At 34.4% G+C, this 71,197-nt stretch overlaps 6 protein-coding genes and 2 long non-coding RNA genes across 10 annotated transcripts in view; 5 read left to right on the forward strand and 3 right to left on the reverse strand.

Annotated features, from left to right (window-relative positions):
* Positions 1 to 12,498: 12,498 nt before the first annotated feature.
* On the reverse strand, positions 12,499 to 15,112 carry LOC129745898 (calpain-7-like). Its single transcript, XM_055739277.1, has 5 exons — positions 14,766 to 15,112; positions 14,077 to 14,702; positions 13,327 to 14,005; positions 13,049 to 13,257; positions 12,499 to 12,982 (listed from the first exon to the last, which is right to left on the reverse strand). The coding sequence occupies exons 1-5, from the start codon at positions 15,049 to 15,051 to the stop codon at positions 12,608 to 12,610; spliced, it is 2,175 nt and encodes a 724-aa protein (XP_055595252.1). The 5' UTR covers positions 15,052 to 15,112; the 3' UTR covers positions 12,499 to 12,607.
* A 689-nt stretch (positions 15,113 to 15,801) lies between these two features.
* Positions 15,802 to 16,878, forward strand: LOC129747747 (DNA-directed RNA polymerases I, II, and III subunit RPABC3). Its single transcript, XM_055742095.1, has 3 exons — positions 15,802 to 15,931; positions 15,987 to 16,271; positions 16,544 to 16,878. The coding sequence occupies exons 2-3, from the start codon at positions 16,061 to 16,063 to the stop codon at positions 16,783 to 16,785; spliced, it is 453 nt and encodes a 150-aa protein (XP_055598070.1). The 5' UTR covers positions 15,802 to 15,931; positions 15,987 to 16,060; the 3' UTR covers positions 16,786 to 16,878.
* Positions 16,879 to 20,290: 3,412 nt separating this feature from the next.
* On the forward strand, positions 20,291 to 21,271 carry LOC129747590 (uncharacterized). Its single transcript, XR_008737535.1, has 2 exons — positions 20,291 to 20,662; positions 20,875 to 21,271. It is a non-coding gene; the product is annotated as an uncharacterized LOC129747590 (long non-coding RNA).
* A 1,598-nt stretch (positions 21,272 to 22,869) lies between these two features.
* On the reverse strand, positions 22,870 to 24,669 carry LOC129747591 (uncharacterized). The gene is made up of 2 exons (XR_008737536.1): positions 24,469 to 24,669; positions 22,870 to 23,458 (listed from the first exon to the last, which is right to left on the reverse strand). It is a non-coding gene; the product is annotated as an uncharacterized LOC129747591 (long non-coding RNA).
* Positions 24,670 to 28,977: 4,308 nt separating this feature from the next.
* On the forward strand, positions 28,978 to 30,513 carry LOC129747588 (peptide methionine sulfoxide reductase-like). The gene is made up of 4 exons (XM_055741879.1): positions 28,978 to 29,132; positions 29,200 to 29,405; positions 29,481 to 29,741; positions 30,079 to 30,513. The coding sequence occupies exons 1-4, from the start codon at positions 29,121 to 29,123 to the stop codon at positions 30,311 to 30,313; spliced, it is 714 nt and encodes a 237-aa protein (XP_055597854.1). The 5' UTR covers positions 28,978 to 29,120; the 3' UTR covers positions 30,314 to 30,513.
* Positions 30,514 to 38,957: 8,444 nt separating this feature from the next.
* LOC129748785 (peptide methionine sulfoxide reductase-like) lies at positions 38,958 to 40,662 on the forward strand. Of its 2 annotated transcripts, none has more exons than XM_055743530.1 (4): positions 38,958 to 39,128; positions 39,828 to 39,988; positions 40,046 to 40,306; positions 40,363 to 40,662. In XM_055743530.1, the coding sequence occupies exons 2-4, from the start codon at positions 39,879 to 39,881 to the stop codon at positions 40,595 to 40,597; spliced, it is 606 nt and encodes a 201-aa protein (XP_055599505.1). In that variant the 5' UTR covers positions 38,958 to 39,128; positions 39,828 to 39,878; the 3' UTR covers positions 40,598 to 40,662. The 2 variants fall into 2 exon arrangements, with proteins under 2 accessions (XP_055599505.1, XP_055599504.1); XM_055743529.1 differs by lacking the exon at positions 38,958 to 39,128 and adding an exon at positions 39,656 to 39,775.
* A 528-nt stretch (positions 40,663 to 41,190) lies between these two features.
* LOC129748005 (gonadal protein gdl) lies at positions 41,191 to 42,484 on the reverse strand. 2 transcript variants are annotated; one of them, XM_055742455.1, is made up of 4 exons: positions 42,466 to 42,484; positions 42,181 to 42,407; positions 41,962 to 42,122; positions 41,191 to 41,900 (listed from the first exon to the last, which is right to left on the reverse strand). In XM_055742455.1, exons 2-4 carry the CDS (start codon positions 42,384 to 42,386, stop codon positions 41,623 to 41,625), a joined length of 645 nt encoding a protein of 214 aa, XP_055598430.1. In that variant the 5' UTR covers positions 42,387 to 42,407; positions 42,466 to 42,484; the 3' UTR covers positions 41,191 to 41,622. The 2 variants fall into 2 exon arrangements, with proteins under 2 accessions (XP_055598430.1, XP_055598429.1); XM_055742454.1 differs by lacking the exon at positions 42,466 to 42,484 and having other exon boundaries at positions 42,181 to 42,453.
* Positions 42,485 to 57,453: 14,969 nt separating this feature from the next.
* Positions 57,454 to 71,197, forward strand: part of LOC129747945 (MAPK regulated corepressor interacting protein 2) — a 17,026-nt gene continuing 3,282 nt past the window's right edge. Inside the window, exons 1-3 of the mRNA XM_055742374.1 lie at positions 57,454 to 57,729; positions 57,906 to 57,993; positions 60,208 to 60,335. Coding sequence (XP_055598349.1) covers positions 57,678 to 57,729; positions 57,906 to 57,993; positions 60,208 to 60,335 — 268 coding nt within the window. The 5' untranslated portion in view covers positions 57,454 to 57,677. The remainder of the gene's footprint in view (positions 57,730 to 57,905; positions 57,994 to 60,207; positions 60,336 to 71,197) is intronic.

Genomic DNA, 71,197 nt, shown 5'->3' on the forward strand with positions numbered 1-71,197 from the left:
CGAGGCCGAGGCAGAATCAGGTTGGATGTTGTAGGTATCTCGGTATCGGAAAGTGTGCCACCAAATGGGATTATGTAGGTCAATCGCATTAGGTACCTGAGTGTAGGATGCAACTGCGAAATCGACTTTACACTGTTACTGAAAATGCTCGATTCACATAATGTCTCATCAAAATTATTGCGAGAGAAAAGCTATAGTAGACCAAAGTTTGAAAATCCAATACTAAATTTGATTTTATTTGCCTTATGCGTTCTATCCTCTATCCTGTTCTTTCTTCCCACTGGAAAAGAGAAGAAGGGGGTCTTGCTTGAATAATCATAAAAACACCCTCAAACCATAATAGAAACCTTCTCCGGCCCTCAATGTCACCATCTGTCAAGTTTCACGAAAATCGGTTAAGTAGTTTCCTAGTCAATAGGGAACAGACAGACAGACAGAAATTCATTTTTATATATAAAACAGATATAAAAAAAAATATGTGTCTCATAAAACTGAGCAATGTTTTTAAAGGCACTGAAAGTCTTATTTTCATTTCTGGGCGCTATCAATTTAGTTCCGCTAGATTAATGTTCTATACCAGTGTGCAATGTTGACAATCAATATTTAACCGTGGTAAGCAATTTCGTTCCCAGCAAGCAGTTTCTGATCAAAATCGAGAACTCGATTGTTTGTCACATGAATAACCTTCAGTTGAGTTGCAATTTGAACAAGGTTTAAAGTGAATTGGTACATAACAGCAACTGTCAGATCAGAGTATTCAGTGAAAGATTTCTTTAACAGTTTTTTCTTTGCTTAAAGAACATTTCGATGCCAGTGCTCTAAATTTGCTTATTATTTAGAAAGTTTTGTATATCACTGATGGATAGTTTTTTTTAACAACTCTGCTCTAAAAACCAATTTAAAAAAAATTTATTACATTAAAGCCTATTTTTTGTTAAAAATTTCTTTTTTCTAAAATTTTTTAAATTTCCTCAAAAAATTAAATCGAAAGAAAAAACTACAATCCGTTTTTTCATATTCAAAAACTTGATTCTGAATTGTGTTTTGCGGTATTGCAATAAAATGTGTATGCAATTCGTTGTAAACCTCGATTGTTTCAGCATTCAACGTAATCATTCAACTCGGCGAGCCTCGTTGAATAAATTAACGACTCGTACTGAAAAAATCTACTTCTTGTAATTTGTTGCCTTAATAACTATATTGACTGAAGAAAGAGTTATTCTTCCTGGATTGCTAATAAAAAAAAATCAAACTAAAAATCATAAGCTAAGTACCGTTCAGGTCAATCAACATTCATCAAACGACCTAGAAGTTTCTCAAAAAAAACCCACTTTTGGTAATCAACGCTCTTTTTGTATATCAACATTCAACAAAATCTCCAGAAAAAAATCCTCAAACTGTTTTTTTCTTAGTTTCATCTTAGTGGATCTAAGCCTCGTTCGGTCAGCGCCTTTTCCGGAACAAGAGTCAAAATCCTGTACTTTCTTGACGAAAGTACCACCTTTGCTTTGATGAAACGTGACGCCTGGAGGGAAGTTTCAATTATGCGCAAGGGATATTGCTGATGAGTACCGATATCTGGTCGATATCAGCATTCGCTCTGGTTAAAAGTCGATAGGGCTGCCAGCAACCTTGAAGGTGTATTTGACTCTCAAATTTGTTTTCAATGGCTATGAAGACCTCATTTGAGATATTAGTACTTTGGTTAAGGAAACATAATGTTGACTGTAGGTGTTAGTATAATCTGAAAAAAATGCAGAAAAGTTCGAAAAACAGCTATCGTAGAAAATTCTTCACGAAAACTGTATTTTGTATTTTTTTTTAAGGATGCCAAAATGTTTTAAATTGCATAACATTTCCTATACACTTCATTAAAATTTTCTACCATTGCTGAATGATCCTTGATCGTCTATTGATTGGTAATGGACGGTTTTTGTACAAATTTTTAACTTTTTTTGGCCTTAATCTTAATGAAAATCCAATGAATATATCTAAAATTTAGATATGTTTTCAGAGTCACACACCAACAGTGCTCTATCAGTAGAAGAGCGATCATTCGTTAGAGAAAAAAATTCTCCCCGCTCTCTCAGCAGCAGAGGATGAAATGCTCATTAAAAATAGACTCACAATTATACGGAGCGGAAAAGTTCACTGTCTCCTTTAGATCAAGATGAGCAATATGAAGCCTGCACCTGTATGATTTTACAAGCCACCAAACTTCCAATAGTGCCATGTAGATACTCTAGAGTGGATTAGGGTTAAGTACTCTCTGGAGCCACATATTAGTTCTAACCCCTCATAAACTCACGAGATTTTTTATTTTACATCATTGCATTTTAAAGAAGCTTGATGGAAGCCTTAGTTAGATGTCATGCTGGGGCGACAAGCGTCGCGTTGCATACTGCGGTCCAATAGGAAAGTGGGTATGTCAAACTGACGCTTTGAATTTCACTACTTAAAGGGTGATACGGACAAAATTTGGTCAACATCAACTTGACGTATTTCTTTCAATTTTGCATTTAAAAAACCTGAACACCCCTCATTTTGAAAGTGTGTGTGTGTGTGCGTAGAATGTTGCTCCTATTTTGATTTTGGAATTCACTCTTCAGTTGTCAAAATGCCGTCCAAGGAGGAAGAGCAGCGTATCAAAATTTTGCTCGCGCATCGCGAAAATCCGAGCTACTCGTACGCAAAGCTGGCAAAATCGCTAAAAGTTGCCAAATCAACCGTTACAAATGTAATTTAAGTGTTTGGGGAACGTTTGTCGACAGCCAGGAAGTCTGGATCGGGGGGAAATCGAAAACCGGAAGCCGCTGAGACGACAAAGAGAGTTGCCGGTAGTTTCAAGCGAAACCCTAACCTCTCTCTCCGAGATGCCGCAAATAAGCTGGGTGTATCGTCTACAACCGTGCATCGAGCCAAAAAACGAGCCGGACTATCGACTAACAAGAAGGTAGTGACTCCAAATCGCGATGATAAACAAAATACGACGGCCAAAGCGCGATCCCGGAGGCTGTACACGACGATGCTGACGAAGTTTGACTGCGTGGTAATGGACGACGAAACCTACGTCAAAGCTAACTACAAGCAGCTTCCGGGACAGGAGTTTTATACGGCAAAAGGAAGGGAAAAGGTAGCAGATATTTTCAAGCACATGATACTGTCAAAGATCGCGAAGAAATATCTGGTTTGGCAAGCCATCCTTACCTGTGGCTTGAAAAGCAGCATTTTCATAGCTTCCGGGACTGTCAACTAAGAAATTTACGTGAAAGAGTGTTTGAATAAACGTCTGCTGCCTTTCCTGAAGAAACACGGTTGTTCCGTACTGTTTTGGTCGGATTTGGCATCTTGCCATTACGGTAAAAAGGCCATGGAGTGGTACGCCGCCAACAACGTGCAGGTGGTTCCCAAGGACAAGAACCCTCCCAACACGCCAGAGCTCCGCCCAATTGAGAAATACTGGGCTATTGTCAAGCGGAACCTAAAGAAGACCAAAAAAACTGCTAAGGACGAGCAGCAGTTCAAGGCAAACTGGCTTTCTGCGGCGAAGAAGGTGGACAAGGTTGCTGTACAAAATCTGGCAGTGGTTAAGCGTAAGGCCCGGCAATTCGGATTAGGAAAAGCGAAAGCCTTACTGAATATTTTTCCTGAATTTTATACTAATTAAACTTGAAAAAGTAATTTAATTTGATTTTTTAAATAAACGATTTCACCGATTTACACGCGTTTTTCCTTGACAAAATTTTGACCATATCACCCTTTACATCTGTTCATCTGCGTCTCAGCCTTCTTACAGACACTACATGCAATTTTTCAAGCTCGTTAAGTGTCGTGTCCTGTAATACGTCGTGTGTTATTTGTGTAGCATAAGTTTTTACGTTTAGCACAACCAGTAAAATGAGTGATATGGTCCTACTGTTTTTATTCCAGGGCGTTAAGTTAAAACGAATGATTGTAGCTGAATATTGTCTAAGAGGTTTATTTTTTAATTATTTAACGAGATTTCCAGAACTATAAATTTTGTACAAATTAGCCAAGATACAAAAAAAAATCGACTTTAAGCGAAGTTGATAATCCTTGACACTCTAGATCTAATAAGGAAGAATTTTTGTCTGAGCTCTTCGACAGCGCTCATAGGAAAAGTAATGATGGAAGATAAAAGTGCTCATGGAATCTTTGTTTCATTGAAATCAAATATTTTATATGGATGCCCCCGAATAACGCTACAAGCCACCAAACTTCAAATAGTGTTATATAGATACTCTAGAGCGGATTAGGGTTCGGCACTCTCTGTTCACTAACAGTTCTAACCCCTGATTCAGTCACGAGATCTTTTATTATGCATAATTACATTTTAAGGACGCTTGACCAAATCCCAGATTTAAAAAAACACTAATCAGGCTCTTATCAGGAATTTTGAGAAGACACTCTAAGAAATTTAATGGGTAAAAAAAATGTGATAACACTTAAAAGACCAACGTGTTTTTAGCTACACCATTGAATTTCTTGAAGTCTCAAAATTTGTTTTGTCATACAAAACTTTTTTGTTCGTTTTCAGCATTTTGAACTAATTATCGAAATTTAGTGGTAACTTTATTGTACGAATGAAATTTTTCACCTCAATGTGATTTTTTAATGTACCTACACGGCTTAGAAAAACGGTTAAATGCACAAAAGTTATTTGTTCTTGAGTTTTCTTATTCAGATAAACAGTGTTTTTAGGATGACTTTATTTTTCTATTTGAATTAAAATTTAAATGTAAAAATTATTTGCATTCATTTTAAAAACTGACAGCCCACTTCGATGTTTCTTTGCACTGTCATAAATTATACGAAAAACCCCTTACAAAATGTGTACTGGCGTAAACTACAAATTTGAAAGGATGCGTTGATATTAATTTACATATATCAGCTGTCGAAAACTTGTAGTATTTTTTAAATTTCTAAAAAATCTAAAAAACGCACAACTAGTTTTCGTCCGGGGAGTGGTTATTCGTATACTTGAGACTTGAGAGGAAATAGAGAGAGGGGCAAATAATTTCCAACATCAAAAGCACGTTAATGAGGCGGACTCACAGCTCCCTCGAATGATTCATTCATTCATTCACTCAACTGCCAGCCGGTTGGGTTGTTGGAAAATTTTATTGGTTATTGAAAATAACATGTTACAGACTACCGTAGGCATCGGAAAGTAGAATTATGGCTGTTTTAACTTCAACTTTCCTACATTTTTTAAATTCTGAGAAAGCAAGAAACAAAATTTTCTTGTGTTTTTCTGAATATGTTAAAAATTAAAGGGTAATGAGGGATTATAAAGACACTATATCTCCTTACGTAGGCTTGGCGTCTGAAACAATGTCCTATCGATTTTTCGGGCATTTTCACTCAAGGAAAGAATGTATATTTTCATAGATTTAGTTCATGTAGGAGGGAGGGTATCGAATTTCTTCTCAAATAATACACTTTTTTCCTTATTGTGCATTGTAAAACATGGGCGAAGTCAAGGTAAATTGAAAGAAAAATATCATTACATTTAGATATAAATTTCGAAACTCTTTGATTTTGGAGGAAAATAAAGCTGTACAAACTAAAACTAGACATTCCAAGTAATTAAAAAAGCCATGTTTTTGAAATATGGATCAGAGGTTGGAAAGTTACAGCTGTTAGAATTTATAGAACTTACTATTTCTGGACCTTGGTTTTTAGAAAGGTTAACGTCTTTTGATTACCGCTGATTGTTTTTCACTTTTTGAATTGACTTTCACCGGAAAACAACACTCCAGAAAGATGACTAATAATAATGTGGCATTGATTTGTATAGAAGAACTCGAGGTACTTACAACATAGCCTAACTTTATATTAACAACAGCCAATCACAAACGCACACAATGCCCTCTGGAGCCACAAACGTAGTTAATAGCTATAGTGGTATGTTTATTTTTTACTAAAAAAAATAAACATTCCACTATAGCTACTAACTACGTTCGTGGCTCCAGAGAGCATTTTTGTGTTTGTGATTGGCTGTTGTTAATATAAAGTAAAGCAATGTTGTAAGTACCTTTGAAATTTTTTAACAACATGATATTAACCTGGAAGCATGCAATAATCATATAAAGTATAACATATAGAATTGCATGCTTCCAAACTTTATTTGAAGAAGCAGAAATTCTTATTTGAAATAAATGGATAGGAAGGCGGCATTCTGAACTCTTTGCTGAGAAAATTCACAATTTATTCAAACAACTTCAAATGATGAACTATTTTTTTAAATTCTCCTAGACACACTTTTTAAGGGGTTGAGTGAAAACAGAGATGAAAAACGTTTACGACTGTAGTTAACCACCCAATTTACAACTTATGACTCCATGCTTACTATTTCCAGTCATTTATCCACGTTCTGTAAATAATAAATCTATTTTTATGAAACATTTTAAATATTGTTAAAAACTATACATACTAAGATTTCAAAGATAATTATTTCACTATTACTTGGAACTTGGAACAAACCGTCATTCCCACAGCTCTTACTGATAATGAACCTTTTTTCAGCTGTTCGTTCTTTTCGAGGAATTTTATTCAGCTCATTTATGAGCAAGCATAACATTTTTTTATAATTTGTTAGAAACCCTATCCCCAACCATCAAACGCAAATTAAAGCTTCTAGAGCCTTGGAAACGGCGCGTAGATACTATAGGTACCCTACTATCATCATCCTTCGCCGCCGAAACATAATCATTATTGCGCTCCTGATGATGCAATATCCGTTCCCATCACGATTCATCATCACCTGCTGGCGTTGGTAGGTAGGTTCCTGGCTTGGAAAAAGATTTATAGGGTAACCGAGTTATTTTGGACCACCATACCTAGCTTTCTTATAAAGAAATAATCATTAAAAATTTTAACTAAGTAATATAGTTGAAGCCCGGGGACAAATACATTGCACAATTTTTTTCATGATTAGTTACTTTATAAAAGTTACTTTATGACAGCGCTCTAGACAAGGTGGTCCAAAATAAGTTCTTTACCCTATCTAGTAGTGGGATACCTGGTGCACCACTTTTCGAATTCTTCAACGCCGTTGGTTGTTCCCAGCTCGAGAACAGGGGAATAGATACATCATCGTTAGAAGGAAACGATCGCAACCATAAGAGTTGTTCTGGAATAAGGGCTAGAGAACTGGGAACAGGCATATATCTACATCTGACCCGACTTCCTTTATTCATAACTGCAATGATAGAGGGAACCTATCCCTACGACACGATACATCTGGTAGGGTCTGCACCGGAGTGCAATTTGACTGCGTAGCAAGGTAGGCCAACTCCGGTATTGTCAAGCAATAATTCGACCTCAGTCAGTCGGCTTCTGATGATGTGTGTGCGGAATGAGTCGAAAGGTTGAAGCTTTTGATGTGGTCGACCACAGCGTCATATTGGTTTTAATTTTTCACAGAAATGCAATCAATCTTCCCGCTGGTTTTCGTTCTAGGTGGTGATGGATGCACGTCGAACCGAATTCATTGAATTTACGCACAACAATGTCGACGTCATGAACGGGACAAGCATACATGCCACAGAAAATAATATTCAAAAGAAATATTTTGTCAAAAAATTCCTGCCGTGCATCTTGATCGTAAATGAATCATCAGTTCAGTTGTTTTCTTTCGAAGTTTTCGATTAAATTCTACTCAGTCTGACAAATTGGAAGAGGTTTTGTACGTGTCTGTTCAATCAAAAAGCAATGCACGAATGATAAGCATTTGATCTTTAAAAATAATCTGATGCAATCGATTTTTCACTTCTAAGCGAGACATTTAAATTATTATTCACCAACTATCTGAACCAACTACTCTGTACCATGGAAAACCATTGAATTTTTTATTGCTTAAAAAATTTAAATTTCCAGTAGGTTGAACTGGTCGAAATTGTTTAAGCAAAAATTCTCACTCCAGCCATACATCTATTTAAGTCTAATGATTTTACATTTTCTCTCCACAAACCACGCATAAGCATTAGGTGCTCGTTATGCCCATTCTCCCCTTTATGGCATAGATTTCGGCTAACTTATCAATTGTCTTAAAACATCACAGGTAGTTTGTTAATTCACCTACCACCACCAATTTAAAAATGCACTCTCTGGAGCCACGAGCGAGTACAGCTGTAATTTTACCTCTGAACCTTAAAAATAAACGTTGCAAGTTAAAACAACTTATGAAATACTTTAATTAATTTAATGTCAATTGCATGTTTTGAAATATTTGTCATTTTTGAATTTTTCTGTAATTTTTTGTTATTTTATGCTACATTTTGTCCTTTTTTACATTTATTATATTTTTTTAAAGTTTTTGTAATTTTAACAATTTTGTCATTTTTGTGGCTTTTGTCATTTTTGTAATTTTTGTAATTTTTGTAATTTTTGTAATTTTTGTAATTTTTGTAATTTTTGTAATTTTTGTAATTTTTGTAATTTTTGTAATTTTTGTAATTTTTGTAATTTTTGTAATTTTTGTAATTTTTGTAATTTTTGTAATTTTTGTAATTTTTGTAATTTTTGTAATTTTTGTAATTTTTGTAATTTTTGTAATTTTTGTAATTTTTGTAATTTTTGTAATTTTTGTAATTTTTGTAATTTTTGTAATTTTTGTAATTTTTGTAATTTTTGTAATTTTTGTAATTTTTGTAATTTTTGTAATTTTTGTAATTTTTGTAATTTTTGTAATTTTTGTAATTTTTGTAATTTTTGTAATTTTTGTAATTTTTGTAATTTTTGTAATTTTTGTAATTTTTGTAATTTTTGTAATTTTTGTAATTTTTGTAATTTTTGTAATTTTTGTAATTTTTGTAATTTTTGTAATTTTTGTAATTTTTGTAATTTTTGTAATTTTTGTAATTTTTTTAATTTTTGTAATTTTTGTAATTTTTGTAATTTTTGTCATTTTTGTCATTTTTGTAATTTTTGTAATTTTTGTAATTTTTGTAATTTTTGTAATTTTTGTAATTTTTGTAATTTTTGTAATTTTTGTAATTTTTGTAATTTTTGTAATTTTTGTAATTTTTGTAATTTTTGTAATTTTTGTAATTTTTGTAATTTTTGTAATTTTTGTAATTTTTGTAATTTTTGTTATTTTAATAATTTTTGTCATTTTTGTTATTTTTGTCATTTTTGTCATTTTTGTCATTTTTGTCATTTTTGTCATTTTTGTCATTTTTGTCATTTTTGTCATTTTTGTCATTTTTGTCATTTTTGTCATTTTTGTCATTTTTGTCATTTTTGTCATTTTTGTCATTTTTGTCATTTTTGTCATTTTTGTCATTTTTGTCATTTTTGTCATTTTTGTTATTTTTGTTATTTTTATAATTTTTGTAATTTTTGTCATTTTTGTTATTTTTGTAATTTTTGTCATTTTTGTCATTTTTGTCATTTTTGTCATTTTTGTCATTTTTGTCATTTTTGTCATTTTTGTCATTTTTGTCATTTTTGTCATTTTTGTCATTTTTGTCATTTTTGTCATTTTTGTCATTTTTGTCATTTATGTCATTTATGTCATTTTTGTCATTTTTGTCATTTTTGTCATTTTTGTCATTTTTGTCATTTTTGTCATTTTTGTCATTTTTGTCATTTTTGTCATTTTTGTCATTTTTGTCATTTTTGTCATTTTTGTCATTTTTGTCATTTTTGTCATTTTTGTCATTTTTGTCATTTTTGTCATTTTTGTCATTTTTGTCATTTTTGTCATTTTTGTCATTTTTGTCATTTTTGTCATTTTTGTCATTTTTGTCATTTTTGTCATTTTTGTCATTTTTGTCATTTTTGTCATTTTTGTCATTTTTGTCATTTTTGTCATTTTTGTCATTTTTGTCATTTTTGTCATTTTTGTCATTTTTGTCATTTTTGTATTTGTATTTTGTCATTTTTATCATTTTTATCATTTTTGTCATTTTTGTCATTTTTGTCATTTTTGTCATTTTTGTCATTTTTGTCATTTTTGTCATTTTTGTCATTTTTGTCATTTTTGTCATTTTTGTCATTTTTGTCATTTTTGTCATTTTTGTCATTTTTGTCATTTTTGTCATTTTTGTCATTTTTGTCATTTTTGTCATTTTTGTCATTTTTGTCATTTTTGTCATTTTTGTCATTTTTGTCATTTTTGTCATTTTTGTCATTTTTGTCATTTTTGTCATTTTTGTCATTTTTGTCATTTTTGTCATTTTTGTCATTTTTGTCATTTTTGTCATTTTTGTCATTTTTGTCATTTTTGTCATTTTTGTCATTTTTGTCATTTTTGTCATTTTTGTCATTTTTGTCATTTTTGTCATTTTTGTCATTTTTGTCATTTTTGTCATTTTTGTCATTTTTGTCATTTTTGTCATTTTTGTCATTTTTGTCATTTTTGTCATTTTTGTCATTTTTGTCATTTTTGTCATTTTTGTCATTTTTGTCATTTTTGTCATTTTTGTCATTTTTGTCATTTTTGTCATTTTTGTCATTTTTGTCATTTTTGTCATTTTTGTCATTTTTGTCATTTTTGTCATTTTTGTCATTTTTGTCATTTTTGTCATTTTTGTCATTTTTGTCATTTTTGTCATTTTTGTCATTTTTGTCATTTTTGTCATTTTTGTCATTTTTGTCATTTTTGTCATTTTTGTCATTTATGTCATTTTTGTCATTTTTGTCATTTTTGTCATTTTTGTCATTTTTGTCATTTTGTCATTTTTTTTTTTTGTTATTTTTGTCATTTTTGTCATTTTTGTCAATTTGGTTATATTTGTCATTTTTGCCATTTTTTGCAATTTTTGTCATTTTTGTCATTTTCTTCACGTACTCTCTGGAGCCATAAAAAATCAGTTGAATTTCGTTCTAATCTGGTATTGATTTGCGTTATTTCTGAAGCGCCACCACGAAAATGCATAAAATTTTTCAAAGAACACCAAAAACACTCACTCTCTGAAGCCTCACTCATACAGATTCGACTTTTTCTAGATTTGATAGTTATCGTTACAGCTTTTATAAAGTGAATGATAATTCATTCAGTTTACAAAGACTGAGATAATCAGCAGAAGACACAAAAAACAGCCGAAAAAAGTTAATTAAACATTTTTCATTACGTTTAATGTGGTTTGCACGGAAGCTGAATGATGTAGGTATATTAAATTTCCCGATAGTAAAAACCATCCAGGTAGAAGTGTAATTCCAGAAACAGTTTGGTGTGTTTCCGGTTTTCCGAGAGCACCCAGGCAACAACAACGAAAAAAAAAGAAACAGAAATATTCTCACACTACAATGAGATATTAATGATAAAAATTCAATACCCCAGCCTGCGTGGGAGGGTTTGCGGTAACCCGGCCATCAACTTTCGGTCGAATCATCCCCGAAACGTGGAACCGGACCGGTACAACACATTATTGGGTCACCGGAAGCGAGTGGATAATTGAATCCCAATTTTAATTAAATTGAAGCCATTTGCGGTACCCGGAAAAGGTTATTCAAACAGATAATTTGATGCCGACCACGTGGCAGGTTGTCTTCTGTGATTTCGTTTTATTTTTTTTTCGTTTTTTGTTCGTCATGTGCTCATTTCTCCATGGCGATGACCGGGGTGCACGCGAATTGCAGCAGCACAGCCATGCGTCGGCCGTTGCTTTAGCCACTGAATGCTCCATTAACTCGGTTTGATGGACACGGGTTGGGGTCGTCAAAATCCGAAATGTCAGTAAAAATATAAAAAAAACAATGGACAGCTTATTTTCGGAAACGTTCAGAATTTCTATTTCAGACTCTAAGGAATCAGAAATAAACTCTAGTGTAAATTACCGATATCGATTATCAGAAATAATTAGCAAATAATAATAAATAACAAATACAAAAAGCTCCTGTCCGGTACCATAATCATGTTTAATTAACAAAATTACTCTCTGGAGCCACAAATATACGCGTTTGACAATAACCGTAACTGTTTTCTTAAAAAAAAAAAAAAAAGAGACCTCTCCAAGGCTAAATAAGACCGAGATCCGGTATATCGATACTACTAAGGGGTCGTTAAAATATTACGTAAAGCAATATTCGATCATTTTAAAAACCCTCAACCCTACGTTACACGTTCGCATCAGATTTTCTATCCGAAATCCACAAAACGTAACAAGTTGTTATACACTATCTCCTCTCCTCCCTTAAATGCGTTACTTAATATTTGAATGGTCCCTTATTTAAGCGTGGATGTACTAACAATTTCAGAGAATGTTTTTTTTGTTAATTTACTTTTTGGATTCAGGAAGGTAAATCTCATCCATAATTTCAAATAGATTTTGTCCTATGTTTTCTGGAGTTCCTCAGAGGTAACACCAATAATTTATTAGGGATGAATCATCCGCGAGGATGAAAATTCCAAATAATTAAAACAACAGTCTGTAATTTATGATTAAACCGGAATTCCCATAAAATAAACCATTGAAAAATCGATTCGATAAGATAGTTAACATCAAACCAAAACACATTAATTTCCGATAAAAACCTTATATTTTTAACATTATGCAACATAACATGACAATAAAAAGTAACGATCACTTTTCACTTGTTATCGATAAAAAAAAACGTCGAACCTTATTTAACAAGCCTAATTAATCTGCTCGATTACCACGTTCGTTGTAGACTTTATCTTAAGAAAGAAGGGAGATTCCTGCTCCGGCAGGAATGTGGACGGACGCAAATGGTACACCCCGGCTGGAATATTTTCCAAATCGAGCACACAAAAGCCGGACCGGTAGTTACCGGTCGATTGCGAAATAAATGGCGCGGTAATTTCCGGGTCCTCCAGTGACACCACCGTCAGCTCTAGACCCACCTGATAGACTTTTGGTCCCCGCAGTTCCACCACCAGTTGGCTGCTATCTTTGGGTCCAATATGCAGCCGGTAGAATGGATTATTTTTGTACGTTGCCGGGTGATTGGGACAACCACCGGCAGTTCGGCCCTTCCATTCACCGTTAATCTGTTGGAAAGAAAAAGGCAGGTCATTTTACAACGCTGTCCTGTATGATGATAAAAAAAATCTTACGTTTTCCACAGTTTGAAAATTACTATCAATTTTCTTCAGCTCAAACTTATCACGACAATAGGCTCGCAGCGAATAGTAAATGGTAGCAGTCTTCTCGTACTGCGATATCACAAGAGTATACTTCCTCACGGCACTTGGGTCCAGTCGAATTTTACAGAGGTAATGTGGACTGTTTATTCGAACGCCATCGATGTACGGTGCTGGATCGGCTGAAAAAAAAATCCCAAAACTTATACATACTATTTTTTTTTAAATTAAAATTGTAAAAAAATACTCACAAGGATAGTAAACCCGTTTTCCGTTGTTTTTGTAAACCAATACCGTAATGTACTCGCGATTTTCTCTGAAATCTTCGATCGTTGTGATGTGTCTGGTGAGTAAAATCCACACTGAACCTCTTCCTGCCGGAACGGTCAAGCTGAACTGTGGATTGTCTCCCACATTGTAAGCATCCTTTGTCGGTCCAACGCCGGCGCTCCAAGATTGATGGATGCAGTAAGTATACTGGAAAAGTGCCGGATCCCAGTTGAGGTAGAACACGTCGAAGAAGTTCAAAATGGAATGGTAATCGATCCAAAACACTCCGTTGTCGTAGTTTGCCGCCAATTTGGGATCATAATCGAGTAGCTGTTGCATTTCCGGTGTCCAATGGGCTATGTCCAACTCTGAATAGTTGCCGCGCCATCTCAGATGGGACCAGGGATTCTTTAGCTGTAGCAACTTTACACCGTTAACTTCCCGCATGTTCAGCACAGCGTAGGCATGCGTCGAGACCAATCCCGTCCGTTCTGCTTCCGCGTCCGTTAGTTCACCGGTAGCTACCGTGACTAGGCAGCGCCCTGCGGCCAAACCCTCCTTCAGTCTATCAAATACGGCGTTGGCATTGAAGTCAGTTTCTTTGGTTCGAATTGCCGCACGTTCCGGAATCCAACCCGTAAGGGCGTGCAAATCTATATTCTAAATGAACGAAAAATTTAGTTAATAGATTTCTCATTTCTCTAGATTTGGAACTATAAAGCTAGACTTACACTGTTTGATCCAGGAAAATCGTATCCTCCCATAAGTTTCATGTAAGCCTTCTCCAGTAAAGACACCCAAAATTCGTTTTTGTTACTCGAGTATGAGCATAACAACTGATTGTATTTTCCAAGAGGTAGATAATCGTCGATAACCACTTTTCTTGGGATACCATTAACATGCATTCGGATCGAATATTTTCCGCTGGGGTTATAAATCGGTTCATCCCGGCTGTTTCTCGGATAGATGATTGATGTCAAGATACGTCTTTTGAACTGTTTCTCATACAGTGAGGCGACAGCTAGCGATGCAACAAAACTGCAATCCGAAACGACGGTCTGTCGGATGCTGTAGAAGTCGGCATGGTCTCCAGCTATTAGCTGCGGATGTTCGGAAAGTTCGCTCACTCGAACCCATTGAACAAAGTCCCGCTTCTGTTTGGGAGCCAGTTCCAGTGGCCCATCTTTATCGCTGAAGGGAATCGGAAAATGGAACTTCTCCATCAGATCGATATCCATAAATGGAACGTACACTTTGGCATTGATATGGGAAGTGTACTCCAGCACTTTCTTCTCTTCGATTGTGTAAGCATTTTTGGATCCACTTACTTCCAGCCTTGGACTGTGAACCGGACTTACTAAAATAAATATTAAGAGAATCAGAATTAGTAGGAAATTTTTAGTTATCAGGAAATTCTTACCAAGGGAAGTGTTACTGCGAGACGGATGTGAACCAGGAGCGGAAGCTTGAAGATGTGCCCCCGATGCTACAGCAGCCGGAACATAGCGGATTCCTTTCAGTTCCTCAGCCCTATCGAGCGCCTGTTTTGCAAACCGACTGAGCTTCTCCCGTTTCTCGCCGTCCTCAATTCGAAGGATTTTTTCCACTGCCCGACCATACAGCTCGATGGCTAGTTCCTTCTGGCCAGCCTCGTCAGCATCAAGGGCCTGGGACAGGATTGTGCGGCACTGGGATTCGATGGACATTCTGGTCGATGCCCCGAAAATTGGTCAACAAACATGACTCACCTGAAAATATTTTGCGAATGGCAGTGTTGCGGATTTTTTTATGAGCAAATCATTTTGACACGAGCAAACAATAAAACTCAAATTTGAAAATGAAATGATGAGATCTATTAGATGCGTTCAACATTTTTTTTTTAATTCTTCACCACACCACAAAATAGAAGATTAAATCCCAAAAACACGAAAAACATAAAATTGTAATTTATTGTTTATTTACTTCTACGCAGCCTGGTTAAAAACAATAAACAATATTTTTTTTATTAATCAAAACCTTTGATTATGAATTCGATTTGAAAAAGAGAGTAAAAACAAGGCCTTCAATCATTCTATTTGATATAAACAAGTTGAAACTTGACCAACTTAATATACAAAATTTCAAAAAATTCTGTTCGAAATAAATGCAGTATATCATATTTTGGATTCAAAATTTGAAGATGCGAGTTGCAAGAATGTATTTTTCAGCACAAGTCGTAAATTTATGGTGTCGATATGACATTTTGCTGACCAGATGTTGAAAAATTCCGATTGTTATTTTACACACAATTTGAATTTTGTCTCGTGAAACAATTTTGAGAAGAAAAGTTTTGAAATTGATTTCATTCATTTTTTATTTGAGTCTTCTCAGATTTGAATGTGCATGGGAATCAAATAATTGAGCTAACGGGAACGAAAAAATCATGAAGTCGGTTTGAACGTGTAGCAATCGAAAACAATAAACAAAATATAAACAAAGCGCACGGTCGAAAATCTGGCCGCGGTTTGTTTCGAACTTTTTTCAAAGATTTACGAGTGATTAATTTAGCTTGAGTTGTTAAAACTACTCCCTGCAAGTCTTTAAAAGGTAAGAAACTATCCATGTCATATTATTCATTTAAAATAAGGTGTTTTTATTGCAGTTAAATACGCTCGGAAACAACATAACCTTAAAATATAACCTGTGCAAAAATCTCGCACAAGCAGCAGCACCACTATGTCCGGAATACTGTTCGAGGATATTTTCAACGTGAAGGATATGGATCCGGAGGGTAAAAAGTTCGACCGTTGCAGTCGGTTACACTGCGAGTCAGAATCTTTCAAGATGGACCTCATACTGGACATCAACTCGTGGTTGTACCCGATGGAGCTGGGGGACAAATTTCGTCTGGTTCTTGCGACTACCTTGCACGAAGACGGAACACCAGGTAAGTGCTGAATTTCTTTTCCTGCTTCTTAAGACATATGAACTCAATCAAAGGAACATTGCTGGGGTCAACAGTTTTCATGTTATCATTGTTTTGATCAAAACTTGTTCATGCAGAATCATCTTGGGACTCTCGAAAAAAAAAATCATAAGATTCCACTCATTTTTTGTATAATTTTGATTTAGGAAATTCATAAAAATACTTATAAACTAAACTATCAATAACAAACACGAAAAAACAACAAAACAAAACATTTTCTCAACTTCCGGCAGCCAGCATGGAGTACAACGCCGCCGAAATCGAAGGCTCCCGGGCGGACAGCTTCGAGTATGTGATGTTCGGCAAAGTGTATCGGATAGAGGGTGACGATGCCCAGTCGGAATCGGCCAATCGGCTGTCGGCATACGTTTCCTTCGGAGGGCTGCTGATGCGGCTGCAGGGGGACGCCAACAATCTTCACGGGTTCGAAATCGATCAGCACATGTACCTCCTGATGAAGAAGCTTGCGTTCTGAACGCTAATATTTTTCTTCTCTCGTTTAATTCATTGGGTATACTGGACATTGTTTTCAAAGCTGGTTTGAATAAAGTTAGCTGAATTGGTAAGCAAGATGATACGTGGAGGATCAATGTGAAAGAAATCATTCCCTGGCATCTATTTCCTCCTTAATTTTATACAGGAGCCAAATATTCAGCGCTAAATTAGCAGTTATCAGAAACAGCACAGTTATTACTGTACAGAGACTGAAATAGTGAAAATTTTATTGGCAAACAAAAATCGGTATAAAAAAAGTTTACTCACCATAGAAAAGTTACTGAAGGCAGGGAAGTTTGTGGTTGATTGGAAGGCATATTTGTAAGATTTTTGATTGATTTTCAAATATGTTTCAAATGTCGTTTATAATGGATTACTAGATTGTTTGGAAATTTTCCTTTTTATAACAACACATTGACACTTGGTATTTTATTTAAAACTAGCTGTCCCCATACGAACTCCGTTTCGCATTCAACTTGGAATATGTTATGAACAGTTTGTCTGAAAGTCAATAGCCAAATATTTTCCAGATGCATTTCCGAATTAATTGTTAAGTTATAATTGCAAAAATATTGAACGAACACCTCTTCTGTCGTCTGCTACTTCATTAGAAATCAGGAATTGATTGTCCGTGCCAAAAAAAAACCCCGTCTAAAAATTTCGAGTCGATCGTCGCATAACAACGCAATTATTGCCAAAAAGTTAAACTTCTTTTGGTGGCTTCTTATACAATCTTTGATATCTGAAGTCGATTGTCCGTCTCTGAAAACTACCGTGTGCAAATTTTCATCCCAATCCGATGTATAATAATGACGATATTTCAAATATTGTAAGGTTAATATGGACGACCCCATTGCCGGCCCCTTACGCTGAATTCAATACCTGAAATCGATTCATCGTCCCTCAAAACTATCGTGTACCAATTTCTTTTAAATAGGTGTATAATAACGACAATATCGCAAAATCAGTGAATAGTAAATATGAACGACCTCTTAGACCGACCCCTGACTTTAATTTGGATAAGTGAATTCAATTGTTTGTCCCAAATAACCCCTATCGACCAATTTACAACCCAATCCGATGTATAAAAACGGCAAGATGACTAAGACATTGAAAACTTAATATTGACAAACATCATTTCTTAGGAAGCTTGAATAGATTTGGCCTAATAGTTTTATCTTCAAAACATTTAACTGCTTTTTTATCTTTTCTATCCCTTATTTAATGAAAATATCTGTTGAAGATTATCCCACTTTTCAATATGGATGATTTTGTTAAGCATGTTGAAAACTCACTTTGCATGGAGATGAACCAGCTGAAAGCTGAAAATCTCTAGAATAAAGACATTTAAAAAAAAACTTTGCATGTTTTCAACTGCATAAACTCTGAATCTGATTTTTTTTTCTTATGAGGAATTCCAAAAATATGAAAATGGTTGACCCCCAAAGCCCCCCAGCGGCGGCAAAGAGTACTTTGAAAGCCACTACTATTCTAGTCAATATATTCTTAACAGGATAGTTGTATTTTTCAATCAAAATGTAGTCTTAAAATTGTATCCAAATATCTCGTACCGGTAGCATGTGCTTTGAACAGTAGAAGGTACAAAAAACACCCGCCAAAATTTTCACTTTCAAATTTTTAATGCTCAGCAAGCTTTGATTTGCTATCCAGTACATGTGAGCTCTGGATGGTCGTTTCTAATAGCCTGCCCATAGTGATGGTGAAAATAATCCCGCCAACAAAACGAACGGAAACGAACGTCGGTCCACAAAATGGGTGCCATGACTTTTGGTTCGGGGGAATAAAACCGTTGTTGTATGGACGACCGCCTTCAAAAGGGGTCATCCGAAAATCTAAAAACATTTTTCATCATTCCTGGCCCTAATGAGCACCCATGCCAAATTTCAGCTCTCTAGCTCTTAAGGCAGCTGAGCCTATTGAAGACAAACATACAAACGAACAAACAAACGGAATTTACTTTTTATATATATAGATAGGTTAAAATTACAGGTTTATCTAAAAGCAAGTTCACTGGTGTTGGGGAAAAGTGGTAGAAATTTAGAAATTTTACCATACAAAAATGTTTTTAAGATTGCTGGGCGTTGTATTTTTTTTTACAGCACTGTTTCTATTTCAGCCGTATGTGATAGAAATATTGCTATTTTGCATCACAGCATGGGAAACTACAACACGTGTTGTTAAAAAACTTGAAGGCCACAGATCTTGAAAATCTTTTTGCATGGCAAAATTTTCACAATGTACAAATAGTGACAAAATTTCTATCACTTTTTCCCAATATCAGTGAACTTGCTCTTAAGATTTTGGTTCTTTGGATTTTTGTCAAAATTTGATCATAATTCGAAAGAACTTCTCAATCTTTCAATAAGTAATAAAGGTAGTTTCGTTGGGAGAGCCAGAGTTTATGACAGATTTATATTGTTTGTTTTCTATTTTGAACATTTCTTTATTTGTAGTCATTGTTTAAATATTCAAGCAAGTATTTGAAAATGATATACAGAAATTGGGAGCGTTAAACGATAGAAAAAATCAATTTTGAGGTTACAACTAACTTTGTTCATCAAACATGTTAATTCAAGAAAAAAGCTATCAACCACTTATTATAAAAAGATTTCAATGCGAGCAATACTAGAAACTTATACTATACTATACTATAATTCAAAAACAATACTGGCGGCTAAGAAAATACCAGCATATGCTTTTTTGTAGTAATTGCGTGATTGGTATGGATAAAGTTTGGCTCGGGCAGGCCTCAAATAATCGATTCCTTGTACCTACATTCATACCTGCAAATGCAATTTTTTTAAATTAAAACCAATAAATGTCTCCTTTATTTTAAACATAGTGATTTGCATATGCCATTTTCTCGACTACTCTACTTATGGAGAAAAAAAATTATATTTTGAAGTTATTAGACTCTATCTTGTTTTTTTTTCTACTAAATTCATCTGCATAGTATTTTAAAATATTCTTCACCTAATTATTCAATCCCACAACATTCAGAGGAATGCAGGTAAATGCAATTCCTGTTACGCTTTACCGAGGAATTCGCAATCTATAGCGAAGAGAAGGAATGAGAAAATTATTCCTATAGGTTTTCGTATTCATAGTAGTGATTGCATTCCGAGTTCGTTGCTTCAGCTCAGGTAAAAAACGGCGAAAGGAGTGCTATACGTAAAAATGAAAAAGATGTTTACAAACTGAATCACATAACACCTTTACCTGGTAATGTGTGGAAGTATTGCAAGAATATGAAACAAAAAAAAACGTTGAGTTTGTTTTCTTAAAGATTTTTTTTATTATACGTTGTAAGAAGATACAGAATTTTAGAAAAATCTTTAAAAAATTGAGAATAGTTTTAAAAGCATGATCGCTACTCAGCCAGTCATACTCGATCATGAACATGATCGTATACCCCATTTGTCCTTGTGTTTGTTACGAACTGATCGCTCGGTCGGAAACTTTCCCACAACTACTTAGCTATGCCCGATGCAACAAAAATCGCGCCGTCCTCAAACCTCAACAATGAAACGTACTGTTCATCAGTCAGTCAGTCAGTCTTCTGTCCGCGAGCTTCGTTGTCCAGAAAGTGTGCTAGACGTGTCTCACCTACACCAGTTTTGGAACCAGGTTGCTAATTAAATTACGCTTCATTGCACTCCGGACAATAATAAATCCTATTCTGACTCAGATCAGCAACATCAACCGTGTTGTCTTCGCTCTGCTTCATTGCCTCATCTTGCTGCCTAGGTGTCTTGTTTTCGTAAATTTCGTTATCGAATTGTTAGTAAATTTTTCGGCAAAACAATGTGTCTCAACTGTGGAACCGTCATTGTATGGTAATTATTGATTCATCTACTATTCTTTTTCAATTCATAGGCCTAGTACATGTTTTGAGGATACGTTACGTAGACGAAAGGGGAAATTTTGTTCTCATTATTGCTAACGTTGATAATAAACGTTTCCTCGAACATTGCTCTAGGCCTCAAAGCACTAAACACGCATTCTTTCCAGTGCGAATTGTTATAATAAAACAGGTTTTCTCCTGCAGTTGTATAATTTTTGCGATCGCTGTCGCCGTAGCCATCTACTACGGCATCTTCAACGTAGATGACTCAGCTCCGGAAGTCGGCGAGTTCATCAAAAAGACTGGAAACAGCATCAAATCCGGCATCAAAGAAGGGATCAAGAAACTAGATGACTGATTTTTAGACGACTAGATAAAGTCTACTAATTCCGAAATATGTCACAATTCTCTCTTTTAACGAAAAGTGCTATTGATTTTTATGTTTAGTTTTAGAGTTAAATTGAAATTCATACTCGTATTGATAAGTGATAGAAAACATTGTCATATGAAGTTTTAAATCTATTTATTCTGATTAAATTGTGTAACAGCAGGAATGTGATGATCAACGAAAATGAAGTAAACCTGTTTTAAAAAAGTGAAATCATATTTTATTTTGTTGTCAAATATTTTTGAAAGTGGTTTGGTTGATTGGTTTTCCTAACAAAATTTTATTTGTCTTCCTTGACCTAGTCACCTAGTCACTAAATATTATTTTGTAACTTGAAGGTTCCCGTAAATAAAAATCACAATTACAATTTTCACATTTTTTTTTGTAAGCATAGTTAGGATTTGTTTCTTCATTTTTCAACATGAATTCCACTTTTTGTGTCATATTTTTTAAAAAGAGAAAAGAAAAAAGTTCTTTTTATGATAGATGGGGAAGTTTTTTTTTGTATTTAGAACTTATTAATTGGATTTAACACTACAATTAACTGTTTAATGCATGATTTTTTAAGTGATCAGTTTTACAGATTTATTTAAAAAAAGTCATATTTATTCGAATAATAAAACAGAACAGGTTTGGATCCTTTAATTTGAGTCTTATGAAAGTTGACACACATCAAAATTAAAAAATCATTTTTTAAATTGTTCCTTTATTTCAACACGTTTTTGCAGATTGTATCACAGCTCCCAGTAAACCATTTCGCAGTATTCGTTTTGGCGGTATGACATTTTGCGTATGAACCTGTTTGGCGGTTTACCATTTGGCGGTTTGTAACACTTGGCGGTGTCTCATTTGGCATATGGTTCGTTTGGCGGTTTGCCTTTCAGCGGTTTGTAACATTACGCGGTCTACCAATTTGCGAATAAGACTATTTGGCGGTATGGATAGTTGGCAATAGTTGGTCACTTCGCGGTCTGTTTCAAATGTTCAAAAGTCCGGCCTAGAAACATGGATCATAATTACGAGGATGTCCTTACGAGAATCGTCGTTTGGGTAATCTTAGAAACACGGGGCCGTCTCCTAGATCTTTGAGTAGAGCTAGAAAAACGGGGCCGCCTGAGAAAAATAGATCAGAATTAAGAGGCCGCCTCCTCACGCTACGCGTCCGAACTAGCATGATATATGGTCCTTAAGCTACGCGTTGCGGACCGGGCTAGGGGATTGTCCCTAGCTTTGTGTGAACCTAGAAACACGGGGTCTTCCTAGGTCTTTCAGTAAACCTCGAAAGAACGAAAGAAACATAGATTAGAGCTAAGAGGCCGCTTCCTCACGCTGCGCGCTCGAACTAGAATGATGTATGGTCCTACGCTTTACGTTTCGAAACCAGAAAAAAAGATTTGGGTAAACATTTGCTCAGTATATTTCTGAGCAAATATCTTACCGCGAAATGTTGCATATCGCCAAAAAGACAAACCGCGGAAAGACTCATACCGCGAAATATAACACCGCTAAACAAGGCCATTTGCCAAATGGTAAACCGCCAAATCGACCAAACCGTCAATTGCCATGCCGCGTTTTAGGTCCTTTTGGCAAATGGTAAACCGCCAAAATAGCATACCGCCGAACACTATACCGCTGATGTGAAAACCGCGGACAGAGGTACAACCAGATGAAGAAGCTGTCCATTCAGGGTTGAATCGTCCCAGAAAATAAAAATCCCATAAAATATTTGGAAATTTAGTATTGAAGGCCAGGACAGCTTAACTTTGTCAAAACTCATTCTCGATTCAGAAAATAAAAATAAAACACCATCGTCAGATTGACGAGAAATAAATATATTTACAGAACCTTATACAACATTTAGTCAGATCTCTAAATCTAAGTCCATTGTTTGTAGTTTTGTTGATGCATGAGTAATTAATTCGCTGTCGCTTGGTTATTGTATGTTTGTATGAGGCTAATTTGAGGTCACATTTTGCATAAGCCACATTTAGGAATATTATTTAATTGTATGAGCCATTTGCTATGGTAAAGCACGTATTGAAGGTATTGTATTGTGATGTTTTGATTTATGTTCCATGCTGGTTATCTTAAAATCTGTTGAGTAGCTAAAATTTTTGTTTAAAAAAAAAACAGCCCAACTAAAGGCAAGTCGATGGAAGCTATGCAAGCTGTTTTTTTAAATGTTTTTGTTGATTGGTCAATCGATGTTCTTATTAATTGAGCTTGTCCTTGACCGCATCCTTGATCGAGTCACCGGTGTTGTGGACAAAGTCCGAAATTTGGGGGGCGCTGTCGTGCACATCAATCACGCCGAAGTAGATTCCAACTGCGATGGCTGCGGCCAGCAGTATCCCGACCACAATGAGCGAGATAAAAACGCTCATCGCACATTGGCAGCAACTGAAATGGGAGAATAATTTGTTACACATTTTAATCCAAAAAAGTTTAAAATATGTTGGTTTTTTATTTTATCACATGTTAAGAAATCATAACTTAACTTTTGTTGAGTCAAATGAACTATGCTAGCTAAAAATATAAAATGTTCTTTAAAAAAATTTCATTTGATGGTCAGGTTCCAACATCGACGCACTTTGTTGTTACGCACCATATTGCATATTGTAGTACGGACGCCAGTCTGACTGCTCTCCACCTCCCTGTTTTTACGAGCCATCCGTTTTGAGGGGACAAACTCTCAAGAGATTGCCGATGTTTTATATCGATATGTTTATTCACATTGGGTGGAGTTTTTACACCAGACTATGAGTTATGAAATGCATTTTCCCATTGGCATGTAATAAAGTTGCTCGTTTTATTCAAGATTCTTTAAATCAAGCAGTTTATAATAAATTATTTGTTTGATACACCATAATCCGGCAATTTTATTTTTGTGGCATTTGTCTCTAATGAATTTAAATCATGCCCCATCGATTTTTGTATCTCAAACATTTATTTTAAACATTGCTTCAAAACATAAGTAATGAAAAAATCATGATACTCCCTATTGCATCGCATTGTCTTTACAGACACTTGTCTATAAATATATGAAAATAAACATACTTAGCCACACTCAGTGTTTAATACTGGTTAGCACAGAAACAACAAACTCGTAGTATCGTTTCACACGTATACTTTTGTTGCTGTTGCTAATATATATGGGATCAACCGAGATGCTGCCGCAAAGCCAAACGAGGGGGACGTATTCATTTAATGCCAACATCCCATTCGTATCATTCTCGCTGAATGAGTGCTCTTTTCTACTTCGCCGAACGTGTTTGTCGTAGATAAATTGAAAGATCCTTGAAAAAAGGACGTGTTTTCTCTAATCATTCCAGACTAAGGGCGTCTCGACTCTTCGTTTCAAGGTAATAATTACTGCGACCTTAAGGCGTTAGATCAAGTGACCCACTTACCAGCAGACGACGCTTCCGGCGATACACTTGCACATTTTTGTTGTAGTTTTAATTTAAAGAATTCCAGTGAATTATTCGATATAGATGAAAAGGTGGACTTATGGAATTTTTCTTCCCTTGGGGTGGAAACCGATAAATTGGGGTGTAGAAAAACTATCCTACTGGCACGAGATTCAGTACAACAACTCCGTTGAGGGGTACGATTCGACTGTAACTGAAGTATAAAGAACAAAGCTTGGCGGCTTCCTGCAGCCACATATGATTCATACATTCAAACCAAACCATTCATACAAATGTTACGAACGGCGAGCATAAGAGACGTGATGCTAGAGAATGAGCGTAAAAGTACGTTATGTTGGACAGATCCTGATTCTCTTCTCTCTACAGGGTGGTGCAAATTTTGATGCATTGTAGCCAGATCTTCAGGTTCTCCCGTAGATCTACAGAACCACTTCTAAGGACTGATATAGGTTTTCTGTTTTCGCTACACAAAATTCCATTCGATTATCTGAAATGTTCTAAAAATCCTCCAGGGCCGTTTCATCAAAAAAAAAAATTATTTTAATGTCATTATTGATTTTTACTTTCAAATTTTTTTTTAATTTTTAGTCCAACAAGGGTTTTTATAAAGGGTGTCAACAGAATTCGCTGTATCTAAGCTTAGCTTGATCAACTACTCACATCCACATCCACCTTAATTCGTAAAACCCAAAAAGCGTGGTTATAGAAAATGTATGCATTACTTGTCCCAAATCAAATTATGATAACAATCACTTCGAGTTCCACATTGCCAATGGTTGCTACTTCGTGATTGACCGAGGCCACCAATTTTGTTCAGAGGTCTAATGAATGGTTCTTGGGAACAGCACATTCGTTCACACCTGGGGGAGGAAGGCTGAAATTCGCTGTATCGTTTTCTGTACTTATAGTTTTTTTTATCGTTCGGCAAAAAACCAGCAATTGTTGAAAAGATTTGTAATCGTTCAAATTTTAACTTTCGATTATCAGTTTAAAAAATTTGCTGTGTAGATATTTATAAAACCTCATTATAAAAAATCAATTATTTCAACAAAAAATTTTTAACTTTGTTGAATAATCTATATACACTGAGGTTTTTTTTACGTGGTTTTTTTACACGGTTTTTTTACGCGGCTATTTTTACGCGGATTTTCGAATTAACGCGGTTTTTTTTACGCGGATTTTCGAATTAACGCGGTTTTTTTTACGCGGATTTTCGAATTAACGCGGTTTTTCAGAGAAAATATTCTAAGACTTTTTCAAAGGAATACACTTAGAATCTTTTTGTAGTTGGGAAAATCTTAGCTCTGAGACTAAGAACGTGATACATGAGATTTGTGACCTGAGACCTGAGACTTGAGACCTGAGACCTAAGACATGAGACCTGAGATTTGAGACCTGAAATATGAAACTCGAGATCTGAGACACGAGACATGAGACATGAGACCTGAGACTTGAGATCTGAGATATGAGACATGAGACATGAGGCCTGAGACATGAGACATGAGACATAAGACATAAGACCTAAGACATGAGACCTGAGACATGAGACCTGAGACCTAAGACATGAGACATGAGACCTGAGACATGAGACATGAGACATGAGACCTGAGACATGAGACCTAAGACATGAGACATGAGACCTGAGACATGGAACATGAGACCTGAGACATGAGACCTGAGACATGAGACATTAGACCTGAGACATGGAACATGAGACCTGAGACATGAGACATGAGACGATCTGAATTCCACACTGTCAAATAAGTCTCACTATATTCTACTATTCTATTAATCTAATTGATTTTGTTTTTTATCTTAAAAATAAACTATCATTGTACGCAAATTTTTAAATAATCATGGTTCTTACGCGTTTTCTTAGTAACGTGCTTTTTTGCGCGAATTTTTTAATTAAAATGGATTTTTTACGTGGATTTTCGAATTTCGGGTTTTTTTACGTGGATTTTCTAATTAACGAGGTTTTTTTTACGCGAATTTTCGAATTAACGCGGTTTTTTTTTACGCGGATTTTCGAATTAACGCGGTTTTTTTACGCGGATTTTCGAATTAACGCGGTTTTTTTACGCGGGACGAAATACCGCGTAAAATAACCTCAGTGTATATAAAACAGGGAGAGAGACAGAAATGTGCGAACACGCAAAACTCTTCACTGGATCATCCGATTAGCATGCGATTTTTTTTGTTGTGTTCGTCTTCAGACGAAGAAATAAAGGAATATTTTCTTAGATGGTTGTTCGTGCGCCGTTAATTTTTTTGAAATCTCATATTCTTTTAGCAACTCAAGCAATATGGATGTAAAATTTTCGATAGACTCAAAACATTACCATTACCAAAACATTTTTGATGAGTTATGATAACACCAATAGAAAGTCATATAACTGATAAAAAATCACCTTTATTTATTTTTGGTTGATTTTTAGAAGGTGTTAGGAATTTATCCAGTCAGTTTGAGAATTGAATGTTATCAATTTTGTGATTCCAAGTAAATTACATCACTGTCATTAGAACGGATTGGAGAATCAGGAAACATTGAAAAATGCACACTACCTTTTATGCTCATAGTCAAAAGGAACTTTTCCAAAGTTTAGCTATATAGGACTTTAACTTGATATTAGATCCAACTTTCAGTTTCAAAAGTCAGAAAAAAGGATCGTAATCAAAAATATCATCAAACTTCAAAGAATATAAAAATTTAACATTTAAGTAAAAAGCATGCCACCTAAAACTTCGAAACATTCTCAACCAATACACAAAAATACAAAAAAAAGTTTCGTACCAGATATCAGATCAAAAAAAACAATATATCAAGCACAACTGAGTTTAAGAATATAAACACTTGAACACGATCAACAAAAATGAAATAAAGATCATAGAAAATCAGCTTTTAAATTTACATTCAAATATAACTGAAAATCCAGATTCATAAAGCCAAATTCAGAATACTTATATAAATCAACAATAAAATTCAAAATTAAATTTAACTGTTTGGATTACAGTTTCTTATCTTACGATCATAAACTAAAATTTTAAATAATTTGTGATTGTTTTGAATTTTTATTCCAAATACTCAAAATAGATTTGCCTTCATTCAAGGTTTCAAATGCTAAGAGAAAAGTAATCCAAAAACATGACAGTTTAATTTTTTTTTTAATTTCCTGATTTATAGCGCAATTTGCCAATCCCTGATTGAAAATTTAAAAAAAGGATAATGATGACACAAATTTTAAAGACATTTTCAAACATTATATTGATTAGAAAAGTGTTGCTGTAAAATGGATGAATAGTGACTTTTCCTGAATTGTTAAATATTTGTCAAACTCAGCTCTGTCAATTAACAATAAGATTTAATTAGTGTATTTAGTACAAAGTGAAAGTCCGAAAAAAACGACAGTTGAAATAATGAAAAAAAAAAATTAAAAATTAAGTTTATTTTCATTATTCTTTAAATGTTCTGCGTTTTGTCCAATTCATTTTTTAATTTTTCTAATCTGACGATCATGCTTAAAGAAAACTTCAATGTATTTAAATACAGAGGTGAACACAAATCGAAAAAAAACTCAGTTTATGACGACTCCAGCAAAAAAGATCCATTTTCTGTTCAAATCAATCTTCAGCTATTTTGAAATATTTGATCAGATAGGAGTTTTTGAATAGGAATGATGGCTAAACTAAATTGAAACTTGATAGATTAAGCGTTCTTAAATTACTGGAAGAAAATAAGTTCGCTAACCAAAAGTTAGCGTAACTTATTTGTATATTGAACTATAATTTTGGATTTTTTTCTGACACAAGGGTATCCACTTGCTTTTATCCACTCAAAAGTAAGGCTGACTAAGGAACAGTGCTAAAATATAAAAAAAATTCTCAAAAATACAGGCTCAACAAAGTTTGCCGGGTCAGCTAGTAGCTTTCACAAGACTTAAAATAACTGCCAAGCTTGTTCAGTTGTGTAATATTCGATTTTTTTTCTCTTTGTTTTAATTTAAAGAGGCATTCGTGTCTTTTTTTCGAGTGAAACGTTTGTTATTTTACTGAATCAGTCATTTTTATACCAATTTATTAAAAGTTAAAGGGTTAAATTTAAGTTTAAAAAAATGAAGAATAAAACTTGCACACAAGCAGAGGGTAGCACAGCTTGCAACCTTGCACTAATATTTACATTTCCCCTGCTTCAAGCGATTCCTATTTCATGGGGAAAATGGGCTACGTAAAAAAATTGATCCCTGATGCTGGTTGAGTAGCGTGGTCACATTTCAGGAACATATTCACGTGATAGGTATAGCAACATTACAACCGGCAAGCCAAATCGACCAAACAACTTAGTGTGATGTACGATTTTCAGTTATTTCATTCAGTAACACAAACCAAGAAAGAGCTTGCTCTTCGGTTTGTCCATTCTCTCTCAGCCACCAGGTAGCCAAGTAGTAGACGGCGAAATGTGATAAGACGGCATTTTTCCGAACTGCCTCCCAGTTGTATAAATTGGGGAACCCGAAGCTGAACCGATTCATTCAGTCGTTAAGATCTGATGAGATCAGTGCTTGGTTCAACCAATTTATTCTAATTTTTTTACAAACTATTTTAAACGTGTTAACTGCTTCAAAAGCTTCAACATGGTTCTCACGGTAAGTGTTTGAATATTTGCACTATTTTTTTAAAAGTGTTGCTGATTAATCTGTTCTCAACTTACAGCAAAAACTAAACGGAACTTCGGAACAGGATGAGGAGAGAATGGTGTGTCAACCGTTGCATCATCTTGACACCCCATATGAGAAGGCAACTTTCGGAATGGGATGCTTCTGGGGATGTGACTCCCTATTTGGCGCCACCAAAGGTGTTCTGCGAACGATAGTTGGTTATTCAGGTGGCACCACCCCTTCACCTGTGTATAGAAATATGTAAGTTAAATTATTCATACTTATTTGCATTAAACTTGAGCAATAATTTTTACGTCACTTTTGTCCCAATCATAGGGGTGACCATACGGAAGTTATCGAGATTCACTACGATCCGACACAGATCACTTTTCTGGATTTGCTGGAGTTGTTCTGGAATAACCACGAGTACGGACTAACGACTCGCATCAAGCGTCAGTACATGTCCCTGATTTTGTATCACAATGAAGAACAACGTCAAATCTCGGAAAAGAGCCGCCAGGAGGAGCAAATCAAACGGGCACCGGAACAAATCATCACCGAAATCGCACCTGCCGGAATCTTCTATCCTGCTGAAGAGTGAGTATTGGTCTTCTAATAACTACCAGTCATTCAAAGTTCATTGATCATTATTGGCCTTGCCTCCTCTCCGTGTTGGCGCGTGCCTTCAGTTCAAGTACAAGGCCACTGTTCAATTAAAACGCGCCACCACCGCATGCCATCAGCTAGTATTATTTAAGTTATGCGCACTAAGACATGCGAGAGGCAAAGCGTCATTCATTGACTTACGGCTATCGCTTCTACTACATCTAGCGAGTGGAAGCTTAATGAGCTTAATCATCAATGAATCCGAATAGAGCTTCAAACACGGAACTTCCTCTATAAAATGTTTCTTTTATTTTTTATCCCCACGCAGCTATCACCAAAAATATCGGCTTCAAAGTCACCGTGAGCTGGCCAAAGGAATCGGTTTGAAGGCGGAACTGCTGCACAGCTCCCATGTGGCTGCACGTCTCAATGGCTACCTCATTGGAGTCGGAGGCCTGGATCAGTTTGATGCAGATGCGCATCGGCTTGGACTCTCGAAGGATCAAATTCAGTACGTGCGCGATTATGTGCGAGACAACGAGGGTGGCGGGATTTTCTGCTAGAGGTCCGCGCACTGCTCTGAACTGCTTTTAATTTTAATCTTAACCTAGACTGTTACTTTTAATTTCGTGTTTATGGTAGTGTTTTTATAAAATGTTATCATATCCAAATATCCAAACGTCGTAAGATAGATTCGTTCGTATAGTTGTTTACTGTATTAGATGTAAGTGTTACAATGTGAATAAATATTATATGTAAAGTATTTCTGTTCTTTTTAATTTCCTCCATCCACGGTGGCCACTCATTCGGGAAACGCTTGGAATTTGAATTCCACCGGGAAAAAGTCGAGAATTCCTTCAATAAATTGGGATTTTTTTTTCTCATTGCCATGAAATATTCCAGAAAAAAATGGATAATTTTGAATTTTACACTCAACCTAAGTATTGAAAAATTAAACTCGAAACTTCGAGCTTATCAAAAATGATAATTTTTCTGAATGTAGTCCAGTTGTCACCGATAAATAGTAGGTAGAGATAAGAAATTTTCCGTTTGGATTTTTTGCGGTCTTCAATATGTTGACTCCTGTTGAGCTTGCATCTCCTTTTTGATTGAATGACGGAATGTCTTAGAAAAAATTTCGATCATTCATCATCAACACAGAAATAATATTATAAGTTACATATGTATAATTAAAATAGTTTTAAAAATTGTAAGTCTGATCACGGGTCGATATCTGCATATGGAGTCAAGTAAAACGTTCGCCGTTTACATAAGAAAAAATTGTAAAAGGTTATCCTATATGTATGTATTCGAGTGCCCTAAATGACCCGACATTTGAAAAAGTTATGCAGGCTTAAATTAAACCTAGGCCTAGTACAAGATCTCATGCCAAAGTTGGGCTAGATAGGATCACGGGAAGGGGTCGCTCAACGAGCCTAAAGTTTGTATGGGATTTTGAGACATTTTGTTCGGGAGGAACATGAAAATCCAGTTTTTCATGAATAACTTTGGTCCCCTTCGGCCCAAATTTGGCATGAGACCTTGTACTAGGCCTATGTTCAATTAAAGCCTGCAGCGCATAACAGTTCACAAGCTTGAAATTTCCCATACAAATATGTATTCATTTTAGCAAAAAAGTGGTGCCAAATCGACATTGGACTACTTTGGAGCCCGACAAATTTAACGATAAAGTAAGTTCAGATTCACAGTTTTCCTCATTAAATTTTTCTGCCGCAAATTTCTTGAATCGTTGAATCTTTGATAAAATGGTTGACCACGAAAAAGTACTTTGAATGAATGCGCGTTGAGTAACGTTGAATTTTGGGGCTTTGTATACTTGAATTTATATTTGAATTTAATATTTATGTTGAACCTTCAGCGAATTTTTTTACACATATTTGTTTCCGATATAAAATATAGAATAAGGAAAATTTTCAGATGGCATCGGGAACGCAAATTTTGGTATCATTGTGCTTGTATGGATCAAATAAACGAGAAACATATTACTTGATTTCTTGCGTAAATTCACCTCAGTTGTTACTTGAATTCACTGATTTGCGATTGTTTTGAATCTTTAAATGTTTTTAAATCGAAATGTGCCGTTTTAATAGATCCAATTTTATTACACTGCACTTTTTTTTTACTTTCCGCTTTGTTTTATATAACTTTATTGTAAAAAAAAAGTTTCAGATGCGAGTTTTTTTTTTTTTAAATATTATCACTACCTGCTTTGAAAAATTTCTGTTAATTATTCAAAACGACCCCAATTCTAATTGGTTCCAAAATTTGTGCATTTTCTCATTTTGGTTTGGCTTTTTTTAGTATTCTTATTGATTTCGAAACTGGTTTTCTTGTAATGATATAAATTTGCGTAGAATTGGAACCGGTCACAGTGAGGTTTTCAAATATGAAATCTAAGTATTTTATGACAATTTCTTCACCAAATCTAGAAATCCTAGAATATTTAAGAGTTCTTAAATGGGCTTTGATTTTTGGCCTTAGTGAAAAATTGACAACGAAATGAAATCACTCATTAAAAGTAGAAAGGTTAAATAAAGCTTTTGTGATTGATTTTTGAAGTTTATGAGAATAGGGAATTTGGTGAGTCCATGCGGGAAATCAAAATTTGGAATTGAGTGACCACCCTGCCTTTATCCGAATTCGAAAAAAAAACCTTGAATGCTATAGACATGTTGAGATTCAGAACTCAGATTTTTTTTTTAATGCAGATTCCAAATTCAGATTCAGAAATCAGATTCAAAATTCAGATTCAGAATTAAGATTCAGAATAAAGATTCAGATTCAGATACAGTATTCAGAGTCATAGTTTGAATTGAGATTCTTATTTAGATTCTAAAACATTATATTCAGACCTTTTTTTCATAAGTACATTCTCAGTCTTTTGTGATTCCGTTATGTGATAAAAATGATGTTTTTCAAGATTTAGTTCACTCAACCCATGATCAACATAAATATTTTATAATATTATCAGGTTAAGTTGATAAATAGTGGAATACAAAGCATATTAACTTATAACTCCATTTTTTCTACCACTGAGGATTGTGATAGCTCAGATGTCAAGTCAATTGTCTTTTGAGCCAATGTTCGCAAGTAAACATCGAAAACAGTTGTACCGGGAATTTTTTCCAATAACTGTCCGCCAACTGCAACGATGATATTAAGTCGCGAATGCCATAAAGATAGTAAAACGACTATGGTCGAAACAAAACAAAAAAAATCAAACAAGTTCTACTTCATGTTAAATGTAAACGAAAGAAACAACCAATCTAGAAAGACAACAAAATCGTTTGCACATTTGTAAGTCAAAATGAAGATCGTCATTTCGCTGTAAATAATAAACGCCATTACAACAGAGAACATGCAGCAAGAAATCTAACTTTTTCTAAACATTCGAACTCATTTGGAAAATGTCAATCTCAGACTAAATGTAGAACGATTAAGATTGGTTACTTTTTCTTTTCAAAAATCTAAGCCTTCAAACTGTGTTTTTTTTCCAAAGGGTTTAATGCAACATCATAGTCAGAAGCGTAATATTGATTTTTTTCTAATCTTAAATAAGTACAGATTTCCGAACTTTTCCTTCAAGCTTTTTCTATTCAAAATCAATAACTAATAACAAATCGATGAAGGCAAAAAAAAAAGTCGGAATATTACTGATGAGCATATGATGATGATTTTGTTTTAACATTTTTTTAACAGATAAAGTTGTTTGATAAATTAACTAACCAGATTTTTTTAAATATGATTTTTTTTTATTAAATTGAACAAAAACGCTGATTTCGTTGGTAATTAAATTCTGGCAAAAAAAATGAAATCATTAACAAATGATGCACTTTTGAATTTATAAGCGTATATGACCTTCCTCATTTTGATAATAAACATGGTTGAGCGATTACGTTCGTCGCCCAAAAAAAATCTCAGAGCATGAAAGTAAAGCGAGAGAGCTTCAGATTTACAACGCGTGGCAGAACTGAGCGGCAACCTTGCTTAAGAGAGCCGTCACCCATATATGGGTGACGTGGCGACGAACGTGTTAAGATTTCAGATCGACATGACTAAGCATTAAAATTGTCGAAAAATACTCTGTGATCATGACAAAACCCATAGTTGTTATTTTTGAGTCAAAAATTCTGTGAAATTTTTTTTGTGATGTTATATAAAATGTTGAAAATTTAGTGTTTTCACTTGGAAAATAACAATTCCTATTAACAACCATAGTACTTTGAAATAAACAAGGTAGGCTATTCCGCTCTCTTTATGAAATAAACTGGCAAATGTATAAAATTTTTCAGAAAATTACATTTTTCTATAAATTGATTATCATTAAAATTATGAGAAAAATATCACTGATGAATTTTGATGTAAAAAACAATATTTGGCTCTTCGACATAGCTAAAAGTAATATGCAATGGTAGACTGAGTCGATTTGGGGTCATTTTCGAATTTCTCAAACCCTGGGGTCTCAAAAGCTTCGTTTTGGTCCAAAACTCGTCCTGAAAAATCAACATAACTTTTGTTTCTTCTGTGCAACCGAGCCTGCTTATGGTTTTTGTGCCAATTTATAAATTCTTCAAAGGAAATTTTCCGCTGAACAACTTTGTCGAAGACCGTTAATTCGTTTTTTGTCTAATAAGATACGAATTAACGGTCTTCGACAAAGTTGTTCAGCGGAAAATTTCCTATGAAGAATTTATAAATTGGCTCAAAAATCATTAGCAGGCTTGGTTGCACAGAAAAAACAAAAATGATGTTGATTTTTCTGTACAAAATATTCAATTTTCCCATACAAACCTAAAAGTCCAAATTTACTCATGTAAACGTTACTTAAAAATTCTGCAAAAAATCATGGACGAGTTTTGGACCAAAACGAAGCTTTTGAGACCCCAGGGTTTGAGAAATTCAAAAATGACCCCAAATCGACTCAGTCTAATGCAATGGCCTTTTTTTACGATCCTAAATGAAAATTTTATGATATTTTTGTTTTGTGTGATCTTTTTCTTGTGCGATATGAATAAAAAACGTTCAAATTAACTTGTCATCACAAAAATATAAAGTCTTTTAGATCATTCATCAAATCTTGAACATAAGTACAAGAAATTATCACATTGCTTGCTTTCAACAAAGAGGGACGGCGATGAAAATTTGTTTTTAATGCTCATTATTAATGATCAGGCAGGATAAAAAAAATGTAATCCAAAAAATAGTTCCCGATGAACCCGAAGAATCCATATTTAATCTTTTGCACTTTTCATACGAATCAAATGTCGAACGTCGAAGCAATAAATCTTTTTTATTTCCCTTCTATATAAAACTGCCAAATTTTCATAACTATTTTTGTTGGTATGCCAGCATACTGTGTACATACACGGAGCTTTGAAGTGAGGTTAAGCGCAATGGCCTACCTGTTATTTTCCATGTTACTATGATTAACAACGTCAAGAAATATTCTTAACTAACGTTAGAAATCCTATCTCAGTAGCACTAAAATTTCATTTATAAAATCTTTTTCAAGTGTTTAACAAAAATTAACAATAACGAATGTAAAGTTGTAAATTGTAAACTCTAGCCTGATTCATGGACACAATTTGCTTGGGAATCTGTAAAATTATTTTTATTCCAAAGATTTCAGCAATTATCATCAACATCTGTAAAAATATTTTCCCACTTATTGTTGGAACAAATCAGGGCTTCGAAATACGCACAGAAAATCTAAATTTTTATCAGTGAATTTTAACGTCCAAAAAGATGGTCTCAAACAATTTTTTTAAATTAATACTGTGATATACATACCTCCAGGAGAATTTAGTAGAGAGAAAGTACCGCCGTCGGTTTGATCAAAAACGATTTTGATATGAAAACGAGTCAAACGTTTTTATGCATTTCCGGTTTCGGGGAAAAATGTGATGCAAATTATGTCTAAGATTGGTAGAACGAATTTTTGCGGGGAATTTCAATTTAATTTAAAAAATTCAATGTATTCGAAAACGAAAAAAAAATCCTAATTTTGATTTAGGGACGGACATAATCAATTTCAGCTGTTATTCGGTTTGCATATAAAAACGTAAAAATTATTAGTCAATTTGCTCACAATTATTAGTCACATAGAAGTCCATGGCAACACCCGAATATCAACATCAAAATCAACAAGTTTCTAGCAAACATTTGGAGCATTCTTTGCTAGTATACATTCGAGGGGCAAATATCATGAACCACGTCTCAATTTTATCTCAATAGGACTTGATTTTTAAGTGCCTTGGTTGGGCCAAAGGAGATTGCGAAAATTGAGTTGAACTTTGAGATTTGATGTTATTCTGAAAAAAAAAATTATTTTTTGAGTGAAAATCGGCATAGCTGGTGGTTCATTTTTTTTCCACTAGGGTGGTCCTCAATAATTAAAATATTTGAGAAAAAAAATTTCAATGACAAATTTCACCTAGTTTGAATAAAAAATCAAGAAACGGAAAATAACGAAAATTATGAAAATGACAAGTCGCAGCGTGCTTGCGATATTCGTAATTTTTTTTTAAATAATATCAGGTCTCGACATGTTAAACATTTCTAAGGGGTTTGGCATATAAATTAATATTTCCATTTTTCCGATATGCAGTTAAAATTTTATTTAAAAAAAGATGATTCCTTCTTCTATATTATTAGTTTTTTTTCTCAATACACAAACATTTTTTTTTTTTTTTCAAATGTTGAGTTTTTGTATCTATTTTATTACTGTCTTAAAATAACGTTTACTTGTCGTTACTTATTTTGTTAATTTAATCTATCATCGTTATGTCATACCAATGTTTTGTTTTGCTCTGCCGAAAATTATAAACAATTCGCCAATATAACGAGAGACAAGATATTTCTGATATCGTGGACCTAATCGTTCGTTGATTCTACGTCTCATTGTTTAGGTTGTTTTAGAAGAATAACATGATTAATCTTATCGACAAAATAGCCGCCTAAAACTGTGCTTCAAAAATTTAGGTCAGGATCCTAAAAGTTTGAGGAAGAGTAATTTGATAAGAAGGAATCAAATTTATTATAGAAAATTGGCGATATTTTTGAAAGAGTTTTTGTTCATAACGTTTGATTGACGCACTTCCGTTCTTTCAGTTTCTGGAGCTCTAGAGAATTCTGTGCACGCGCCAGTAGATGTATGAGTTCGCCAAATCATTGTTTAATTTTTCATATTTGATAAACCGTCGGCGTTCTGGTTTATTGCTATCACCATGACTCGGCAAATAGAGGAAACAATCAACAACTGCCGGCTATGTGTACGTCGTTTTGTGCCCGTCGCTGTTTACGTCGCGTACAAAAATAGGTTTCCGTAACGTTCGTTGTGTTAGTGTTTGAATAAAATAAACAGCATGCGCTTGAGGCGTGATCCTGCCAGATTGTTTCTGCAAATTGCAATTCGCTATGTGAGTAACTCGACACAATTTTTTTGTCATTCAAATTCGAAGGAAATTTAAAATAAATTAAAACAAACCATCTCTAAGTCGATGAGAAATGTCTAACCTCAGACGGGGCCATCAATTATTTCGTAAGCGCACTTGCTCTCCCGGCTCAAGTTACGATTGCACTTTGTTTGAATTACCGTTACGGTCATCGAAAGGAAGGAAGAAAGCCGCAACTTGAGCAGGTCTTGATTTCTCATCATCTGATTTACTACATGATGAATGACGAATATAGGTAGTAGCTGCTTATCGAGGCGCTTGAACCAGTGATATGATGGTTCGAAAAAAATACTTTCATTCAAAATTTTGTTCTTATGCTTATTTATGCTAAAGTTTGTTAGTATTTTCTTATCAAAATTGAAAGATGTTTTTGGCGAATTTTGTTGTACATTTTCAGTGAAAAAATGAAGTTAACGTGGAATTTCATCAAATAATTTGACTGTTGCTTAGCAATTAAGACATTAACATATTAAAACAGCGAAGAAATTTTAGCCAGGAAACAACTAAATTCGACAATCTATAACTTAGAAACCACTACACAAAATTTAAAAAAAATGTATCTTTGAGATCCCAAAAATGTTGGTTTTAATTTTGTAGTTGGTTGGTTTTAATTCGAGGCAAGCTAAAAACCAAAACTTCTCGTAATAGGTCCGAATTGTGTTAAATTGGGATTATAAATTTTTACTCATATGCAAAATGTTTGTTCATTTTCTTTGCTCAAAATAAGATTAAAAAAAACTAGGCTGAACCCTATAAAGTATGATACATATCGTCATTTTTTTCTTCTAGAAGATTTAATCTTTCTTCTGTCGATATGAAAAAAAAAAGTTACAATTCTACAGTTAGGGATAGAGTAATACATATTCACTTTTTTACAGAATTTGTTCAGTGGTAGCTTTTATTCTTTAGGCAAACAAGAACTTTGATCCATTTCACTCTATCCGGCTAGTTATACTTATTTTGGCTTAGTTTCTCCGGTGTCCTTTTTTGAATAAAAAATGAGAAAACGTAAGGATTTTCATAGATAAAATCTGAAAGTTTAATGTTTTTAGCTTTAACCGTTCCTCAGACATCCACTAGCAATGTTACATTTCCGATCACAAAGACATTAATCCAGAAAAAGCTTAGAAGACATTCTAGTGTAAAATATCAGTAAAACCCCTCAATAGTTTAATCAGTTTACAGGTCGAAGAATTGCATCACATTTTTAACCGCCAAAGCGTGTGCCTCATCAAAAAGCACATGTTGGCGCGACGCCCGGCGCAAAAACGCCTGACGATAGCCATCGAGTCTGACTGAGAATGGCGCTCAAATGATTTCATTCAATGTGATTTTCCGTTTGCAATTTGGGGATCTAAATTTGATCATAATGTCATAAAATATGGTGTTTCGGAATCGTGGGGATCTAAACTTTTGAAATGTGTAGCTTTTGAAGGGGGTCATCTAGAGATGCCGTCAAATGAGTGTTTTCGAGATTTTTTCTATACCAGGTGAAAGTTGCAGCTGTTATGATCCTCTGGGTAAAATTTTAACCAAAAATTAGGCCCACAAGTCGATAAAACACGCCCAAACTTTTCGATATGAATGACTTACAGTTATGCCTCTATCACCAAGTCAGACGAGCCGGATTGGCTCAATCGCGTCGCGTTTTTGTTTTGTTTTGTTCGCGAGCTTTTCCGCGTCACTTCTATACTAGTTAGTAAGTGGCTTATAGTAAAAGTGTGCCAGTTAGCGATGCCGTCGTCATACAATCAAGCTACGTCACACTAAGCGGTTTTTAACTTTATAACCGTTAATGAAATGTTGGGTGATTTTCTGAAAATTCAGTAGAAATGTCAAATTATTTCTCAACGGATCTTTCAAGACACTTCTAGTCGCGGGAGAACACAAAAAGATCCAAAAGGTAAGTAAAAAATTGTTTATCAAAACATTCATAATCGAAAGGTTCTTGACCAGCTGAACATATTTATATACTTGGGACGCTAATCCGAGCGCTAGAAGTTGCCAAAAATCGGTCCCAAAATAAACTTTAAATGATATGGAACCGGATCGCGCTACGCCAAGGGGTTTGTTTACATCCGCTCAGCTGCGAGCAAGCTCTCGATCATCGGAAGAACGCCCTGCTCAGGCTGTGAATAAACTCATACAAACACGCGGGAATGCGCTTAGCACGTGCTCGCTCGGCTAACTGTTTTTAATTGGTGTGGGTGATATTAGCATTTCAATTTAATTCAAAACTATGCCTCAATCATTGCTGATAATACTTTAAAACATAAAATTGCTGATTTTTTCAACTCATGATTTTTCTGGTATAGTTTACACTTTGTTCTAACTTTTCATTTAAAAAATCAGTTTTCGATAAGTCATATAGCTTTAAATATATGAATAATGTAACCACTACATGAAAGGACAAAGGTATGTGTTTGTTAAAGATAACAGAGCATCTGTGTTTTGACGCTGACAAAGAGTTTTTAGTGAAAGTTTACTCTAAGATAAAACTCCAAATTAATCCTAAATTTTTTACTTAAAATCTTCATCAGGATGGCAACGGTAAGTAGAGACGCTAAGCTAATTCAAATAACGAACATTTTCTCTCAACAAGACGGGCCCGTTACACCAAGTTGATACACCCTACGAAGTGGCAACACTAGGTATGGGATGCTACTGGGGCAGCGATTCTTTGTTTGGAGCCACGAAGGGTATCCTAAGGACCCGTGTAGGTTATGCTGGAGGGACTACTGGTGCTCCTCAAGGAAAAAATATGTAAGTTTCTCATGCTCTTTGTTATCTTTAATTTCTAAACTGTTTATTTTATCTAAGAGGTGACAACGTTGAGGTGATCGAACTTCACTATGACCCTTCGGTAATCAGCTATTCGAAACTGCTCGATATCTTTTGGAAGAATCACGAATATCTTGCCTCTGCCAGACTCAAGCGGGAATACATGAGTATGATAATGTATCATTCCGAAGATCAGCGGAAGCTAGCCGAGGAAAGTAAAATCACACAACAGAAAAAGGAAGCAGACGATCAAGTAGTTACAGAAATTGTTCCTTCGTCGGAATTCTACCCGGCTCAAGAGTGTGTTTCATTTTCATGTTATTTTAAATCCATTTCCTAACTTCCTCTCCTTTCAGCCACAATCAAAAATACCGTTTGCAAGGTCATGTCGATTTGGCAAAAACCTTGAACCTGACGACGGACTTGCTGCAAACATCCCACGTAGCAGCTCGCTTGAATGGATTTCTCGGCGGAGCCGGTTCTCTCGAACTGTTTGAGCTGGAATCTCAGCACCTAAACCTATCACCGGAGCAGATTCAGTATGTGAAAAACTTTCTCATCGAGAATCCTGACATGGGAATTTCCTGCTGAGCTGATAAGTTTATGATAACTCTGCACCGATGCACTTACCGAAATATAAATAATGACTTATCAAAGCTGCACGTGTTCAACTGGTTTCTGCAGAGATAGTCCCAAATCAAAACATAATAAAAACATCCCGGGACCTGTTATCTACATACCGCAACAATCGCGAGCCGTTAGGTCATAGATTTCGCTATCTTTTTAGGCAGGTTCGTTGAAAGTGGCGCAATTGAAATGACATTCAGGTGTCAGAAAATTGCGTTGATGCCGATGGAGGGCAATCAACTTTCCAAAAACAAATTAAGCTAGTCTATCCCTATTCTATGCCCATATGTGATACCACAAAAAGCGAGATTTTGAGGTGTCAAATAGTTGCAAGTAGACCGAAGGATCGATTCGATCAACCCCGTAAACTCTTCCGGCGGGAGCGAATCATGAATGAAGATTTTTTAAGTGTGTTTAGCTGCTTTTTGGACAAGTAGTGGTTTAAACGCATATAGTCAAAGTAATTGGCTTAGTGTGTGAGCGAGCTTAAAAAACGGGTGGGGGGTAAGCCAACTTTAGTGCAATATTGCTTGATATAAAACTTCTGAACTACAAACTTGTTTAAAACATTTTATTCAAAATTAAGCCTGGAAGTTTTTTTTCTCCACTAAAATATGTCGGTCTTAGGATTAAAATAAAAAACCTTTCGAAAATTTATGTTTTAGTTCTTTCTGCTTTTGAATTAAGAGTTAAAAAACAAATCTGGGGAAAACTTACGTTATTTATCATTAGAACATATATTTCAAACTTTAAATTTTCCTCACATTTTTTTTAGTTATTTGTTATCTTGTAAATAACCTACTACTTACTAGATTGAGAATGAACAAATACTCGTAGTAACGGTCCTTATAGATTTTCGACAACCTTATACGCATTTTCAATCTGTTTAGGTATATTCGTTTCAAATATTTTCAGATAAAACGTCAGTCATAGGGAAAAGGCATCTCATTCCCAAGCCATCTCACTCACTCGAATCCATCCAGCTGCTGCTATTTGTTTGGCTCAAACTTCAACCGCCCCAGCCGCAGGATGAAATCTAGCAAGTACATTTGAATCTTGATCTCCTTTGGATTGTCCGTTACGTAAAATCCCGGAACACCGGCTTTCTCCAGGGTGGATTGTTGGTCTTTCACCTTCTGGTCCAGATGCAACACCAGCTTCATGTCGGTTTCTTTGAGGTTTTTGGTATGCTTTATTTTCATCAGGGCGATTATGTGTGATAGCTCCTCGGGGTCTTGAATTTTCGATTCCCACTGCTGAACTTCCACTGAAACAGCAAATTATTGCATGAATTCTGCGGAATATTGTTATAAAGGTAAATTGCATACATTGATGGTCGTTTTCCACCTTTTCTCGAACTTGCATCAAATGCTTTTCGGTTACATGTTGAATCTCCATCAAACCTTTTACTATTTCGAATATGGTATCGTTAAGTAGTGAGTTAGCCAACCCGGCCAACAACTCGTAAGATATTCGTAACTGGTATTGTCTGCAAAAACCAAAAATAATTTCATTAAAAAAACTTAGGTGTTGAACAAAAATCATACTCCGGCAATGTGTTGTGCATTTTCTTCAGCTGTTCCAGCAAGAAGTAGAGCTTCTTCTGCAGAAATTCCTGGCTCTGGTAGGGGTCGTCCGGAAGACCGGTGTCAGTGCTCTCCTGACTCGGTGCTTGTGATTCTTGGGACAGCTCTTCTTCGGCGTCTGTCGTCTCCGGAGCTTCCGATTGAACGTCTGATAGATCGGTATCCATGGTAAAAACCGCCTGAAATAACTGTAAAAATTGTGATTGCAATACCAAACTGCACCGAATGCAATGTTTATAAACAAACTTTGGGGTTGTTGGGTTGGGAGATTCACGTGGAATGAGTTCATTTGAGTAAAGTTCGCTCTCCCTCTGTTCGAATGAATTTTTGGATCATGCTCTCTGCATTTAAATCCTAAAATGAACCATTTTAAGGTAACTGCACAAACTGCACAGGACATATCATTGAAATTAAAAAGTTGTGAAATATACGAATAACAGAAAAACGCTAACACTTGTCATTTTGATATTTCTTTGATTCGAAATGAATAAAACAGCCAAAAAAGATGAAAAATAAAATATTGTAAAAGTTAGTGTAATGAAATTAAATAATTGACTTATGAAAAATACCTAAAATAACAAGACTGACAGAAATAAAAGATAACGAAAAATGGCAAAAGATTACAAAAACTTCCAGTTGTGTTTACAGGGCTGGTAGCGAGTCACTTTTTAGTGACTTGGTCACTTTTTTTGGGTCAGTCACTAAAAAGTCACTTTTTTCATCATTTGGTCACTAAAGTCACTATTTTCCGAAAAATGGTCACTTTTATCACCAAAAGTCACTTTTTTCACCGATAATAAACCAATGGAAAAGTAATTTGAATTGCGCGTGTTAATATTGACGGTAGTAACGGTAAATTACTTGATCAGTCAGTCAGAAATTTTTTTCGCCTCCGGCGGAATTTCGGCATGAATCACCCTTGGCTTGAGACATTTCGATCTAAGACATTATTTGACGTTCGTGAATTGAAACTAACTTTGATCGTAGATTCTAGTTTTTAGTTCAATCAACCTTTTGTATTGGAACTCAAAACTTGATATACAAAAACTCTATCTCGTCTTTAGTTAGAATGGGTTTTTATTTAGAAGTGTAACTAAAATTGAGATTGAAACGAACCATTTTTTTTTATGAAAAAAAATCTTTTATGTCATAACAAATGTTATGATGATATGAAATATTCTTTAAAAAACAATTTCAGACTCAATTTTATTTCGTGTTTTTTGTTCTTCTAAATACTTAAAAAAAGGGTTGTAAAAATTTACACAAGGCCACAAAAATTACATTTTTTTTAGGTGCAATGAATTTAAACGGAAATTTCAACTAATTTGGGTTTCCCGAATCTAAATATGTATGCAATATTTCTATCACAGTTGTCAATAGGGTGGTTTTGGCCATAGGCATTTGGCCATTTGGCAGTACGGTGGTGAGGAATTGAAAGAAATTGACGTTGTCGAAGTGTTCTCGTTGGTACATAAATGTTAACACGTTGTAGAATGTAAGCACAGTCAATACGGTTGGTGAATGTGTCGAATATAAAACCTTGCTGCAGTTCGACGCGCCGCTTTTCGAGTGAGGTTAGACATATCAGAGCACACCTTTCCTCGTACGGTGGGTTTGTTATTGAAATGAAAATAATTTAAAATCTTTAGAAAAGTTTCTGCACTTTCTTTTTACAAAAACTCAAATCAAAAACATATTATTTAGAAATAAAAGTTTTATATGAATTAATGAGCTTTAAATAGAATCAAGTTTTTTTTACACTTTCGGCTGTGATGTCAAAAATACTTGTAATGACATTTTTCCATAATCAGATATCTATCAATTTTACTAGTAATAAACTCTTTATTACCATGAAACATGTTTCTTGAAAAAACTCTTCCTGAAATGTTTTTAAAAACTAATCTTTTTTATTTCCATACTGTTTTTTCATTTTTTTAAATAAATCTTCCGAATTTTATTGTACAGTTTTTTTTCAATTTTATAATCAACTTGCCGGATATTTTTTTAACCAAACTTTTTAAATTTTTAAGACATATTTGTAACAATTGTTTCCTTGTTTTAAAATTCTAAATTTTCGTGTTCTTCAACCATAAACCTTTAACTCCAAATTTTAAATAAAAAAAAACATAATTTCAACCTTCTGTTCTTTCAGGACCCAATATTTTAATCAAAAGAGACAAAATACTCAGAGTTTGTAATTCAAAGCTTAAAAACCTGCGATTGAAACTTTAAAAACTTTTTATTAATATTTGTTATATGAAATCATATTTTTGGATCGATCATGATTTTTAAATTTATCTAAAAAGTTTGAAAAATTGTTCTAAGTAGCAACTTTCAAAATAAATTTGAATACGCAGTGTTAATAACAAAAGTTTTGAACTCATTATTTTTAATTTTTTATCAGTTTTTATCATTCACATAATTAGTCATTTTCTAACATTTCTTTGTCAGTGTAGTTGAACATGGAGGATTTTACTTTATTAAAGGTTTTATGTCTGGCTTCTATAATTGGCACTTTTAAAATAATTATAAATATATTCTTCTTTTTATAAAATTAAATTAAAACATCAAACATTGAATAAATTCTGTTCAAAATTCATTTCTTATTCATTAATCGGTAATTTACATTTTAAATCGTGATTAAATATTTTTTGTTCAAATTAAAAAATTACAGCGGAATTTCTCACTAAACTTCCAGTTAAAAATGAGGAAAAGAATTCCAAATTTAGATGAATAAAAATTAACAATTATTATCATTTTCCTAACATCTATTCATGCTTAGTTTTGTACAAGATTTGACATTTATTTTAGAATTCAGATATTTTTTAATTTTAAATTTGCTAAGAAATTCTTTTGAAACTAATTTATTTCTTACTTTCTTGACTTATCGAAAATTTGATACATTCATTGTACTATGTTTCCAAAATTTTGTTTAGCAGTCATTTTTTTAGTGTTTGTGTTGTAAATGAGTGACAAACGGTGTAAGAAAACCCTTTCCTTCCCCTCCCCCCCCCCCCCCCCCCCCCCCCCGGAAGGGTCCATCGCACGGGACTGGTCACATTTTTTGTACTTCAAAGTTATTTTTTCGTTCTACATAGTCACTATTTGGTCACTTTTTTCGGTCCTCAAAGTCACTATTTGGTCACTTTTTTTCAAATTTTGGTCACTAAAGCCCCTACTATTTCATTGTCAAACCGCTACCAGCCCTGTGTTTACTGCTAATTCCCGGAAACGTCCAAAACCAGCTCCTAAGAACACCAGAATCCCCAAAAAAATAGTCACGTTGAACCCTCCAGTCGTCGAAAGACAAAAAGCGCCAACTGTACAGAAAGAAAAACCATCTCCTCCTGGATTCCAAATGAATATTACACCTCAGTATAAACCCAAAGTAGCGGGAACTTCTAGTAGCTTCAACCCCAACGTAGTTTCACCAGAATCAACCTCCCAACCTGGACTTTTCAAGTTGTCGGATATCCTGAATGGGGTTTTTTCGTTTTTCAACGTATCAGAATCAATGAGGCATTGTAATCACAACGCTTCCTACAGTAAAGACATTTTTAAAGCAATTGATGCAAACTTGGCCCCTCATTTCAGTGTTTATCTCTCTCGATGGCTAATTTACGCCCAGAGGTCGGAGATATCACTGTTTTACAGTGGAATTGTCGTAGTCTCATTCCTAAACTGGATCCGTTCAAATTTCTTCTTCATGAAACTAGTTGCGATATTTTTGCCCTTTCTGAAACATGGCTTTCTTCTCAATCAAACATCACTTTCCACGATTTTAATATTATCCGTTTGGATCGCAACGATTCTTATGGAGGGGTGCTTTTGGGGATCAATAAGCGCCACTCCTTTTATAGAATCCACCTCCCTTTATCAGGAGGAATTGAAGCTGTTGCATGTCATATAACTATAAGAGGTAAGGACTTATGCGTTGTCAGTTTGTACTGGCCTCATAGAGTTGCAGTGGATCAAAGTCACCTAGAGGACCTGTGCTCAGTGCTTCCTGAGCCAAGGTTGATCCTGGGTGACTTCAATTCACATGGAACTGTCTGGGGAGAACAAATTGACGATAGTCGTTCTACTCTTATATATGACATTTGTGACAGTTTCAATTTAACAATTTTGAATACGGGTGAAAAAACACGAGTACCTAAACCTCCTGCAAGACCAAGTGCAATTGACCTCTCACTCTGCTCAAATTCACTATCATTGGATTGCCAGTGGAAGGTAATCTCTGATCCCAATGGTAGTGACCACTTACCAATCAAAATTACAATCACCAATGGGGCCAGCACTTCGAATCAAACAAATATGGCTTATGACCTTACAAGACACATCGACTGGAAAAAAATATGCGGACACGATTACAACAGCCATCAATTCTATGAATGTTCTTCCTCCTTTGGAAGAGTATAACTTCCTAGCTTGTTTGCAACATGAAAGCGCAGTCTGTGCTCAAACGAAACCCATCCCAAATTCATCTGTACGTCGAAGGCCTCCTAACCCATGGTGGGACATCCAGTGCTCCAAGCTTTATAAGGACAAATCAAAAGCATTCAAAGATTTTAGAAAACATGGAACCCTCGATCATTTTCAAGCATATCTGTCCCTTGAAAATCAATTCAAAAAATTGATTAAAGGGAAAAAACTAGCACATTGGCGTACATTCGTGGAAGGGTTATCACGAGAAACGTCCTTGAATACCTTGTGGAAAGTAGCACGAAACATGCGTAATCGATCTTCAACAAATGAACATTCACATAGATGGATATTCAACTTTGCACGAAAAGTCTGTCCCGATTCCACACCGAACCGAAAAGTTGTCCGGAATGTGTCCCTAGACAGGTGCGATCTGGATTCCAGCTTTTCGATGGTCGAATTCTCACTTGCCCTCCTCTCTTGCAACAATTCAGCTCCGGGAATTGATAAAATCAAGTTTAACTTGTTGAAAAACCTTCCGGATGCCGCAAAATTTCGCTTGTTAAATTTATTTAATCAATTCTTGAAGCACAACATTGTCCCCCAAGAGTGGAGACAAGTGAGAGTCATTGCTATCCAAAAGCCCGGAAAACCAGCGTCTGATCCCAATTCGTACCGTCCAATAGCGATGTTGTCTTGTATACGCAAATTGATGGAGAAAATGATATTGTTTCGCTTGGAAAAATGGGTGGAAACAAATGGTCTCCTTTCAGATACTCAATTTGGGTTTCGAAGGGGCAAAGGAACAAACGATTGTCTTGCTTTGCTGTCTTCAGAGATACAAATGGCGTACGCAAAACGTGAGCAAATGGCTTCAGTGTTTCTAGACATAAAGGGAGCTTTTGATGCAGTCTCAATAGAGGTTTTGTCAGACAAGTTGCACTCCCGGGGTCTGCCTCCTTTATTGAACAACATCTTATACAGCTTGCTTTGTGAGAAACATCTGAACTTTGCTCACGGAGATATTGCAGTTAGAAGAATCTCCTACATGGGCCTTCCACAGGGTTCATGTTTGAGTCCACTTTTGTACAACTTTTATGTAAGTGACATCGACAGTTGTCTCTCTGAAGGCTGCACTTTAAGACAACTTGCAGATGACGGCGTGGTGTCTGTCACAGGATCTTCCGAGTCTCATCTGCACAGACCTTTACAAGATACTTTAGACAGATTGTCTTCCTGGGCTTTGGGACTTGGGATTGAGTTTTCCCCTCAGAAAACGGAGATGGTTGTTTTCTCTAAGAAACATAGACCTGCTCAACCTAAGCTTCAACTCCTAGGCAGGACGATCACTCAATCGAGGTGTTTTAAGTATCTGGGGGTTTGGTTTGATTCCAAGTGTACTTGGAGAGCCCATATTGAGTATCTGAAAGGAAAATGCCAACAAAGAATCAATTTTCTCCGATCAATCACTGGCACCTGGTGGGGAGCCCATCCAGAAGATCTTTTAAAATTGTATCGAACAACCATTCTCTCAGTGATGGAATATGGTAGCTTCTGCTTCCAGTCAGCTGCCAAATCTCACCTCATCAAACTCGAGCGTATCCAATACCGCTGTCTTCGCATCGCTCTGGGCTGTATGCCCTCAACGCATAACATGAGTCTCGAAGTTTTGGCAGGAATACTTCCTCTTAAAGATAGATTCAATCTACTATCACTTCGGTTCCTCATCAGGTGTGAGGTCATGAACCCATTGGTGATTGTGAATTTTGAAAGGTTACTTGAGCAAAATCTTCGAACTAGATTTATGTCTATATACTATGTCCTCATGTCAATGCAGGTAAACCCTTCTTCGTATTCTCCAACTCGTGTTTGTAGCCCAGACTACGATCATTCTTCTGTCCAGTTTGATTTGTCTATGCAGCAGGAAATTCGTGCAATCCCGGTCTCGCATCGCCCTCTTCTGATTCCAAGAATTTTCGAAGCTAAATATAGACACGTCGATGCTGATAAAATGTACTTTACCGATGGATCACTAATAGAGGAATCAACAGGATTTGGAGTGTTCAACGAAATATATAGCGCCTCTCACAGTCTTCAGTCACCATGCCCTGTATATGTAGCGGAGTTAGCAGCTATTCACTGGGCTTTGGACAGTATCGCATCACGGCCAAATGGACACTTCTATATTGTAACGGATAGTCTGAGCTCTGTTGAAGCAATCCATTCGATAAAACCGGGAAAGCACTCGCCGTACTTCCTCGAGAAGATACGAAATAATTTGAGTGCTTTATCAAAACGTCGCTTTACCATCACCTGTTTGGGTTCCCTCTCATTGCTCGATAGTGGGCAATGAGAAGGCAGACTCTCTGGCAAAGGTGGGAGCGATGGAAGGCGACACGTATCAACGTGAAATCGCCTTCAACGAATTTTACTTTATAGTTCGAAAAAACTCTCTTGTCAACTGGCAGCGCAAATGGGACGAGGATGACAAGGGTCGGTGGTTCCATTCGATTATCCCAAAGGTAAGCCTTAAACCATGGTTCAATAGATTGAACTTGAGTCGGGATTTTATTCGTATATTTTCCCGTCTCATGTCCAATCATTGTTCCTTAGACGCGGTACTCTATCGTTTTGATATTGCTGTCAGCAATCTATGTGGTTGCGGCCAAGGTTACCATGACATCGAGCATATTGTTTGGTCGTGCGAGGTCCATCTTGTCACTAGAACGAATTTAATAGAGGGGGGGAGCCCGAGGAAAACCACCCTATGTTCCAGTGAGAGATGTGCTGGTTGTGATAGATTTGGACTACATGTTCGAAATATATCTTTTCCTAAAAGCTATTGATCTTCGTCTATAATTCTTTTTATTTTCACATTTCCCTATCTATCTTCTATCTTTTCTTAGAAAAGTGAACTAGATATAAGCACACAATTGTAATCAAACAAAATGAGTTTGGCTCCTTAAAGCCTAAAGGTACGAGCCGTTTCAAATAAAGAATTTACAAAAAAAAAAAAAAAGATTACAAAAATAACATACATGCCAAAGTGGCTAAAATGACATAAATAACAAGAAAAAAAAAATTTTTTTTGGGGTATTTTATTCTTTTTATGATAACTTTTTGGAGTTAAGAAATTTTGGCTAAAATTTTCTAAAATAACACAAGATCTCAATGTGTTATGCATATTTAAATCATTCTGACATCGATTTTTTTTGCGATTCTCCGAGTTTCCTGGTATTTCACGCGATTTTTGAAGATAAAAAAATTTAAGCTTTGAGCGATTTGAGGTCCCTTCAAAACAAGTTCGATTGTGCAAACAACAGTTGGTCGGGCCAATAATCAATGTATATGGTTGGTTTGTGAAATAAGAGATAAAATGTTCCTATGTCTCCCATACATACATTGCCATCCTTATGTATGCTAAACAATATATCATCGATTTTAGAAAATCAAAATTTTGTTGGTTATTTGTTTTTATTCTAATTATTTTAAAATTACCCTGAAATAGGCCCATGAAAAAATTAAATATATGCTTGCCTATAAATTTTTACATCGCTCTTCTGTGCTTTGAAACTAGTTGAGAGTCAATTTAGATATTAATTTAAAATCGTCCATATGAAGCCCCTGGTTGAAAAAAAAGTATGTAAACAGTGTTCTACATTAAGCCAGAAAATTTTATCCGGGATAATGATAAAGATCAATATTTCATTAAAAAAAACTTTTGAGGATCGAACAACCATTGAGTTATAAAATTCAAAAACCAATTATTTAATTAATTTGACTGCGTTAGAAATGAAAACTGTCTATGGTCTAGATCAGCATTTTCCATAACTGAGCAGTAATAAGCATTTAATTGCTAGAACTGATTCTAACCAGTTCCTCCATTTGAATTCTTAGAAAAAATAGAAAATAGTTTAAAATCGAGTTAGAATTGACGACCCCACCTTTGGGGCACTGAGTCTTTTACGCCCCATTCAGCATGCCAATGTTAACTGCCCTCCCATTCAGAAAATGCAGGAATTTGCAGAGTGGTTTTTTTAGTTTAGGGTAGCAATTTCTTTGATCAAGAATAAAAGAAACATAAAAGTCACACCTGCAAATTCCAATCGAACAGGTAAGCAACCATTTCTTTGTCAACGGTTTTATATTGTTTGCCAAATTTCAGAAATGAAAAATACTTGTACCTAAACACATTTTTATGCATCGAGTACCCGTATATTGGCAGTATAGTCTGTAAACAGCTACACAGACTGGCCATTAAGCAGAAAGAAGAAGAAGAAGAAGAGTACCCGTATAGGGGAATTTTACCACCACTACCATAGACAGTGGTCATTAAGGGTTTTCCGTATTCCGTTTTGACGAACGTCCTTGCCTACGTAGCTATCCGAGAAGAAGGATACCAGAAAAAGGAATAGTTTTCTACCTGCAGTTCTGACTTTCCTAAGTTGGGAATCGATTTCTTGACGAAGGGGATCGCAACATGTCATTCATCGATCAACACGCCAAAGAATAGGTCTGCCTATTAGGAGGGAAAGTCAGGACAGTGTAATTCATTTAATTTTACCAAGCTCGGTTTGCTCGTTTGGATTGCTGCAGAAAGTTCCAGTATAATGGAAGTAGTTGAGTGGCTAAGTGCAATTCTCGTGACATTGGTTATTAAAATTTCCTGGACTTTACGACAAACTATGGAGACTTTAGAGCTAAACAATAGTGGTAACAATCAGCAGTCGCGTTACTATTCGGCTTTCATGGATCTCAACAACAGTGAAGACAGTAACGAAAATCAAAACAACGGTAACATTGAGCGCAATCAAGCCCTGCAACGATCGCCAGATGGAGACGTATGTAAGAAGAATACGCCAGATAACCACAACCAGCAGTTAGTAACTTCAACGCCATTAGTGAAGGGATATCGAAATGAGAAAATCGTATCACCAAATTTGTCAGATGTCGTCGAAGCAGAACCTTCGCCGGTGGTGATCACTGAACAGAAACAAAGGACGCCCGACGCGCTACGATATGAGCGCGAACTGGTGGATCGGCTGTGCATGATGCGTATGCCAACCGATGCGGAAGGCGAAATCATCAGGACCACGTTCGCCCGAGGGCAGATCTCACCAGAAACCGAATTGAAGTACAAAAAGTTTCTACGCTCCCCGGTTGTCAAGAGGAGGCCACCGATGCAGCGGAAGCATCTCAGGTTGTGAAAAGTAGAAGTAAGAATTTAAGATAGTCTTAAGAGTTTAGAAAAATAAGGATAGAAATTCTCTGAAATGCAGTGCAATGATAAATAAATTCAATTCTTAAAATATTAAGTAAGATTTTTTAATAGCCGAGTTTCTTCATTTTATCAAAACTAAAAAAAATTCTATGTGGAGGGTTTCCCTGTTTTTAATACGATTTTTTTTCTGATTTTCTGAATATAACAACTTGGTGCATATCGGACAGTTTTCACGAAACGAGTAAAAGCTCATTAAAAAAGACACGGCACAGGCAAAAAATGTAGAAAAAGGATACTTGATCCCTGGGGATACTTGATTCCTAAGCTATATCTCCAAAATGGAATGTCTTATAAAGAGCAAATGTTTTAGAAAAAAATGCCTAACTGAACAAAACAACAAGCCAGTTGTCTAAAAAAAATTAAAATATTTTTTGAGTAAATACACTTTGTTTGCAAATCTTACAAAACGTGACTTTAAGATCTTTTTGTATCACTAAGATGTTTCCCACACGAAAAAATACCTATAATAAAAATATTTATTCTGAAATGTCAATCGATAAAGTGTGATATGAACTTCATAATGCCTTATTTTTAAACAACAGTAAACTCAATCTTTCTAGAAAAAGTTTTCGTTACGAACGTATACGAAATTTTCATCAAGGTGGTTGAGGGCTACCAAAGAATGTTACACTAGAGAAAATTCTATGAAAAATGCTACTTTAATCAAAATATTATTAAGAAATGTATGTATTTAAACTGTTGAATATAGATTTATTCGCCGAAAAGAACACCAGAATAGAGGGTGAGGGAAGAGCGAGGAGCCTCGAATGATTTACTTAGAGAAATTTTCACCAACAATTTTCTGTATGCACTACTTACAGCAGGCATGTCAAACTCGTTTAGGTGTGCGGGCCGCATTAAAAATTTTCTATGACGTAGAGGGCCGCAGCCAAAATCAGTTAAATCGGTACATTCAGCTTTAGTTTTTTTTGCAGTTATATTTTACATAAAAATCAGTGGTGTTTTTTTTGTGACAATTTAGACGGGGCTACGCGGGCCGCATTGACCTAGCAAGCGGGCCGCATGCGGCCCGCGAACCTCCAGTTTGACATGCCTGACTTACAGGATCGATACTCAACTTTACATTTTTATAAACAACTAGTTGACCCGGTGTGCCTTGCTACCCTTTTCATGAAAAAAAAAAACAATAATTTCGATAAAACTATTATGATTAAAAAAAATGTTTCTTTTTAATAAAATTTCATCCCTTTTAAAAAGCAAACTATTTTTCATGATATCCGAGCTTCTAGATAGTCTTGAGTCGCAACATAACTTGAAGGTTGAAGGAGCCACTCTTTAGAGAAAAAAATAGGAGGGATATTCAATACAATTTAAAATACTTTTTGTTAAGATACAGGAAAATTTGTCAGTGTCAAAAAGTATTCCAAATTTTATGAAAACACTAAGACTTTGGCTTTGATAATATCATATATGTTCCATTTATTGAATATGAGAGTCTTAATTCATTACATAAAATGGGAAGCCTCTATCAAAACAATATATCATCTGAATTTGTCAAAACTTTTTTGTCAATTCCATAAATCTCACTATGTCAAAAAGGCTTACGTTTATTATTTTTCAACAAAAATCTATCGAAGATTGTTGAAATTTTGACAATTTTGTATTGGTTTTGTATGGAAGCCCCCCCTTTTCGGAGGGTTTTTTTTTATATATTTATTTAGGACCTTTTTCGGATGGGTTTGAAAATATATTAGAAACCATTCCCGGTCTTGAAAAAGGCTACATAGCATATTTCACGATGATCGGTTCAGTTGTTTTCGAAAATTTTTCGGAATGTGTCATATTTTTATTAATTTTGTATGGGAGCCCCCTTTTTTGGATTCAAAGGGGTTTTTGAGTGTAATAGAAACCATTCCCGGTCTTGAAAACAGCTACATGAAAATTTCACGTTGATCGGTTCAGTAGTTTCCAAAAAATGTTCAAATTGTGTAATTTTTTTTTTGTAAATTTTGTATAGGAGCCAGCCTTTTTTTGGATTCGGAAGGGTTTGAAAGTTAGTGAAAGAAAGATCGTTTTTGAATTCAGCTTTGTACTATTTAATACTAAAAATAATCTCTTTGTTTAGTAACCTTTTTTCTCCCACGGTAGATTTTTTGACCCAATAGTTTTTTTTGTTTCGATTTTAGTCGTTTTATCATCTTTATGTCACTCGCAACTTATATCAACGATGCGGTTGGCGGACAGTCATTGAAAAACTTATCCGATACATCCGTGATCGATGTTTACTCTTGAACTAGAACTCACTCATCGGCCAGGGTGCTACTGACTTGTCAACTGAGCTATATCACAAGCCATCGTTTTGGCCAGATCCCGGCAACGTTACACGATTTGTCTCTGTATCGTGTGACGACCACCTATTTTAAATATGTGCTCGTGAATCTCGTTTTTTAGCTTTTTTTCCTCAGATTTAAGCTTTTTTTTGCCTTGAGAGCATAGGAGATGAAAGCCTAAATCTGAGGAAAAAAGCTTGAATCTGTCAAAAAAAGGGGAACTCTGAGAGATGTCCTCCACACGGTTTGAACAATATGACTGGGATGTGGTTTTGGTCCAAAAGTATATTTTTGTATTAGTGCTGCACATCCATGTACAGACCCCGTTCGTTTTTGGCAACATGCCCGAACATTTTGTGTTGCCAAAATCGAATGTTGCCAAAATCGAACGAACGAAATTTTTTCTTCAACTTTTTTTTTAATTATTTTTACAAAATCAATATTTTTATTATCATAAACGTTGTTTTTAGTCAATTTCCGACCATTTTTAGTAATTTTTTATTATTTTTTTTTTCATGTTTTTGATGCATTTTGCACTATTCATGTTTTGTTTATAATCTTTTTGTTTTTTGCCTTATTCACCTTTTTTGTCATTTTTCATCACTTTTAAGTTGCTTTTTGTTATTTTTAGTCTTTTGTTTGTATTTGTTTGTTAATTTTTTGAATTTTTCATCTTTTTGTCATTTTTAGTACTTTATAATTTTTTTTAAAAACTTTTGTTTTTTTCATTGTATTTTATCACCATTTCAGAACGTAAAAACCTATTTTCAGTGTTTGTCTAAGTTATAATGGTCCTGTAATAGCGAAAACTAAAAGGTAATGTTGTTTCTAAAAACCGTTCGATTTTGGCACATTGGCCAGCTTTGGTTAAATTTTTTCTCCAATGTATTGAAAATTTGAATTAATTTTTATTTTGAAACCCATGTTTTTTTTTATTCTGTTTAGGAAATTTGAAAAAAAATCATCAATATGAACAAATGAAAAATTTTCAGTAAACGAAATAAAAAAATATGATTTCAGATCTGACAACTCAAAGTGAATTAAGAAAATATTTTCGGATATTAGTATTACATCAAATTAACCTCTTAAAATTGTTGAAAACAAAGTGTATGTTGAGATATTGTAATCTTCTTTTTTTCTTTTTATAAATAAATCAATGAAAGACATTAGGTTCAGTTCGTGTACTTTTGAGAAAAATGAACAATCTAGAATTTTTTTTTCAAATCTGAACCACATTTCACATACACGAGTGTTTCCAAAAACACTAATTTATGCAATCAAACATAAACAATAGGGTAATTTTTTTTTAAAATTTTATATATGACACTTTATCATGCTTGTGATACCCGTGTCTAAGGTTTTACAATCAATCAAAAGTGAAAAGTATGAAAACCTTCAGAAATCATTAAAAAGGATGAAAGATTTTCAACAAAGGTGAATTATTTAAAATTTGGGCTTAAATGTAAGAAGTAAATCTATTTTTTCCTAGTCCTAGATGTTTATTCATAAAGTATTCAAACTAAATTAGCTCAAAATATAAATAACTAAATTTTCAAAAACGGCGGGAGATAATTTTTCTAGAATAAAACCCTTCAAATGCTCATAACTTCAGATAATCCGGCTCAATTTCATGTAAAAGATTTATTTTTTAATGTAAATAAACCAGTTTGAACATTTACACACTCTACAATCAATAACAAAGCTCGTAGAATACTTTTTCTGGTCTTAGTACAATCAGTGCAGTGGTGAGAAGTTTTATTAGATTTCCCAAATGAAATAATAATCACTCTGTTCGTGACATTCTAACTCTTTTCTCTCAATTTGTATCACTTTGATGCTTTCCACAAAATTGTAGCCAGGGAAATTTCCAATTAAATCATATCATTGACATATGACGTTGGATTTATGCTAAAGGGAAGACAAGCGTTTTCACAGTGATTAGTATGATTTTGACTTTGAAAAAACCATTAAAAATGTATGAAAACTTTATTTAAAATATCTTATACTTTATTCATTCCCCACTTAGGGATTTTTAGAAAAATCGGAGTGACAAAAATAAAGTGTTTTATATTTGTTCCGGAATAATAAAAACCCAAAAATGCTCATAACTTCAGATAATCCTGATCAATTTTATGTAAAAGATTGATTTTTTAATTTAAATAAATCGTATGAACAATTATACACTCTACAATCAATAACAAAGCTCATAGAATACTTTTTTTGGTCTTAGTACAATCAGTAGTGAGAAGTTTTATTAGATTCTTCAAATGAAATAATAATAACTTTTTTTGTGACATTCCAACTCCTTTCTCTTAATTCGTATCACTTTGATGTCTTCTACAAAATTGTAGCCAGAGAAATTTCCTGTTAAATCATATCATTGACTTATGACGTTGGATTTATGCTAAAGGGAAGACGAGCGTTTTCACAGTGATTAGTATGATTTTGTCTTTGAAAAAACCATTAAAAAGGTTAAAAAATCTTCAAAAAAATAAAATGTTCTAGACCCCCCGGTGGATTATTTCAAATTTGGGCTTAAATGAAAGGGGAAAGTTCCAGCTTTCGAATGGTGCAAAAATTAGCGATGCGATGCTTTAGAAAAATAAAGTTTTCTCCCAGAGACACCGTGATGTGCCAAAATCGAATGTTGCCAAAAACGAACGGGGTCTGTACATCAGAATACCAAGATTCATACATTTTTGTCCAGGCTCCTTTAAGACTTCTTTATTTGATAAGGCATGTTATCACAAGCAGAAATCTAGTTCATAATACCCGAGAAAAGTCAACTTTTTTACCGGAAAAAAAACTTGAGGGCGCCGCCCGTGGCCTAGAGGATGGCGTTTGAGTCATCTATGCCGGAGGTCATGCGATCGAATCTCGGTCACGACATACAGAGTATACTCTTTCTGTGGGCTGATGGTTTTAGCGTTTGTAAGATTTACAAACACCCTTTACACCCTTTAAAGATTTTGAATGACATGGCAATTTATTTTATAAAGAACCAAATCAGGGTTTTACAACTAAAAGTTTGGTAGAGAATCTCAGCAATAATTGTTTTCCAGCAACATGGCCACACTGCCAAGTGGTTCATTGAAATGAAGTTCATGCACTCTCTAAAACCCAAAAAAATCCCAGAGCACAAGTCTCCGATAACATTCCGAGAAAAAAGAGAGCAACACGTGTTCACCGGCAGGCGACATACGCTTGAAGCACCCCACGATTGTCTGCTGTCAGCCAGGCAGGATGATAATAGTATGGGACCAGCGCGGCAGTCGCGCTCCCTCATTGCTCGATTGCAGATTCGAAAAAGGTTCCACACCAGACCGTTCCTATACGAGAATCGTAAGAGAGTGTTCTGACGGCTGCTGACTAGCGATTGACCTGTCTGAAGTGTTAAAGTAGGTTCGCTTTCGGGAAGGATTGCTTGCGCGTGAAGCCGGTTCCGGTCGTTCTTTGGCTGTAGGATGTATACTGTGTCCAAGGGTCCCAGCAAGTTGGTAGCCAAAACCCGAAGAGGTAACTGTCCCCTTTGGTTGTCCGGAAGAATCAAAATCTTCCTGTGTCGTCATATGACGAAAATCACAGTTAATGTTGTGCAATCGATTTTTCTCGTGACCGGAAGAATTTTGAATTCAACATTTTTTTTAATGAAAATTTATGAACCTTAAGTGATTATTCCATTTCTCGTGTAGGTATTCCTCAGAATTATGAGAAGTTTGAGCTTATGCGTGAACTGGGCAAAAAGAACGGCGACTGTGATATCACGAACGGTGAATTAAGGTGAGTTTCTAGTTTACATAACAACTACATAACCTCAACGCGATTGAAATTCTAGAGAGGGTAAAGCGTGATTTTGAAAGCAACTAGGTGGGGGGTGAGTTGTAAGGACGAAGTTCTTAGCCAGGCAAAAAGTGGCTTAGTAAATTAGTAATGGCTCGTGGTTTCTCAGCTGTTGTTATGTAATATGTAGGTATGCCCGAGTCGCGTCAAACACTTGAGATGAACAATCAGCATAGTTACCAATCAAAGGCAATAAACATCGCGTATCATCATGAACGCTTGCCAATTGATGAAGTGATGTAGCATTTATACGTCTAGTTATGGTTTGTGTTGTTTGATACTCGTCGTCCAATTGGTCGCTATGTGCGTTGTATTTTCAGTTAGGCCGGCCGGTTGGGCGTCGTCGTCGCCGTCGCAGAGAGAAAGCAAGATGAAAACATCAAAGTTCAAACACCCTCGAGTAGGTACACGTTTTCATGGACGCTAGGCACGATTTTCTTGAACGCATTTTAACAGGAATGTGCTAATTTTCAAGCCTAACGCATGCAGGATGAGAATAATATGAAGATAATTTCTGGATACCCCCGGAAGGAATGCATATCTGGACAACACAAAAAAAAAAAAATAACCCAGATATGTGCCACACTTTTTGATCTCCTCAAATCGCATTGTTAGGCTGAACTTACAGTGACTGGTAATCCCCTCTTCTTTGAAATAAAAAAAAAGTTAGATCTATGATTTTTTTTTGAAAAATTCAATGAATTCATCGTAACGGTTGGAATTTCAATACCATGTTATCATTTATTAATATTTCGGTAGTGAATTCTGGAAAGGGCGAATGCACCAAATGTAAACAAATGAAGTTATTAGCTGGGTTAAAAAGTACGTTTGGAGATCACATTTTAATACTACAAAGTCATCTGAATGATTTACGTTTTCCGAAAAATTGGAAGAAAAAAAATGTTTTCTGGGAGCTTATGGAGCTGTCAAACTTTGAAAGCGTTTTTTTTTTTCGAAACAGTGATGCTGGCGCATTCGCCGTACTCAAAATTCGATACCGATTTGTTTATTAGCTTAGTATTAATAAGTATCTAAATTTACATTATGGATCTTAGAGGTCATATTCAACTGAATTTGAAGCAAAAAGTGTAGAAAACAGCAGAATTATTTCATCTACAAGGTAAAAAAAACAATCTTGAGGTTATCCCTAGTCTCAACATGAACCCTATAAAGCATCATTGATTATTTTCGAACAAAAAAGGTAAAGGAAACTGACATTAGGAAAGAAAATAAAGCTTTTTTAACAGTAGATAAATATTAAACTAAATATTTCAAAAAAATATTCTAATTGAAAAATGTTTTAAATTTTGTAAAGCTGTTGATATTGACTTTTTTAAATTTTAATGTGAAGTGGATATTTTCTCATGCCAGTCACATTTTAGATGTATTGTTCATTTTTTTATACGAAAATTTCTTCCGACACGTAGGTAAACTTTAGAAAATTCATATAATGTCAATTCGTTGACGAAGAAAAAAATGAGCATAACCTTTAGCTGGAACTATGTTCAACCTTATTTTTTCATTATTTATAAAGGGAAGATTCCCAACCATCGTTAGAAATATTCTCCTCATGACTTTATGTTATTATACTTGGAAAAGTGCGTTTATTACCATACGCATTATTGACACCTTCCAGTGCGTCAAGCTTCGTCGCCACCATGAGGCTGATAGATTAGAATGCGCACAAAAGTAAACCAAAATGTTGCTACGCTTTTTGCTTTCACGTGTTTGTTAAAGGTTGGTGAGATTGTGAGATAAGCGAATGGGAGAAGTTTAGTGTTTACACAAATCGTTTCCCGCAATTATTTGTTCACGGATGCAAGGGCAGAGCTCCCTATCCTATCATCTGTGAAGCTTCACCGCAGGTCTAAGCAAGAACCTCATTTATGTTTTGACACCGATGTGTGCTCCCTGACTCTTGTTATCTGATCGCGGGAGAGTTCCGGTCTATCAGAACACAGGGACTCGAATATAAATTGACTGACATGTTATTTCTCGTCTACTAAAGCTGGGAACTAAGTAAGAAATCATATTGAACAAATAAAAATAACTTCAGTTGAGATTTAATTTTTCTAAATCTGATCATCCATCTAGCAACAAAAATATCAAAACTATGAATTTTTACAAAAACTAAAGATCACATTTCCTTTCTAGTGTTCCCCGGCCAGTTTTCCAGACAGCGAAAAAATCATCCGCACAACACCTGAGAGCGCAGCAGCAAAATTCAGAATCATCAAATCTCAGCCCGCAGCATGAGGAACTGATAAAGTACATCAACGACTGTAAGTTTACCCTTTTTGTTTCTAATCTCTCTAATGTTTAAGTTTTGGCTTAACTACCTCAAGCAATGGGATGGGTTACTTTACAGTAGCCGACTTGATTGACGCTTGTTGTAAATAAAGGAAAGCAGGGCACACGACTGTGAACAAGATTATTTTATGTTTTAACGCCACTAACGATCGATTGATATGGTTAACGTCTCGCGTGGCTAAGGTTTCAATGCAAAAATTAACAACATTGCAAAATTTTATTTGATCCATGCTGATCAATTGATTTTATGTGACCCTTAAAATAAGCGTGCTGTGTGATTTTGCGAAGAATTTGAAATTATCTGCAGTTGAAAAAATAAATTGAAGATCTCACCTTAATCAGAATTAATCTGATTAAGACATGGGGAATTATATGCCATTATTTACCTATAATTGCGTAACAGGCATTATAAACTCAGGTTTAACTTTTTGACTTTTAGGGTCTGTTTTGTAAGAGATTCTAGGCATTAACGTTGAAGTTTGAGTTAGAACCAACCAAGGGAAGTTTCAGATGCCCAATTGGTGTCAATTGAATTTATTGTTTATCAATCAAAAAAGACATACACCTGTTAAACAGCTAATAACTTTTTTGTCTAAAAAGAAACGATGTTATGATATTCGACAAAGTTGTTCAGCGGAAAATTTCCTTCAAAGAATTAATAAATTGGCATAACAACCATGAGCTGGCACGGTTTCTCAGAAGAAACAAAAGTGATGTTGATTTTTCAGTACAAAATATTGAATTTGCCCATACAAACCTAAAAGTTCAAATTTACTCATGTAAACGTTACTTAAAAATTCTGCAAAAAATCATGGATGAGTTTTGGACTAAAACGGAGCTTTTAAGACCCCAGGGTTTGTGAAATTCAAAAATGACCCCAAATCGACTCAGTCTAATGCCCAATGCATTTTCTAAGTGCATGCCAAAATCTCAAACAAATTCTAAAAAAATGTTCATACGAAACGGATCAGCAATACACAATTATTTTACTAATTTCGGTGCAATTTTTTTCGCATTATTTTTTTAAAGCCGTATTACCTCTGGAAAGCAATCGTTCCTCAATGTATTAAAAACAAAAATTCTATAAAAGCTGCATGACTTCTCTACAGTTATTGATTCCTAGAGGGAACTTTAAAAGGAAAATGAAAGTTAGAGGAGTAAAGTTGAAACAACCTCATTTATAGCTGTAAAGTGCAATATTGTTCGTAATCACTATGCACATGCTAGATCAGACAGTCCACATTCCGTATACATTAGGCGATTATGAAATGGACACCAAATCCTTGTGAAATTTAGATACCAGAATCATGGTTTTTTTTCTTTTTAATAGGAGTTTAACCCGTTAAGGTCATTCTTCCACGAGAATCAGGGTTCAGGTTCAGGATTCAACAGACCTCAGATTGAGATTCAAACTAAATTTAGCATTCTAAACCTAAATGTTCAGATTGAAGAATTTTGGTTCTAAATTTAGAATAACAGATTACAATTGTCATTCAGAATTTAAATTGCTTCATAAATAACCTTTACCTTACTTATCATAACATTTAAAAAAAGGATTAACTAAACCCAAATTCAGAAGTTTATCTAGAATATTTGAATTAAAGATTCCACCAAATTAACTTAAAAATTTGTTTTTATCATATAATGTATGTGAGAAAACTTTTGTAAGAAAATGAAATCAACAAAGCAATCAGAACCATGCTTTTGCCAGTTTCATCCATTACAAAAATTTATGTAAAATTTTTTGTAATGGATGAAAACAAAAATCCCACATTTAAATTTAAGAATACATTAACTCAAATACAAGATTGACATTTCAGGGTTTACGACATTCATGAGGTCCAAAATTCGATTTTTTAATCTTTGATGTGGATTATCTCGAAAAAAATATTTAAAACTAGATGCTTTGCTACACCTTTTAATTTGTTGTAGGCGTATTTTTGAATTTCATATCAACATAATTCAGACGCAACCACCTTTAAATGAAAGCTACAGCTGAAATTTTGAATTGCAATGCAGATAGGAATTCAAATTATTTACTGAAACTTGATCTATAATTTTTTTTCAAGATCTGGAACTTTTCCTCTGTTTATAAGCTTCATGAGCGCTTTATTATGCCAAAATGTATGTTTTAAAGTTATTTCAAATCTCAGTTAGTTTAACACAAATCTTTAAATAAATAGGTTTTGATGATGTAGTCATACACAGAAATTTTTTTTGACTTTTACGTGTCACTAAAAACTGCAACCTTTAAAATAAATCAACCTGTAATTTACAAAACCTGTAATTTTAAATTGTTTTCCTTAAAAGTTAACGAAAATCATTTATTATTTCAGCAAATGTCCTGTAAAAAAATTGTACACTAAAAATTAAATGTCACGTAATTTGTTTTTCGACCTGTAAAATTACGGTAAATGTCCTGCTGCTTTTTGTTACAGGACATTTGCGTAATTTTACAGGAAATAATTTTGGCTGTTTAGATAAAAAAGCTTTTTGACAATATGTCGATCTCTTTAGTAAACCCAAGTAACAAATTAAGTTTTATAACAAGCTACAAGACCAAGTTTAGGTTTCATAAGAGGCTTAAAGAGTCTTACAAATCAATCAGTGTTACTTGGGAATATTTTGCAGTGTTGTAGATATTCGAATTTTGATCTTAATTCCATCTTTTTCCATTAAACAAAAACTACAATTTTTTTCAAACATATTTGCAAAAGCGCGAGTACTTTGAATCTGAAACGTGCTTTCTAAAAAGTAACAATTTTCATGGCTCATTAAACATCATATCTGAACTCTTATTCAAGAACGATTGATTTTTTTTCCGTTTGAACGACATGTTAATTAAAGTACGAATAAAAGATTGTTGAAGCTAAAAAAATGATTTTCTCATAGATTATTTAGGCTTTTGATGGAATCTTTCGGTATCAGATATGCTTTAGAGCAGGGCGAGCAACCGTTTAAAAAGCAACGGGCTAATTTGAATTCAAAATCTTTTCGGCGAGCCGCACTTAAAAAAAAGCTTACGTCAATATTTTGCCGAACTCTTCAGATAATAACCAAAAGATTTAATAAGTAAAGAAAAGTTGGTTCGTTATAACAATTTTTGGCACTTTTGTTTTTAAAATGTACGAATTAATGGGTTATTTTTTCGAAATTTATTTGAAAAGAAATTCAACATCATTTTTAAATGCAAACCGTGTATATCACAGAAATTACTTAAAAAACGAGTGAAATATTTTGAATTTTCGAAACCGTCTTTTCAGCGTTGGACGTTAAATCTTTGTTCAAATTCACTGATCAAAATTTCGGTTTTTTGTGCGTATTTCAAAAAGGTTTTCCACAGTTGAAATTTGCACTCTAAGCCCTGATTTTTTTCTACAAATGGAGAGAAAATATCTTTGACATAAGATTTTGTTGAAATCTGCTGGAATCCTGGGAATAACAAAAAAATCACAGATTCCCAAGCAAATTTTATCCAGAAATCTAAGCTAGAGTCTACATTCCTTATTGTTATATTTTTAAACATTTTTAAATAGATTTTATGAATTAAATTTTAGTGCTACTGGGATGAGATTTGTAACTCTATTTTAACAATATTTCTTGACGTTTTCAATATGAATTGTTATTTTCCAAGTAAAAATGCTAAATTTTCAACGTTTGGTTTAACATCACAAAAAAATTTCTCAGATTTTTGGGATAAAAAATTTCTATGTTATAGGTTTTTCCATGAACACATTTTTTCCGGCAGTTTTAAGGCTTAGTCATGTCGATATGAAATCTTAAATTGCTCAACCATGTTTTTTTTTTATAAAAATGAGGAAAGCCATAAATGCTTATCATTTGTTAATGATTTCATTGTTTTTTTTTTTTTTGCTAGAATTTGATTCCCATCGAAATTAGCGTTCTTGTCCAATTGATTAAAATAATAATTCTTAAAAAAATCTGCTGAGAATTTATCATAGAACTTTACCTTTGACACAAATAAAAAAAAAATCATCATCATGTGCTCATCAGTGGTCGTTTTTTCGTTTTCATTTGCCTTCGTCGACGTGGTATTAGTTATTGATTTTGGATTAAAAAACTCTGAAGGAGAAGTTAGGAAAACTGTATTTTAAATTAGAAAATAACCCCAATATTACTTTTCTGACCATGATGTTGCATTTGACCCTTTTAAAAAATACAGGTTGAATGCTTAAATCCCTGAAAAAAATTCACCAATCTTAATGATTGTGGGATAATTCCAAACAAAAACACTTGAAGTGGATATTTAAACATGTTGTAGGGATGAGATGAAGAATATACAGAAAATAAATCAAATTTAATTAGGAATAAAATAAAATAATAGTTATATTCGGCAACACTGTAGATGAAAAAAAATAAAATAAATTTCTATGAGAACATTTGCTATTTTGGCAGCACTTGACAAACAAACAAAACAAAGTCAGTCATTGATCTATTCTTGCGAGCGACAGACGTGTTAAAGTGAATCTCTGAATAGAGATTCGTAAAATCACGACACATGTCATCGATATATCAACTATTTCCGGTTTATGGACTGGTATTTCATGATAATTAACGATGTATCGCAGGAAAAATTGGAGAAATCAATTCAATTTCAGAAAGGCTTCGCGGGCCGCTCAATAGAGTCTTGAAAGGTCCGAAAGCGGCCCGCGGGTTGCTCACCCCTGCTTTAGAGCAAAGATAATGCATGTTTAGCACGTTAAGTCTTTGGAAAACGCTTTGTTGAATTAGCCCAGGGGATGTCAAGATACGAATATGTGTGTAGGAAAGGTGAAGTAAAAATGGATTATAATATTAAAGTATAACATAACACTTTCAATATGCTTCGGCTAGCGCACAATATCCGTGAATAATATCTTATAGAACTTTTAATTTTTTCGGAATGTCAACAAATTTTTCTCAACATGTCATTTTCCTTATTTGTTCAAGTATTACATTAAGGTACACCGGGGTAAGTGTGGACGATGGCTATTAAAACAATACTGTGCACTATTTTATCAAACTTTTAATGCAGAATGTTCAATTTACTTTTAATCTATCCAATAACTGTGAAAAAGATACGATTCAGACAATAACGGATGTTTACAGCGACTTTTTTGGAATTTTCTATTTTCACCTACGATGTCAAGTTGATGTGCATCTTTTTCAATTGCAAATTTCTCGTAAACTAGCTGGCTCTCGATGAAAAACTCTACATTGAAACAATCCTTACATTCCAAACAACCAGTTAGGAAAAGAAACGGCGGTTAAAAATGAAGAAAAAAGATTTTATTTACAAAAAACTAAAATTTTGTCTCCAACCCCTGTCTGGGGTAAGTGTGGACGGCTTTAAAAGACTTGATGTTTACACATTTTTTAAAATTTTCTGTCTTTCATCCTTCATGAATTGTATTATTTAGCTATATTTTGCATTCGGATCATGAAAAGTTGGATAAAGTACTTGTTTGTTCTGTGTTTTTGATAAAATCGGATTTCGTGTGTTGCAACATATATTACACAATGATTATTGATAGATGCCTTACTAATAGTATCATGAACTTTTTTTCAAAATTTTGGACGGTTCGAGCAATAAAATAATGTATTCAACCAAGAAAACACAATTTTTTCGAAAGTTTGCTAAGAAATCAAAGGGAAAATCTACCGTCCACACTTACCCCATAAAGCGGGGTAAGTGAAGACACCAGCAGTCCATTAAAATTTACGTGATAACTTTTCTCGCTTTGCTTCTATCGAGCTCATCTCTTCAGCGTTTGTAAAAAAACATCGCTGGACTGGACACGTACCAGGGAACAGGTTTCATACGACGCCAAGCCGCGAAGCCAGCCGGTCACGCAGAGTGGAAGTGGGAAGTTTTTTTCATTTTTATAACCGCGTCGTTGAATTCAAACAACAAGTTTCGGATTTTTAGAATAGTGGAGTGGCAGTGCCAGGAAAACTATTTAAAAAGAAATAAGTATATAGTAACTACGATAGAGGAAAAGTATAGGTGAGAGAAAAAAGGAGATAGATTTGTTAAGATTAGTAATCCAGAGCAAAAGGTAAGAAAGTGAGGTTAGAATCTAAATTGGTAACATAAATGACCTGACAAAATGGACGACGAAAAGCATAAAACGAACATACTGCCAGATAAACAACAACTACCAAACTTACCTGACTTATCGACCACAGACGACGAGGAGGAATTCCAAGGATTCCAAGACGCTCGTCAAGATGAGCCAGTACGTAACACCAGGAAACGACAAATTAAAAAAGCGAAAGAAATTAACAAAAAAACCAAAAATGAAGAACTAACTAAACAATTGGAAGAGGAAAATCATAAAACTCAACCAAAAACCCCAGATCAAAATTTGAAACCAAACACTTTTATTAATAATACTAACAATGATTCTGAAAAATGGATCAAAAATGATCTCTATAACATTATTTTTCTTGATCCGATCTCCACTTCTTCTGAAGAAACATTATTAGAAGCTATGGAAATAGGTAAATTCCTTTTTAATTTAAATTTGAACCAATTTTCGGAAATAAAAAAAGCGGGTAAATATAGATATAAGTTAATTTATAAGAATCCCAAAGATACAGAGAAAATATTAAATGCAAAACAATTACTTACCATTAATAACTACAGAGCCTCAATACCGCAAATGCTTAAAGAAACAATCGGTGTAATTAAAAATATTCCTACTACCATTTCGGAGGAAGAAATCCTAAAATTTGCTGAAACTGAAAAAAGGATAATAAAAGTAGAAAGAATTAAATAGAAAAAGGATCAAAATACCTTAATTGAAACCAATTCCGTCAAAATAACATTCGAAGGTCCAGACTTACCAAGAAATGTACAAATTTACGGAGTAAATAATAAAATTGAATTATACATCTTCCCCATAAAAATTTGTAAGAATTGCTGGCGCATAGGCCATAGAGAAAAAGCTTGTAAAAGCACCAAAAACTGCGAAAACTGCGGAAATACTCTAGACACAAATCATATCGATTGCTCCAAAAACAAACCAACTTGCAAAAACTGCAAGGGAGAACATCTCCCAAACGCAAAAGAATGCCCGGAAAAAATTAGAAGACAAAACATAAACAAAATGATGGCGGTCAACAAAATGACCTTCTTAGAAGCTAATAAATGCTACCCAAAAACTTTCAACAGATTCTCACTTTTGCAGTCTACTGACGAATTCCCTGAGTTGGAACGTCCAAGTACGACACTCAATACAATATCGAAACATAGTAAAGAACTTCCAAAAACCAAACCAAACCCCTACTGAAAAGCATATTCCAAAATTCATTCAAACAAAAGAAGTAGAACTTCCAACTAAACCAATTACATCTAATCCACATAAAACAACAGATTTTGAAAAAACTACGGCCGAGCTTATACAACAAACGACTAGGCAAATGATGATGGCTTTAACAACCATCAACAAAAACATCACAAATATTGATTCAGACATCTTAGAAATAGAAATCGGATCAATTTCAAAAAACATGATCTATCAAAATTACAAAATAGCATCAAATATTAACCAAAACATACGAAACAAAATTAATAAAAATTAAAAAAACAAAAAAAAAACATATAAAATTAAATAAAACTTAGATAAACATTAACTAGAATACGAAATCATTAATTAACGACTATTAATTTAATATTAGGATACTACAATCAACGACCAAAAAGAAATCACTATACTCATTTATATTCTTTCTGAAACAAAAATGGCCACCTTCGAATCTAATTTGAAAATATCTCAAATCAATATTCGTAGTATTAGACCAATGCAAAAAAGAGAAATAATAAAAAAATATCTTATCGAAAACAAAATACATATACTTATGATCCAAGAAACTTGGATTAAAGAATCTGAAAACTTCAAATTTCTAAATTATATTTTTTTCAAAAAATGTCGTGACGAAGGATATGGTGGAGTAGGGCTACTAGTTCACCCTAAACTAATCGTAGAAGAAATCAATATTAGTAACGTAGATTTAGAGTTAATAGCAATAAAAATTAAAAACATTAAAAATCCAACAATATTTATATCTATATACATTCCCCCTGAAATTTCAATATCATATTTTGAACAACAAATCAACAATCTTTTCCAATTCATGCAAAACTCTACAACTCCAATTATAATGGGAGGTGATTTTAACGCTCATCACCCAATATGGGACAAAATAACAAACAAATTGAATAGAAGAGGATCCATTATAAGTGATTTATTAGATAACAACGATTTAATTTTCCTCAACAACGGAGAAGCAACAACATGGGCAGATGTAAACCATACTTCATCAGCCATAGATTTAACGCTAGCTACAGCAGATTTGGCTGGAAAAATAAATTGGGAAGTAAACAATACACACTTCGACTCTGACCACAAAATGATAGAATGTACCCTGATCAACTACAATAAATTCCATGACGCGAAACCGATAACTCTTGTAAACAAAAACAAAGCTATCGAGTATCTAAATAATTTAGATCCGTCGAGCATTGAAGATGAAAATGACATGAACTACAAAATTACAGATGCTATCAATAACTCGTTATATCAATTTAAATTTGATAAAAAGAAACAATTAAAACCATATTGGAACGAACAAATTAAAGAACTCTATGAAATTAAGAATAGGAAACATATAATTTTTAGAAATAATTTAACACTTGAAAACAAAAAAGAATACAAAAAAGCAGAATACAAATTTAAGAAAACACTGAAACAAGAAATTAAAAATTACAGGAAAGACATGCTCGACAAAATAAACAATGAAACACCAATCAATGAAATGTGGAAGATTGTAAAAGCGATCGAAGGCAATTTTAAACAGAAAGAAAATGACGAACTAATGACAAATGATGAACTTGCCAATAAATTTATGGAACTTAATTTCAAGAAAACGGATCTAGGAACATTCCAATCCAATAATTTCGAACCAGATGAAGTAAAATACGCGGGCAATATTCCAATTGCCAAAATGATAAACAATATTAAGAATAAGAAAGACCGCTCCGCGGCGGGAGAAAATAAACTGTCGTATTTTTTGCTTAAAAGAATCAATAGTGATCTACTTATTAGGATTCTCGAAATAACTAACAACGTCTGGATGAAAGGCATTATACCAGAAGATTGGCTAAAAATTAAAATAATCCCAATCTATAAACCTAACCAAAACAAATCTTTAGAAACGTCATACAGACCGATAGCACTCATTAATACGAATCTAAAAATAATTAACTCAGAGATAAAAGATAGGATAGAAAAATTTATCAATGAAAACAAACATGTTCCAAAGTACTCTTACGGATTCAGGGCAGGATACTCGGCAGTAGACTGTATAAACCACCTTAATTCAATAGTTATGGAAGCGAAACGAAACAAAAGGAAAACAATCTCAATATTTCTTGATCTATCAAAGGCATTTGATTCCGTTGAAACTAAAACTTTATTGAAAATATTAGACGATATAAAACTACCCAAGAAAATTCTATTTTGGCTAGAACAATATCTTAAATCGAGGAAAGTTTTATTACAAACCGAAAACGATACAATTATTAAAGAAAATAATCATGGCCTCCCGCAGGGTTGCCCCTTATCCCCAATATTATTTAACCTCTACACAAAAGATTTACATAACATCAATGATACAAACAAAAAAATACTCCAATTCGCGGACGACTTCGTACTTACCATCTCTAGCGAATCGAAAAAAGCTGCAGAAGAAGAGTGCAACAGAACATTAAATGAACTAAATAAGAGATTGAATGATTTGAAAATCGAAATAAATATAGATAAAACAGCTGCGATACTTTATGACGCAAGAATGGGCGATCAATTAAATCTCAAAATAAATAACATTCCTATTAAACAAGTGAATAATCATAAATATTTAGGTTTCATAATAGATCACAAATTATCAAATAAGACTCACATAAACTATCTCAATAATAAAATTAAAAAAAGAAACAATATCTTAAAAATAATTTGTAGGAAAATCCACGGTGCACATCCACAAACAGCTCTTAGTATAAGCAAAGCTATTATAAGATCCCAAATTGATTACGGGATTTCCATATATGGAAACACTGCAAAATCAAACCTGATTAAACTGAATACTTCCTTCAACGATGCACTAAGAACCTGCTTAAGACTTTTGAAATCCACGCCCATTAATGCATTATATGCAGAAGCTGGAGAAATGCCAATTAAGAAAAGGGCCCAATGGCTGGCTAAAAAAGAAGTACTAAAAGCATTCTATAACAATAAACCGATAGTCGACATATTAAGTAAATTTTTAGAATCAGAAATACTACCAAAAAAAGTAACACTTTTAGAAACGATAACCTATCAGAACAACTATCTGATAATCCAAACAGCTTCAAATAAACCCCACCACTTTGATGAAAATCACAGATCACGGATCAAAAACAATATTGAAGAAAATATCATAGGAATTAAAAAAAATGAACAAAACAAATATACAATTAAATCAATAGTTAAAGATATTCTTAATAACAAATATAGGGAATACGAAAAAATATACACCGATGGGTCAAAATCAAATGAAGGCTGTGGAATCGGTATATTCTTTGAAAAAAAATCAGGGAAAATTTGCAACAAAGTAAACAATGAACTGTCAATCATGAATATTGAATTGATTGCAATAAATATAGCCATTGATAAAATTATAATTGAACCAGGAAACAAATTTCTCATTTGTACAGATTCAAAATCAGGCTTACAATTCCTTAAAAATTTTAACATTAGAGATAACTTCATAGTAAATGAAATACTTACAAAAT

Source organism: Uranotaenia lowii, chromosome 2 (genome assembly GCF_029784155.1).
Source record: "Uranotaenia lowii strain MFRU-FL chromosome 2, ASM2978415v1, whole genome shotgun sequence".
Classification (NCBI taxonomy): Eukaryota; Metazoa; Arthropoda; class Insecta; order Diptera; family Culicidae; genus Uranotaenia; species Uranotaenia lowii.

Bases quoted from the DNA above. Each gene is read 5' to 3' on its own strand.
- LOC129745898 (XM_055739277.1), bottom strand. From the start codon at position 15,051: ATGTCCATCGAATCCCAGTGCCGCACAATCCTGTCCCAGGCCCTTGAT. The intron at 13,258-13,326 runs GTGAGTATTTTT...TTTTTTTTTCAG, and splicing joins AAAACGGGTTTACTATCCTT to CCGATCCAGCACCGTACATC. The intron at 12,983-13,048 runs GTAAGATTTTTT...TCTTTCCAACAG, and splicing joins ATTTTCAAACTGTGGAAAAC to ATTAACGGTGAATGGAAGGG.
- LOC129747747 (XM_055742095.1), top strand. From the start codon at position 16,061: ATGTCCGGAATACTGTTCGAGGATATTTTCAACGTGAAGGATATGGAT. The intron at 16,272-16,543 runs GTAAGTGCTGAA...AACTTCCGGCAG, and splicing joins GCACGAAGACGGAACACCAG to CCAGCATGGAGTACAACGCC.
- LOC129747588 (XM_055741879.1), top strand. The intron at 29,406-29,480 runs GTAAGTTAAATT...TCCCAATCATAG, and splicing joins TCACCTGTGTATAGAAATAT to GGGTGACCATACGGAAGTTA. The intron at 29,742-30,078 runs GTGAGTATTGGT...ATCCCCACGCAG, and splicing joins ATCTTCTATCCTGCTGAAGA to CTATCACCAAAAATATCGGC.
- LOC129748785 (XM_055743529.1), top strand. The intron at 39,989-40,045 runs GTAAGTTTCTCA...ATTTTATCTAAG, and splicing joins GCTCCTCAAGGAAAAAATAT to AGGTGACAACGTTGAGGTGA. The intron at 40,307-40,362 runs GTGTGTTTCATT...CTCTCCTTTCAG, and splicing joins GAATTCTACCCGGCTCAAGA to CCACAATCAAAAATACCGTT.
- LOC129748005 (XM_055742455.1), bottom strand. From the start codon at position 42,386: ATGGATACCGATCTATCAGACGTTCAATCGGAAGCTCCGGAGACGACA. The intron at 42,123-42,180 runs GTATGATTTTTG...TGGTTTTTGCAG, and splicing joins ATGCACAACACATTGCCGGA to ACAATACCAGTTACGAATAT. The intron at 41,901-41,961 runs GTATGCAATTTA...TTGCTGTTTCAG, and splicing joins GGTGGAAAACGACCATCAAT to TGGAAGTTCAGCAGTGGGAA.